The sequence below is a fragment of the Myotis myotis genome, unplaced genomic scaffold (assembly GCF_014108235.1).
Source record: "Myotis myotis isolate mMyoMyo1 unplaced genomic scaffold, mMyoMyo1.p scaffold_m19_p_8, whole genome shotgun sequence".
NCBI lineage: Eukaryota > Metazoa > Chordata > Mammalia > Chiroptera > Vespertilionidae > Myotis > Myotis myotis.
The window spans coordinates 80737726-80809814 of NW_023416390.1; positions in this window are offsets into that span (position 1 = coordinate 80737726).

The following is a 72089-nucleotide window of genomic DNA, read 5'->3' on the forward strand; positions in this document are numbered from 1 at the left end:
TCCATACTCTCATAACTCATAAAATAAAACCAAGATTTGGATGTTAAGTTATTCCCCAGTGTAGGATAACTTTATTTGTTTGGCTGCTGACTCAACAATCATCCCTGATCCCTGCTATCCTAGATTCCTCCTGTTCCTGTTTTGCCAATAATTAAATAATTAACTTTCAGCTAAGGGAAAGCATAGAACCAAGACCTACTTTTACTACAAAATGAATTTTTTTTCAGGCTGTAATTAATTGCTCCCAGTTATCTGTCTTGACCATGAGACACTCTTCGGAACTCCAGACTAGCTATCTGCTTGCTAGGGTTTCCCATTTGATATTTTATAATCAAATGTTCAAAATGAAATTGTCCTTCCTTACCCAACACTAGCCATTATTTCTATATTCCCATGTTGAATTAATGTTACCATTATCTACACACTTGGTCAAAGAAATATAAGAAAGTCTTTTCTGACTTGTTCCTTCTTCTTATACTTCTTATGTCCATGATTCTGACTAACTAGTTTACTGACTATAACTTTGTATTCTTCATAAATCTCTACCTTACTTTGAACTCCATTGTTCTTTGTCCACATGACCATAGAAGTCTCTTATCTTGTCATTTTTGTTATACTACTGCCATCTTCCAAAGCATTATCACTTATGCTGCCAAACTTGTTTTTCTGAGGAAGTAATTTGTCCCTTGCTCTTATGCTAAGTGAAATAAGCTAGTCAATGAAGGAAAAATACCACATGATCTCACTCATTCATGGATAATAGAGACCATTATAAACTTTTGAACAATAATAGATACAGAGGCAGAGCTGCCTCAAACAGATTGTCAAACTGCAATGGGAAGGCCAGGGAGGGTTGGGGGGCAGGAGGGAGGGGGGTAAAAGATCAATCGAAGGACTTGTATGCGTGCATATAAGCATAACCAATGGACATAAGACACTGGGGGGGGGGTTTAGGGGAGGCCAGGGGATTGTCAAGGGTGAAAAAAAAAAAAGGACACATATGTAATACTCTTTGTAATACTTTAAGCAATAAAAAAAAAGTTGTCCCTTGCTCATGTTCTTAATATTGTCTCCGTCATCAATTCTTGCAGCCACTCCTATTAGTGCACTCTTGAGTGCTATTTACAGTTCCAATAATAGGATATGAACATGTGACTCTTCTCACCTAGAACAAATGCACCCAGCCCTTCTTCTCTATCTCATCAACTCCCAGTTATCTTCAGAAGACAAGGAAATCCAGGAAAAAGACATGCACTATGAGCATAATCTCAGACCCTAAACTTCTGAGCTAAAGTGACATTGGAAAAGGAATTAACTTTGCTTAGTATCCATTCTCTTATGTTTTACACATAACAAATAGTAATAGCTACTTTAAAAGTTTATGAGGATTGAAATTCATATGTAAAGTTATCTATTGTTTTGAATTCTTTAAGCAGCAATACCTAAACTCCAACAAATCAAAATAAGAAAGAATAATTTATTAATAAAACTCTGTGGTACCTTGCAAACTCAAAGGAAAGAATGTCCAAACAAAAATAGATTCATATACATATATATGTGTGTATATATATATATATATATATATATATATATATATATATAGCTAAAAATGAGTACATACAATGCCAGGATTTAGCCTTCTTCTTCATTTCTTACCTGTTTCTCTCTAAATTGCTTTTAATTCTTAGTCTCCATGACTCCAAGAGATAGAATTTACCCTTTACACCCCATCAGATACACTAGGGTAATATCTCTGATTGAGCCAACTATGGTCTTGTGTCTAACATTAGGCTTATCCCTATAGTTGATAGTATTAGGGACTTTCATTAGTTCATCTTGACTCATGCCCACCTGTGTGGTAGAAGGCACAAGCAGGCAAAAAATGTAGCTACTGAATCAAGTACTTGTTTGTCCAATATACAACCCCCCCCCAAAAAAAAAAATTCCAAGATTCCCTATCTAATGTAATTCAAGCATCGTGCATACACACACTCTCTTCAAAGTAGTAGACATCTCAAAGTCATGTCCAACTACGCAACAAGCCCTAAGTGTTTGGTCAATCTATGATGTGCATTATTTAATAATATATGGGTTTGACACTTATTATGTTGCAAAATATGAGTAAAATCTATATATTTGACCACTCCTGAGAGACTTATACATACATGGTGATGAAACAGAAAAACATCAATTAAAATTCTCATATGGGAAAGTGAACAGGAGAATCTACACACATCTGTCTTTGGTTGAAGGAAATATTATACACTCGTGGACAGGGACAGTAAGGAGTAGCCATTGGCTAGTTCAAGCCCTTCTATTGCACAATTTCCTGATTATTGTTTCTGGCTTCCCCATATTCTCTTTACGGAATTTCTCCTGAACATTAGTATTTCTGGTTACACCTGGAATAAACTTTAAGAAGGACTGAGAACTGTATCTCTTTAGCAGTCCTTTTCGTGTTGTGGTTAAAGAGACTAGCAATTGCCTTAGAAGTTAAATGTTAATAGGTATATCTTTGAAACACATTGGATTTTACTAATAGTTCAATTACTTAAAAACCAAGCTGGCCACTTGATTTGGGTCATTTTATTGGGTAGATACCTTTTGTTTAAAAACCAAAATCAGAATTCTTGCTCATTCATAATTTTAAATTCTGAGTCTCAACTTTGCAAATTCTATCTTTCATAATAGTCTGCAGGTTTTGCCCACTCCCATAAGACTCATTTTAAATGATTTACCCCAGTTCCTGTCTCTTAGCAGAATTAACAGCTGCCCTAGACTCAGTAGGAATCCCTGAAAACTGGGCATTTCAGTTGATGGAAATAGAACCTATCAGACAGACATATGCCAGAGAGTGATGATGAGGGGTCAAGCCTCCCCATTTCTCTGGCTGCCACCATGTCCCAAACTTCTGCCATTTCCTTTGCATGGCCTCTGCAGCACACATACTAAGCCCGTCCTATAACCATGCCAAGGAACATGCAGAAACCCATCTTTACAGTGTGTCCTCTCTTCTCTTGTCTATTTATTACAATCTGTCACAACTTCATATTTTGATTGAAACATTTTATTCTAATGCTGTCTAAAATGAAGTTTTCTCCACTTGCACATGTCCAAATTATAAATTTAGCATTTTATTATACAATAGCTTATGCTGCTCTGTGTTCCTATGTGTCATATCACCTCAAAGAAATTCAAAGGGAGGAACATGTCATGCAATTCTATTTTATTTTCTACAGCACCTAGTTCAAGGTTGAATATTAATTCACTCACTTTGTTATTCATCTATTAGGCATCAGTTTATTGTGTACATATTATATGTCTGTTACTATGATAAAGCCTTGTGATAAAAATATTGAAAAGGCAGTTGTTGAATTGAAGACACTTCAATGTAGTGGGTAAGACAAAGAATGGAGTGGACAAATATGGTAAACATAGATAATGTTAGACTGTGATGGCTGTACATATGGGGCACTAGGAGAATTTTAACAACTCTATATAAATAAGCAAAATAAGTTTGTAGGAGTGTTCATGAAAGGCATGGTGTTTTATCTAGAATATGAAGGGCTAATAGGAATTATTCAAGCAGAGAAAAGGGTGGGGTCCAGTGTGCGGAAACTCACAGAGGCACATCCATGTAAAGACCAAGATGCAATTTTGCAGAATCAGAATAATGATTCTACTTCAGTTTTCCTACCTAGAAACACCTGAAGATTAGAACATGTTCCATTTTGCTGCTTTGTGCAATGTCTTGGGCAACAGTGATTCACCCAAGAGATGTGGAGAAGGCCTTACCATCTTGCAGGAAATACAACAAAAGCATCATGTCTGTGGTTGATGGGGAATCCCTCCCAGGGGATTCTGATGCTTGGTCTTGGGGAATAATGCTTTCTCTTTCCCTTGAGAATCACTAAGATAAATAACTAGATTAGTGTGAAAACTGGGAGAAAGAGTTAGACCTATGATGAGCTCTTCTTGTGTTCTGGGCATACAGAAGTAAACAAAGTTTAGTCTCCATGTTTGAGAAGCCCGCAGTCCAGGTGAACTGACAGGTGCATCTAGAAAGACAAGACCCATGATAGAGGTGGGTACCAGGTGCATTGGGTCAGAGAAGAAGAACTAGGTAAGGCTTCTTGGAGGAGGTGACGTTTGGGCTGAGTTTAATAAGCAATGCTATATTAATAGTTCCTATTATCAGTAAAGGTAAAGAAATAGAATTTTATAGAAGGACATATATTCTAGTGTATTTTTACCTATATCAGAAACCTGGGCGGTGATACTGGGTTTTCAAGAACATATTCTGGTGCATTAAACTCAGAGTATCTTTGCTGAAAGACCAGAAGCCATCAACTCAACTATTGCCTTATCCTGATTGGTTTGCTAATCTATGTCTGTGTAAGAGATACAGTATTGTAAAAGTCCTAGGGAGGCTAAGGAAGCTACTAGGTCCCTGATGGGAAGGGAAAGGAGGCTCCACTGACCAGAAATAAAGTGTCATGTCAAGGACTTTGGAAGTTTCTGTGAAGCTTTTTTCTTTATAATTTTAATTTGGGTGATCTTTAGCCTCAGTTAAAATAAAAACAGTAACAAAGGAATATTTTATTAAAGTATTATTGGCCTTGTTTGATTTGGATGATCTTATTATCTCTAGTGGAAATCAGGGCTGTGGGAGAATAGATGCTAGATCAGGGGTTGCCCACATGGCACTCCAGTAACTTGCTGGCACGTGAAATCCTCTCTTATAATCTTCCATTTACAATTTTTTTTTCTTAATATCGACTTTTTTATTTTTCAGAAAAATTCAGTATAGGTGCATTTTAGATAAATAAATAATTTTACATAACAAGTTACCTTAAAGACCATAGACATGGATTGACGAGAGAGGAGAAGAGCAATTTCTATGCCTCTGCCTTAACTCTCCCTGCCTTCCTATGTCCGACCAGTGTTTTGGTTTCATCCACATAGTCTTGGGAATCTTTGTTCTCAGTGATGAATTTTATTAAGTCTCATAATAGGAGTAGCCTGACGGATGAAAGTAGTAGCTCGTGCATATCTCTGAAGGTCACGAAATATAAACCTGATGTAAAATCTCTGTCATTAGTGATGCAGCAGCAAAAGTCCCACTGAGAATATCAAACGGAGTCATAAAGTTTTCTGTCGGACTATCAGTGTACATGTATACATTAAAAAATAAATGTATTTTTCATCATCATATACTGTGTTTTTGTCACTCGAATGAATTTTATTATTTCTTCAAGGTTCTTCACATACGTACACCTTAAGAGATATCAAGTAGGCGTAACATGTTCTCAAAAAATTAGGGTTGGCACGCAGGAGAATTTTGAGTCAGAGATTTTGCTGATTTTGGCACGCACTCACAAAAAGGTTGCTCACCCCTGTGCTAGATGAATCAATTATGTGGTGGTCATGAGGAGACAGCAAGCTTGGTGGGGCAGGGGGGCGGGGTTAGGGTAAAGGAAGTCCTGGTGGACCAGGTAGATTACAGTAACGCTGAGCATCTGGGAAACATGACAGAAGAGAAGTGAACTAGATAAAATGTGCCTTCATGTACCTTAACTTTCTACAGAATTGACTCTAAGACATGGATGTGTGAAATGTGTGTGCATGAATGTGCACCCATATTTATGGGGGGATAGAAAATAATGAGCAATTAGAAAGCATAAAAATTATTCAGTTATGTTTTCTTTTCTAGTGTTTGAGGTTCTGGAATCACATTGGAATCCCTTCGCAACAAGCAGGAAGAGTTAAATTAGTTTCAAAATTATGGTGTTGGTTTCAATATTTTAGTCATTCAGTTATCTTATAGTATGTTAAAATTTAGGAATGTTTTTGCATTTTTTATACTTCAGTATTGGGGTAGGCTTATTTTCTATTGGCATCTTAAAATGTAAAGCACATATTTACATAACACATCTGTAATAGGATGGCATTTCTTTACCTCAAGAAGCCTTTAAATACTTTGTATTTAAAGATCTATCTGCCTTCCCCTCAAGGAACCTGCCTCTTCCCAAAATGTCATTGATTGTTCAACTCATTTCTCAAGCTGTTCTTTCAGTTCCTGAAGTGTCTCTATTATTTTCAGGAAGTATTTTATAATTTATATATGCAAAACAAATTTTAATGCTTAAAGATGACATTTAAAGAAAGATATATACTACCTCATTTAGAAATTCTGAGTGTGTTTGTGTTTCTATGTGTGTGTCAGTGTATGATGGAGCTAAGAAAAGTATATTCTAAAATGGTTGTTAATAATATAGTTTCTTTTGGTTTTCCTCACTGGGCTAAGCCCAAATAAAAGAATATCAGGAATGTTTTAGACAATAGAACATGCATTTTGGAGTAAGATAGAGACTGAAATCTGAGCATTGTCACTTAAAATCTGTGCAACCTTGGGGAAAGTCAAGAAAATTATGTTGAGTTTCTCTGAACTCAATGTATTAATTTTTAAAATGAGAATAATAAAAATACTTTTCTCATAGGATTGTTTTGAGGATAAGGTAATTATTAATATAAAACACAGCACAAAAGTAAAGCACAAAAAATCTCCCCCCTGTCTTACCGTTTATGGTGTCTTATAGTTAATCTTACAGTTGATAAGCATAGTATTATTATGTAAATATATACTTAGTCATTGAAACAATGTTTAGGTAAAAATGTTAAAAATCAACACTATGGAATTAAGTGCCAACTTTCCTGTTGAGTATAGTTTACAGTAAAGAATAAACACACAATAGATTTGTAAATTAGGGTGGAATTAATATTTGTTTTTGCCATTTTTAATTTATTCATTTATTTATTCCACAAACATGTCTTTGTTGAATGAAAAACAATGTGCCAGGCTCTGTGTAGGTCAAGTAAAACATGATCTTTGTATTTAAAGATCTAAATGATGTCTCATGGGAGATAGCAGAACCACATATACACAGCGTCAGGCTAAGTATCTAAGCTAACAGTTTATATAGAAAAGGGATTTAATCAGCAGGAGAGGAAAATGTAAGGCAAGGCATGATCGAAGATGTGACTACTGACATTACTGACATAAGTCTCAAATGATTAGTTGAGTGATTCAGACAAAAGGTGAGGGAAAGTGTATTCTAGGAAGAGGAAACATTAAAAAAATGATTTGCGGGAGAGAGAAAAAGAATAGTATTTCTGGTTCAGGAAGCTACATGATGTTTAATTTGGATGAAGTATTTGGGAAAAGAGTAAAAAAAAAAACCCACCAAATTAGAAAGGTAAGAAGATTCAGCTCATGAGGGACACTGCATATCATTCTGATAGCCTTGGACTTCATCATGAGTTAAATATAAATATTCTGGAGTAGTTTAAAGAACCAGAGTGGTATAACCATAATTTTATTTCTGAAGTGTTACTCAGAATAAATAAAAATGAACAAAGTTGTGTGGAACATACTGTAATAATTCCTGACAGTCATACTGGGATGTAGTAGAATGGGGAGATTTGGAAGATTATTAAGGAGGTGAGATCTATGGGACTTGGTTATTAATTGGATATGAAATAGAGAAGTTAGGATTGAATTAGCAACATGTCTCAGTTCTGTGGACTAGTTTGTACACCATTTGCATGACCCATGATCCCCAAACAGTTGTATGTTGAGTGATCACCCTTTCTTTTGGAAATTCTTTTATTTTTTTCATAGACAGATTATCATAGTAAATTAATATGTAATTATTAAGAGAAAATATATCACTGAGTTAACATTTTAGAAATGTTGAATTGTCTAGAATAGGTTTTCTCATTGTCTTTTTCCATAACAACATGTTTACTTGGAATATAGCATGACACCAAGAAATAATAAAATAAAAACGATATTTAAAGCAATTCCTATTTATCTTACCTTATGTTTATCAGGATTTTTCTGGTCTAACTTTTTTATGGTTCTGGGGAGAATGACATTTCAAAATCTGTAATCGCACAAGAGAATTGGAGCCATGAAAAATTTACAGTGCTCTGTTCAAAGACAATTTTTATTATCAGCTGAACATATACCATAATGTAGGCTAAGGCATTGTTTACAGCATTAAAAGAACCCTTTTTAATATGACTGCATTGTCTTGAAAAACATGTAGCACACTCTTACTTAAAATTACCACATTACTACAATCAACTATATATTTGTTGAAAGTCTTATAGTATGGTATTTAGGCTATTGAACCAGCACAAAATATACATGAACTTTATCAGTTTTCATTTTCTCTTTACAAACCAAGAACGATATTAAATGACATTTTATGACATTTGATAGGTATTTAAAATTTGTTATTGCGGCTGTTCATCGAACCATAAAATACATAGGTTGTCTATGCTTCAATTATGAGAAATGCAAGCAAGAAGCATGGAAATCAGCATCCTACAATATGTGCCCATTTCCCATCAATGTCTTGCTCCTAACCCTCTACCAAGTTAAGGATCCCCTTTGCGCCTAAATTTGTCCACACAAAGATTTAGGAGTAAAGAAAAAATAAACTAATACCTGCCTCTGAAATAGTCTGAAATCCAGGTGTGGAAAATCTTACACAAGTTTAAAGGACCAGTTTATTAACATCTGCCTTCATTTGTTTGAACATACTGCAATGTTCTGTCGAAAAGTAGCTAAGAGACTTATATAATAGTTCTTTTCACACCTTCCTCCCATAAGGACGGGTCTTTATTCGCAGCTGAAGCTTTATATCCAGAGCCTATGGCTGTTTTGTGCTTTTAACGATGGAAATTTTAAAAGGGAAACAGTGAGTAAAATGTGAAAATGTCCTTTGGGACATTATTTTATGACTGCATGTCCCTTATTATTTAGCAAAATAGATGCAATATGAAAAATTCAGTCAAACAGTTTGTTTGTGACTGCTTGGCAAAGAATCAAATACCAGGTAGTAACAATATAATGCTTAGCTAATCTCAGTAGTGTGCCTGCGTGTGTGTGCCATAAGCCAAATGGGAGAGGTGACTGGAAAAAGTCTTCAGAGGAGAGGCAAAAGCCATTTGGCTTGAAAATGCGGTATAGCATTATGGAGGTTGGCAAGCTTTGATTTGGATTACGGCATTTTTAGTGATTATTAACTTATGAGCATTAATTTCTTCAAGAAAAACACACAGGATCATGCTAACAGCTCACAGAGTTTTAAGAATCAAGTGAAACCATAAAAATCAAGCGCAGAAGAAAATACCTGACACATTGTTTGGCACTGAGAAAGCGGTACTCACGCTGCATGTTAATTACGGGAGCTACTGACAAAGCAAACGTAGTATAGTGCTCTGAAGATAGCTTGCCCATCCTCCCCAGCCACCTTTTGAGATAACGGTCCTCGGATGGTACCGATTCCAGGTGAATATGTTAAGCTGCCTTAGGATGGATAGAATGTCTGGGTTGCAATTGATGTGTAGAAAAGCCACCAGAGAGAGACTTTCCAAACCACCTTGATGGCGTTAAACTAGTGGTTCTAGTGGGGACATAGGAGGGGCTCTCTGGTTCACATTAGTGACTGAGTGAACTGAGTGCTGTTGAGTCAGACATTGATCAGAAAGAAAACCTATTACATCAGAAAAAGAGAAGATACCAAGGTTAGTTAGTAGAAATAAAACGAAGTAAGTTATGGTAAGCTAGATAGGTACGAGAGGTCATATTACAAACAACTGAATAGGGAGGAGACTGCAAAGAGACTTGCAGAAGTGAAACTCCATTGCAGTAAGTTCAACCTAAACATGCTTCTTTGCTCTCCGTTAACAAAGTCATACCCCAGCCATTATAGCAGAGGCCATGATAGACCTCTCTGAAATATACTAGTTTCAGGTTTACTTTCTACATTACCAACATTATATAAATACTTAAAATTTCACTGACTTGTTTTAATAATCATGTAGTTCATTTCCTGTATTGCATGTTTTGTTGTCTGTCATATTTCAAATATTTACAAAATAAATGTTCTCTTATTGAGGGGCTTACACTATGCGGGGTATCTGATTTCAAATTGAAATTAAAGAGGGGCATTGTGCCTTGCCGGCATAGCTCAGTGGTGGAGCATTGACCTATGAACCGGGAGGTCACAGTTCAATTCCCAGTCAGGGCACATGACCAGGTTGTGGGCTTGATCCCCAGTGTGGGGTGTGCAGGAGGCATCGATCAATGATTCTCTCTTATCATTGATATTTCTATCTCTCTCTCCTTTTCCTTCCTCTCTGAAACCAATAAAAATAAATATATATATATATATATATATATATATTTTAAAAAAAGAGGGGCATTATTTTGTCCAGACAGAGTGTCTCAGTGGTTGAGCGTCAACCTATGAACCAGAAGATTATGGTTTGATTCCCTGTCAGGGCACATGCCTCAGTTGCTGGCTTGATCTCCAGTGTGGGGCCCAGTGTGGGATGTGCAGAAGGTAGCAGATCAATGATTCTCTCTCATCATTAATGTTTCTATCTCTCTCTCCCTCGCCCTTCCTCTCTGAAATCAATAAAACTATTTAAAAAGAAAACAACGAGGGGCATTTTTTAGCATAAAGACAGGTGTAATGCACTTCTAAAATATCCCGTCATTGTCCCTGAGAGTGAGTCAAGCTTTGTGACTTTGCTCTTAAAGCATCATTAGCATAATCACCATGAGCCTAATGACCAGACATAGAACACTCACAGTTACCATTCCACTTCACCGGTAATGATGGTGCCTAGGAATCCACCAAACCTTCCTCTAGCAAGGCTGGATTTTTTTTTTTTTAAATGAAAGTAAGCAAATGGACAGCAACGGTAAACCTTTACCAAAGTTAGACTTTACTCTGTGTGAAGTTCTGAATGTGGTAGGTTCTAAACTCAACCAAACCTCTCACCTTGGCCTGAATATGGGCCCTCACTTTACACGTAAGCCTTGTTTATGTCCTTGAAGAATGTATCATTATTCCGTTTGGGTTTGGTCTAACATGATGATTTTGGGTATTGTATCTAGGCTTCATTAATGGTTTCACAAAGCCATAGTCTGCTTGAATATCTAGCTTAGAAGATGTCAAACTGCCATCTCTATCTTAATACACACTTTTGTAGTTCTTCTATATTTTTTATCCTCCATTCTTTAGAAAAAAGCCAGTCTTTCATCTTCTAGCCTTTGTTAGGTTTTAAAGATAATATACACACTGTTCATTTTATAGCTAAGAATTCTGGGTAATAGCAGCTTTTCATTTAAGATAGCCCTAATGATAGTATATTTATAGTTTAAACAAAGCCTCTTAATTACTTCTTTTTTAATTTATTTATATTTATCTTTTTACAAAAAAATATTAAAGAAAATACCAAAATAGAGAAAGAATATAATTAGCCATTCTTTATTTTATGAGTCAAAAGAACAGATAAGCTTACATTTTAAAAAGCATTTAAATATGCGTCACTCATATTATAATTTAGATAAATTTTATTTATTTTTTATTTTTGTTTTTTTGTTCTTAATATATTTTTATTGTTGATAGTATTACAGATATCTCCCATTTTCCCTCCTTTACTGCCCCCCCTCCCAGCCCAACCCACCCACCGCAGGTCTTACTACTCTATTGCCCATGTCCATGTGCTATGCATAGAAGTATATAAGTTTGTTGGTTTATCTCTTCTTGTCCCCCCAACACCACATCGAGGTATGTCAGTCTGTTCTATAATAATAACTATCCTTTAATCACTGCTATTGAAACTGAAAATTCAACATTTTGCCTTTTATGAAGGTAGCAATATTTTACCCAAATCCACCATGTGTTTCTAAAACATGAACACATTATTCACGTCTGTTTTGAAATTACTGCAGGAAAAACACCATTCCCTTCCCATCATTGGATAATGGAGTTGGGTAAGGGATGGTGGGACTGTGTGGTAGGAGCTATGAACTCGCTGAGGATGTGTGGTGGCCAAATTCCCAGAAGGCCTTTAATGATCACCATGTTCTGATGATAACATTCCCATACATTCCCTTTTTACAAGATACTAAAGTTGATCTTGAGGCCTAAAGAATAAGGACAGGAGAAATGATATGTCACTCCCAATATTAGGCTTAAGAGAGACTTAAGCTTTCCCCTTTCTCTCTCTCTCTCTCTCTTCCTCTCATTGCTCTCTGGAGGGAAGTAACTGCTCCAGTATAAAAATAGGTCCATATGGAAAGGCACTGAGGCCCTGTGCCAACAGCTATGTGACAAGTCTTGGAAGTGGATCACCCATTCCTAGTCAAGCTTTCATATCACTGTAGCCCCAGCCAATGTCTTGGCTGCAACTTCATGAGACACCTTGAGGCATAACCACCCAACTAAAACTCTTCTGGATGCCTGAGCTCAGAAATTGTGTTAAACAAATATTTTTTTACTTTCAAAAGCTAACTTTTAGAGTAGTTTAATATTCAGCAATAGATAGTTAATATAGGGGGCTAAAGGGATCAGGTGCTTCTGGCTATACTCATAATACATAAAATCAGAAAATAAATTACAGTCTTTTTAGAAGTATTAATTAAATCAAAGTCAGAAGAACAAGACTCAGTCAGTCAAGGAATCTTAGAAAGGGAAGTGAAAGTTTAGAGAATTGAGAACAAGGGCTTTAAAAGACACCTGTGGTCTAAAGGAATTCTAAAGACCTACCTACCTCTTTGCATGTTCCTAGCATGCATTTGGAAAGATGAGCTTGGTGCGTTCAAATTAAGGAAGGCAAAAGGGTTATAACAATACTGTTTTCATGAATTAGGGATGGTTTCCAGAAATAATTATCCCTCATATGCAAAATTTCTCGGTTAATATTTTCTTATGTTTATGATCTAAATGTCATACTACTTTAAAATAAAAAATAAGTTCCATTGGTAAGAAATAGTCAATTTCCATCTTTAAATTCTTTCATAATGTGTCCAATAATCCTAGGTCTTACTTGCCACACATTATGCTTCTTTGTAGGCAAGGAGCTTTTTTAAAAAAATAACTGAATAAGTTGGGCCTTATCTCCTCTTTACACCTATATAGTTCTATTATTCTTGAGACTGTTTTAAGTAGGAGAACATAAAACTACAAATCATTAAATGATGATAAATCTAAAACACATTATCAATATCCTATATAATAACATGCTAATATGCAAATTGTCCCCTCGACCAGGAGTTCAACTGGAAGTTCGACTGGGAGTTTGACCAGCCCACCAACAGCCTGCAGCCCCTCTCTCAAGCCGTCCCCACCCCCAACCACCCACCACATTGGGGGCAGGGCCAGCCAGACCCCACCCATGCACAAGTTCGTGCGCGGGGCCTCTAGTAATATATAATATGATAGAAATATTGTGTATATGGAGAGAGAAACAAATTATGATAAATTAACTCTTAGGCATAAAAATAAAATCTAGACATAGAAAACTTCCACTTATCCATATATTAACAACATTGCTCCATAGTGATCTTTGAAAAACACAGATATGACTATGTTATAGCTCTCCTTAAAATCTTTCAATAGCTCCCCAACACATAAAGTTAGCATTCCTAGCTTGTACATATGGAGCATTACACATTCCATGATATTTGGGGGAATTTTAGATTACACTAAAAACACTACTATCCTATATAATAAAGAAGTAATATACAAATTAACCCTCACATCTTCACAAGATGGCTGCCTATAACCAGGCTGGCAGGGGGGTTAGTGAGGGACAACTAAATGACTGAACAGCAGGCTGAGTGGGGTGACCAGGCCAGCAGGGGGGGTTACTGAGGGATGACCAGGCAAGCAAAGGGGGCAGTTGGGGGCAACCAGGCCAGCAGGGGGGGGGGGCAGTTAGGAGTGACCAGGCTGGCAGAGGGGGGGAAGTTGGGGGCGACCAGGCTGGCGAGGGGGCAGTTAGGGGCGACGAGGCTGGTGGGGGTGTGTGGTTGGGGGAGACCAGGCCAGCAGGGGGGGCAGTTGAGGGCAATTAGGCTGGCAGAGGGGGCAGTGAGGGGAGACTAGGCCAGCAGTGGGGGGCAGTTAGGGGCGATCAGGCAGGCAGGCAGGTGAGCGATTAGGAGCAATGGTCCAGGATTGTGAGAGGGATGTCCGACTGCAGGTTTAGGCCTGATTCCAGGGGATCGGGCCTAAACCTGCAGTCGGGCATCCCCCAAGGGGTCCCAGATTGGAGAGGATGCAGGCTGGGCTGAGGGGAGCCCCCTACAATGCACTAATTTCGTGCACCAGGCGTCTAGTGGTAATCAAAGATTTGTCCTTATCCCCCTGTCCCCATTAAGAATTTGATACCTTTCTCTGGAGCTCTTGGCTCATATCTAAGTATGAATAAGGAAATCCTAGCAGTCATTGACAGGTAGAGCAAAGAGGCAAAGGTTGTTAATTAATATTGTAAACCCTAGAATTGTATTTTACGAGAAAGTTAGTATTAGCAAGAGGAAGGTTTGTTTCTCAAGGCAAATGAATGAAACAACTGAACAAATGCAGGTCCTGAAGGCCTTCTGATATTTCCTAGCTCTAGGAAGGCAAATGCAATTAGGTAACTGAGAGCTGAGTCCTTGCAGAGGGGCCACTAGGGAGAGGGATAAAGAAGAAGCACTGTGTTGGATTCTGTGTAAACAAATAAGAGAATATATATCTAGTTTTTGCAAAGTGTTATTTAGGATACTGTTGAATGCAACCAATTGAATCTAATTCGGATTTGTTTAACCACTTAAGGGACTTAGTAGCTACCCAAAGGAAGGCCCAAGGGCAGGAAGGCATCAAGGCTTGTTGATTCCATGACTCAAAGCTATCAGCAAGAGCCATGTTTTTTTCCACCTCTTCATTCTGCCTCCCATGGTACCAGCTTAATTCTAAAGCCTAATTCCCCATCACAATCACAGAATATGGCTGGCAGGATCTGGGGCTACCATATACACCATGTAGATGAAAAGAAAGTTGTGTGATTTGCTTCTGGAAGCCTTCCCAGAAAAGCAAGGATACTTATTTCCCAGAAGCCTTCAGCCAAACCATTTCAGTAAATCACTGGGTCAAATAAGTGCTCTCCCCTGAACCAATGATTTCCTTAAACTGGAACCACATGTGTTACCTGTAGATTGAGTCAGTTTCTCTCAAAGCATTTTATGTTATACAGAGAAGGTGTAGCTGTTCAAATGAAAACAGGGCAAGTCTCCAAGAAAACAGAAACAAAAAATGAAAAGCTGTTGATATTGGAGAACCAGTCACCTCACCTATTACTATTTCTGAGGGAGCAAGAGTAATATTTTCCCCTGGCTATAGACTATACTTCTCATCTTTCCCAATATTAAGGATACTTTTAAAATACGCATATATGGCCCTAGCTAGTTTGGCTCAATGGATAGAGCATTGGTCTGTGGACAGAAGGGTCCCAGGTTCTATTCCAGTCAAGGGCACATGCCTGGGTTGCAGGCTCGATCCCCAGTAGGGGGCATGCAGGAGGCAGCCAATCAATGGTTCTCTTTCATTATTAATATTTCTATCTCCCTTTCCCTCTCCCTTCCTCTCTGAAATCAATAAAAACATATTTTAAAAAATATGTCTGTGTGTGTATCTTTTCCTGAAGAGAGAGTGCATAATGTTAGAAATTGAAAGAAATCTGTAGTCCCATAATGTCAAAAATCATTGAAATTTAGGTAAAGTTTCTATGTAAACCAGTTCCTACTTCTCTTCTAGTGTTTTCCCACTTACATCCACATCACCAGCACACCCCATTCCCTTTTGTCATGCCAGGCATTTCCTGCCTCCAGTTCTTTGGCCATGTCATTCCTCTTCTACCTCTTCTGCCCAGTAAGCCGTAACTCGGTCTTCAAAACTGACTGCATGTCCAACCTCTCCAGTGGATCTTTTCTTTGTTGGTCTGTTTGGGAACAGAGTCGATCCACTTCTTTGTACCCCAAATGCCCCAAAGCAATAAATACATATCCCACTACTCTACACTCCTCGTTTGAGTGTCCCACTCCTGAATTAAATCATCAGCAATTTAGGCACATGATTTGTGTCTTTACTGCTCATTTTTGTTAATTATTCTGGCTTGTTAAGCTCTTGTTGAGCAAACACACAACCATTGATAGGCTTCATTTTCAGTGAGCAATGGAGAATATGTAGGAGCTTTGTCAAGCTGCATTATTCCTATTGCTGTTGACTTCAGAGAGGCTTTCCCCATTCCTCAGTCAGGATCTCAGTACCTGCAGGACGATTTGGTAAAGATAGATCTTTGGATAAATGATGTGACTCTATTTAAGGTCTTGGGAATTTATACATTATACCCCTAAATTTTGATAACAAACATGAATCTTAAAAGTTGACATTTATTGAGCACTTTGTGTATGCTGGGCACTGTGGCAAGTGTTTTGCAAACATTATTTCATTTGACTTTCACAAAAATCTCAGGGGGTAGGTTCTAATATTATTATTCCCATATTATCAGGGAGAATGTTAAGGTTTACAGAGTCTACATAATTCACCTTCTGTCATGCTATCTGTAAGTAGAGGAGACAGGATCTGAATCCAAGACTCTCTAGCTACAATTAAGCCCTTGAATATCATTTAAAGATCATGCATTAAAGCTGCCTATGTCCTAGATATTTTATTATAAAACTAGAGGCTTGTTGCACGAAATTCTTGCACAGGTAAGGTCCCTAGGCCTGGCCAGCAGCCAGGGCCGATGTGTGGGGTGACCGGCAAGGAGATCGGGGGCCCCCACTGGCACCTTGGCCAGCTCAGGACCTGGGGGCTGGGAGCAGCTCCTGCATTGAGTGTCTGTCCCCTGGTGGTCAGTGCATGTCACAGTGACTGGTCATTCGCCATTCAATCGATTTGCATATTAGGCTTTTATTATATAGGATACTGTTTAATTTCATAACAATCCTGCAATCTAGGAATCATTACATTCATTTTAAATGTGGGGCCGAAACCGGTTTGGGTCAGTGGATAGAGCGTCGGCCTGCGGACTGAAAGGTCCCAGGTTTGATTCCGGTCAAGGGCATGTACCTGGGTTGCGGGCACATACCCCGTAGGATGTGTGCAGGAGGCAGCTGATCGATGGTTCTCTCTCATCGATGTTTCTAACTCTCTGTCTCTCTCCCTTCCTCTCTGTAAAAAATCAATAAAATATATTAAAAAAATAAAAATAAATATAAGCAAATAAATAAATATGGGGAAACTCCGGTTAAAGAAGATAACTGAATTGTCAAAAGGGCATAATCTACAAATGTTAGACCCACACTTTACAATCAATATGTTCCACTCCTGAGTACATGCAGTCAGCTTTCAATCAGAACCCAGGAAGACAGTGCTGGCTAATTCTAATGGAGTGTGTGTGTGTGTGTGTGTGTGTGTGTGTGTGTACCAACTACACTTTATGGTGTAGTTGAGAATCAGAGATGAGGTTGTTATGAAAATAAGTCTCTGCCTTACAGGGTGTATAGCACTGCCAAGAAGGTTGGACATGGTATTATAAAATCTCAGAATTGCGATGGCTATTTGTAGTAACCTAAGAAAATAATGTGAGAAGCAAAATACCAATGAAATACTTAAATAGTATTTCAGCACATGCCTAGTAAGATATCTCTAGATGGAAGGTGATTAATTTTCTATTAGATAAATAATTATAAAGATAGACACTTGGGGGAGGGGAATTTGAGTTCAAGTTTCACTTTCTTTGGAGAAGCTACTCCTCTGAAAATCTATAAGTGACCTCACTGCAATGTAATGTGATTGTCAGTGTCTTTGGGGCTCAAACCCACTAGACTATAAGTTACCTGAGGAAAGGGCTGAACCATGTATTATTATGTTTTTGTTCCCAGAACTTGGCCTAATTTGTGGTGTAGTACTTGGTAATTTTTAGTAAAAAATTATTTCATGAATCCACCATCACTTCAATTATGAGAGCATGATCAGGAAAACGTTCGCAGAAGAAGCAATTTTTGAAGTAAGGCAAGGTTTTTGATAGGTTAAGATGTGGAAAGGTGTTCCAGGAGAATGGAATGATTTGAGTCACTTTATGGTGTAGTTGAGAATCACAGTGAATGCTTTCTACACCCAGCATCTTCCTAGTCCACTGTCTTTGAATGGCCTTATAGGTAGAGCACAGGCACCAGAGGATGACAAAGGTGAAGACCCTTAGATTCAAGGGTCTCATCACAGCTCCAAGATTGCTATGGGGCACTCTGAAAAATATCCTACAGAGATAATCAAGATGTGTGCTCTTATCTGAGCTGATCATTATCCTATTTCACTGAACAAGCCATATGACTTCTCTGAGCTTCAATTTAAATAATAGAAAAATAGGTATACCATGTAGTTTAAGATATTTGGCCTTAATCTTGAATGATCACATTCTACTCTGTTTCCTCATGAGCTTTGCTCTTGCTCCCTGGGCCACTTCAAGACAAGTGTCCATTTCCTTACTAGCTCCAACCATGGTCTTATATCTCCCTGCCATATTCAACCCTAATGAAGCGGCCTGTTCACATGTGAGTCACACGATCCTTATTTCCTGGGACTGCTGCTCCTGATGCTCATTCCTTCCTAAGAGCAGGATAAAGTTCTAAAATGGATGGCCGCTCCAGACCAGCCAGCTGTGTGGATGGAAAGAAGTAAATCCAAAGGAAACCCCTAGAAGAGACTTCACAAAGAAAATGAAGTTGCTCGTATCTGTGGTCTTCTCACCACAGTCTCCACTTATAGTCTTCGTAGCTTGAACAATTTGAAGATCATTTTGCCTTTGGCCTGTATCCAAGTCCCTCTGCACTGAGGGGAGTGGGGGGAAAAGGGGGTGGGGATGTGCATTGGCAGACAGGTGTGCTTCCCCTGGAGACTGAAGGCTGTCACCAATAAGGCCACTGCACTGCTGGCGAGTTGAAATGACTAAAATACATGTGAGATCAATGTGAAAAATGCTGTATAGAAAGCTAAGTGTCAGAACTAGGTTGTTTTATTGACATAAGGTTTTTCATTAAAGGCTTATTTCTAAGTAAAAAAAAAAAGAGCAAAACAAATCTAAGTGTTTTTTGGGAAGAGCAAATAAACCATTTTTTAAAAAGAAAGAAAACAAACAAGAAAAAAAAAAACACCCAGAAAATCCTAAATAGGCTCACAGAGCTGCTAAACATGCATTAGATCACAACCGAGATTTTGCAATACATTTTAATAAAAAAGAGTACATTTCTTTTCATTTTCACAGACAGAAGTTTGTTTCTAGGCTTGCATAAGTGGCTTGATATACTTGTTCAAATCTGATTTCCATTTACCATTATATTAAAATGAAAGGAAGTGAAAAGGTCAAGTTTATTCAGAAAATCATTAGCTATCCTTGGGAAAAACATAATTCATCATGTATGATTCTAATCAATTTTCATTCATTGTTAAAGTTCACATCAAGTTTAGCTTGATGTCCATGGGAAATGGGAATAGGGACTTATTTTACAGGCACAATAAATATGCCTGCATCTGAGGTCCTCTAGACAATATTGTTTAATAAAGCATATTTGTCTGGTTCCATAAAATAGAAATGTTTAAATTAGAAGAGCTGCTTGCTTAGATGGTAGGTTAATAAGAGCAATTTCAATTCACAATCTTCATTACTTATAATGCCAAGAGGGAAATTGATGGAGCACACTGTCTGGGCTGTGAATCAGTGTCGCTACATAATGTCTGGGGAGCATCCACAGGAGGGAGAACCTGGCAGTGGGAGATCCCACAGAAGAGATTTGGGGTTTTCCCCTGCTTCTGTCCCAGAATGGGGCTATATCACAAGCTTTTTCAAGTGTTTAGCTAGATCCCCACATAGTGCTGGGTACCCTGAGGGCAGCAAGGCTTTGTCCTCTTATGGTATGATAAGGATTAGGAATAGGGTGACACTCAGAATAATGCATTTGAGAAAGTAATTCATTCCCATAAATGCAAAACAAATAAAGATGGGATCCACTGGAGCTATAATAATGCTGGTGTTGGAGGTTTAGAGATGGAGAGGATGAGTGTGCTGGAACAGTATAAGAAGGTTAAGAGAGGAATTAGTTCTTAGCATGAGTTGTAGTGTGAGGGGAGGATTTGACCAGGCTGACAGAGCTGGAATGACAATTCCAGGACCTGGGAAATGAGGCCGTAAGGAGAGAGACTGGGAGCAGAATGCTGGGTGATGGAGCTGTACAGATGCTAGCATAACCTACTCTGGGCAGTGTGCATGTATGTGTTGGGAATTTGGACGTGCATATATAAACCAAACAAATAATAGTTCTCTCAAAATAAGATGTTCACTGATTTCAACTATTTGCAGGGTCATTATGACTAAAATTTTGGAATATCACCATTGGTGTCCTTCAATTAGTGGTAATAGTCTTTTTCAAATTAAAATCTCTCCTTTTTCTTTTAGGTTAGTGTGTGTGGGTGTAGCCCAGTGGTCGGCAAACTGTGGCTCAGGAGCCACATGTGGCTCTTTGGCCACTTGAGTGTGGTTCTTCCACAAAATACCACGTGCGGGCACGCATGTGCAGTGCGATTGAAACTTCGTGGCCCATGCGCAGAAGTCGGTATTTTGTGGAAAAGCCACACTCAAGGGGCCAAAGAGATGCGTGCAGCTCATGAGCTGCAGTTTGCTGATCACTGTAGATGATGGATCTCAAACATGTAATATGCCTGCAAGATGAAGAGATGTAGTTGACAAAAAAGAAGAGGGGTGTCACATACTGAATTGTGGCCCTCAAAATCCATATGTTGAAGTCCTAATCATGCAATAGGATCTTATTTGGGGATAGAATCTTTAGGGAGGTAATTCAAGCTGAATGATGGCCAGAGCATGTGCAGAGAAGGGGTGATGGTCACACAGCAACTAGTCAAAGACAGAAAATCAAAAGGCAGGGGGAGCTAGGTCTCCTCCTGGATGCAGATGGAGGACAGTGAGTTTGTCAGCAGAATGGAAAATTTTAATCCTGCCCTGACATAATTTTCCCTCCCAAGACTTCTTAACTGCCTTGTAATACTGTATGCACTATAAGTGTATGTTAAATTCATCATTTTTAGTGAGTGGTTATTCTAAACCCCATTTTATTTATAACTTTCTGAGGAAAAGTAGCAGAATATATACATAAAAACTTTTTATAAACAATTTATAGCTCATATTCATCTTCTTGTTTCACTTTCTTTAATCACCATGAAGTCTATCATTTGGCAAAAGGAAATTGAAAACACAAACATATGTTTATACTAAAAAAAAAATAAAATATAAAACAACTTTGGCAAATACTTAAAAAACAGCAGGGCCCTAGCTGGTTTGGCTCAGTGGATAGAACGTCAACCTGTGGACTGAAGGGTCCCAGGTTCGATTCCAGCCAAGGGCACATGCCTGGGATGCTGGCTTTATCCCCAGTGGGGGGTGTGCAGGAGACAGCCAATCAATGATTCTTTCTCATCATTGATGTTTCTATCTCTCTTTCCCTCTCCCTTCCTCTCTGAAATCAATAAAGATATATTTAAATAAAAAAAAAAGACTCTTTGTTATAAAAAACGGCAGGGAGTATAAAGGTCTACAACTCAACAATGACTTAATAACCATTGCATGTATAAGAAAAAGAAAAAAAAAAAGAAAGAAAAGAAACAGAGAGGACAAAGAGAATACACCAGCTAGGATATTTTCAGGGGCAAGTGATAAAATATCTAATATAAGACTAAAATAATAAAGGTTTAATGCTCTGGTTATTGAGAAAATTGAAAATGACACATTGTTCAGGTGTGGTTTGATCAGGGCACCAACTCTATTTTTATGTTACTCTCTTAGGTCCCATGTGTCAGCTTCATCCTTAGGCTGCCTTCTCTCATCATACCAACTGTCTATACCAGTTTGAAGGCTTCACATGAGTATTGTATGCAGAGAGGAAGGAGAGAGAATCTTTGTTAACTGGATTTATGGAAATGTCCACATTGACTTTATAGATAATATTTGATTTTATTTACCTATTTTTATTAACTTTATTGGGGTGACTTTGGTTGATAAAATTATATAGGTTTCATGTGTACAGCTCTATAATACATCATCTGTATATTGTACCTGAGGCCCAGTGCACAAAAATTTGTGCACTCAGGGGGGTCCCTCTACCTGGCCTGTGCCCTCTCACAGTCTGGGATCCCTCAGGGGATGTCCACCAGCTGGCTTAGGCCAGCTTCCCAGGGGATCAGGTCTAAGCTGGCAGTCAGACATCCCTCTGGCAACCTGGGAGCTCTTGGGAGATGTCCACTTGCCAGCGGGGAGCAGGCCTAAGCTGCAGTTGGACATCCTTAGCGCTGCTGAGAAGGCGGGAGAGTCTCCCACCACCACCACTGTGCTGGGAGCTGGCAGCCTGGCAGCCTGGCTTGTGGCTGAGCAGAGGTCCCCCTGTGGGAGCGCACTGACCACCAGGGAGCATCTCCTGCATTGAGCGTCTGCCCCCTGGTGGTCAGTGTGTGTCATAGTGACCAGTCATTCCCAGTCTTTCTGCTGTTAGGGTCAATTTTCATATTACCCTTTTATTATATAGGATAGAGGCCTGGTGCACAGTTGGGGGCCGACTGGTTTGCCCTGAAGGGTGTCCAGATCAGGATGGGGGTTCCTCTGGGGTGCCTGGCCAGCCTGGGTGAGGGGCTGAGGGCCATTTTCAGGCTGGCCACAGCCCCTTCAGGGTGGGGGACCCTACTGGGGTGCCTGGCCAGTCTGGGTGAGGGGCTGATGGCTGTTTTCAGGCTGGCCATGCCCACGGGCTGGAAGCAGGTATCTGGGATTTATTTAACTTCTATAATTGAAACTTTGTAGCCTTAAGTGGAGCTCAGGTCAGGTTGACTCTGAAAACTAAGGTTCCCAGCCTCTCCTTGAGCAGAGGCCATGGCGGCTGGAAGCAGGAACCTGGGATTTATTTATCTTCTATAATTGAAACTTTGTAGCCTTGAGCGGAGCTCAGGGCCGGCCAGGGCAGGTGGGAAGCTTGGCTTCCTCTATCACAGGGGGCAACACAAGCCTCTTGCTTGCTCCAGCTCTGTAGCCGCAGCCATCTTTGTGACAGAGTGAGGGAGTGACAGAGTGATGGTTAATTTGCATATTACTCTTTTTATTAGATAGGATTGTTTGCCCACCACCTAAAGTCAAATCTCTTTTCATCATTATACACTTAACCCCCTCTCTACCCTTCACCCCTTTCCCTCTGGTAACCACCATGCTGTTGTCTACACAGATCATATTTTAAACGTGGTGCAGTCTAGCCTCTTAAAGTTCCTATCATCTTAACTGTCAGTGAAACCTAGGTCACTGAAAGAGATGCTGGGTATATCCTTTTGCCCTAGAGTTGTGTAACAAAGAATCCAGGCATGGTTCACAACTTGGTTTAGAAATATACATGCCTGTTAGTGGAATATGTATATGGGGTAGTGTATTATTGAAGGGGCTAAAACTGTGAAGAGAAACAACAGGTGTTAAGGTTTTTTGGCTGGTGACACAGGCTGTGAAAGAATTCACAACTAAAAGAAGAGATAGAGGCAGATAGAAAGTTTATTTTTACTTTCCTGAAGGGAAAGGGCCAATGCATTGCTAATCAATGCAAAGGCGAGGAACAAAAGCTGTCCCCTCTTTTAAGGCCTTGGACAAGGAAGGGAGGAAGATTTCCAGCTGCTGCTGTTGCTAGGTGAAATTGAGCAGACACCAGGGTTTTTGTTTTTTGCTGTTGTTGTTGTTCTTGTTGTTGTTGTTGTTGTTAGTTCTTCAGGAAACAGTCCAGGCAGATGTCTTAGGGAGGTGCCCTTACCAGTATTTTTCCCAGGCCTGTAAAACATTCTTAGAGTGAAAGTTACAAAGAGTTTTAAAGAGGCCTGTGTGAAGGGGAGGGGAGAAGAGAACTCTCTTCTAATTATCCCTGATTTTTAAAATCAGCAGGGAGGAGAGGTGTGTATGTAGGAATGCATCCTTGAGAGTAGCTTATCTTGTCCTTCAGTTTGATAAGAGGGGCTGTTTGAAACAGAGGAGCTAACAATCTTGGGGTTTAATTATCAGGTGTTTTCATATATTGTCAAAGGCTACAGAAGGCCTGGGGTGGGGGGCAGGGGCCAGCTGGGAGAGGTCAATGGGGCGGGGGAGGGTAGGAGAGACATATGTAATACTTTTAAAAATAAGGGCCTTCTTTCTGTCCTTACCATAGGACCTTGTAATAGTTCCTAAGACTGCCATAACTAATTACCACAAACTTAATGGCTTAAAATAACAGCAGTTTATTCTCTGGCAGTTCTAAAGGCCAGAATTTCAAAATCAAGGTATTGGCAGGTTTGGTTTCTCTGAAAACTCTGAGAAAAATGTGCTCCATGCCTTTTCTACCTTCTGGTGCTGTTGGTAACTATTGGCATTGTTTGGCTTGTAGACACATCACTCCAGTCTCTGCTTCCATCTTCACATGGCCTTTCCCTCTAGGTCTTTGGGTCTTCCCCTTTTTTGTCTCCTCTTAAGACACTCATCATTGGATTTAAGGCCCACTCTCAATTCAGCGTGACATAATCTTAGCCTGATTGAGGTCCCTCGCCTAATTACATCTTCAAAAGCCCTCTTTCCCAATCCGGTCAAATTCGCAGACGTAATGAAGATTTGGGCCCACTATTCAGCGCACTGTGACTTCTTGGAGAAAATCACCATGAGTGAAACTTCAGGTGGCGGGTGAACAGAATTCTGGGCACACCTTACGTCTCTGCCTGAAATTCTGGCAAGGAGAGGACTCTGGTTGAAAGTGTTGTAATGTTCCCCATGAATCACACAAGGATACCTTAAGAAGCCAAATTAAGGAGTCACATTTATTGCAAACCCGGGACTATGAGGGGACCATGCACTCCAAATCTCACAGTAATTACCTAACCCCAAAACCAGATTTATATAGGCAAAAAATCTCAAAGGTATTGATTACATCTCAGGGTTTGGAATGAGGAACCTGGTTTGCAAAAAAGCAGTTTACAGAAGCAGAATTGAGCAAGTTAGTTAAATTATAGTTTTGGGTCTCTGGATCACTGAATCAACGGAAACACATTGCCTGGAGCCATGGGTCATAGGACCACTGAGTTGACAGAAACACATTATCTGGAGCCATTGGGTCCTGGGACCACTGAGTCAATGGGAACGCATTATCTGTGGCCACTGAGGCAATTTAGGATAATTGTGCAGTCCTGGTCTCCAGGTACAGAAGAATGTGCTTCCTAAAACCAGTATGAGCACAACCAATGGGGTATTCACATTACAATCAATAGGGTATTAAATCGAATGGGATGATTTATATAATTCAGAAAATCAAAATAACTTTTCTATTATTTTAGCAAGCAAATAATGACAGAAGCCAAGTCAGCAGGGTTAAAATATTAAACAGCAATTCCCACCAAGCATGGTTGCCACCATGCTTCAAAAGCAGGAGGCTTCCAAGTGGGCAGAGGTGAGAATATCTTGGAAGTTTTAGTTATCATTTTGTTCATCTAAGAAAATGAAAGAGAAATGAAGAGTTTCCAATATTAAACCTACAGGTTGACAGGATGGCTTTCACTGGGCCTGCCGGTCACGCAGGCAGGACCTGTCATGCTGCAGGAGGCATCCTGGGTAGGAAAGGGGCTTCCAGACTTTAAGGGCTGATAATCAATGCCTCACTTATCCACCTGATTTCTATGAATTATAACACATTGCTGTCTTCATGGGCCTCATTAAGTGGAATCATGAGTATTTTCTACTTTTAATGAAGATAACTTTCACCAAATGAAAAAATGCCTTGAGATATTGCTACTACTTAAAGATAATGCTAATAAGCCCAGAGATAAGGCCAAGTCATAGTAATCTAATCAGACCTAAAAAGCGAGTCACTACAAAATTCTAAATTATTATACAGGAACTATTTGTATCATGAATTTACATCCAGTTACTAGTTGTGATCTCCATCTTAGGTCTATTATGTGTCTTGAGATAATAGTTACTTAAATGTACATATTTTAGAAAGAAATGTGAGCTCAAACATGTTTTAGTATTTAGAGAACACAATTGATAAAGCTTTTGGGGCACTCGTTTAATAGAAATAGCTATACTGTGTGGGATCCAATAGCTCTGCTTAAGGGCCCTTCATGCTAGAAAATGGGTCCTGACAGCGTGACTGGCCCTTTGGATAGCTAGGTAACACAACCACAGGTCAGCAGTCCAGGGGAGTCCCAAAATTAAGTATCCAACTTAATGTGTTGTTCTGTTGCCGATGTCAAGCAAAGCAAAGGGCAGAGTGGTGGCCCCACAGACTCTACTCTTGTGACAATTCACTATCTCTATCTCCCGAATTCCTCCGCTGTCCCCAGCACTGGCACTTATTAAAGAACACTGTGGACATAGAAAACTGAACGCCCTTCTGTTCATGGGGACACGTGCCCCAGAGGACCAATATCTGTCATTTGATTGCAGTTATGGCTCAGCTGTACAGAGCCGTGAAAGAAAAAAGGAAGAAAGAAAAGGTAAGAAAGTGGAAAAGGGAGAATTTGAAGCTAATGTTGTGTGGTGTGAGAATCCCTAGCAGCATTTTTCTTCAAGTCCTTTCCCCAGCAGATATTTACTCAGTGACCTTTGCATGCAGGTCCAGGCACAATGCACATAGAAACAAGCCACATGTGGCTTCCCAAGCCTCCCTGAGTTCAGTACATGTCAATGTAGTTCTTCCTGTCCTCTTACCTCTTCATTTTGTGCTGGCCCAGGCATGTTTGCCCTTAGATTCATTGCTTCCCCTTTCTCTACTCTGCCCCTGTCACAAGGGGCTGTGCTGGCTGAATCCCAGACTCTTTTGTCAGCTGCTTTACCCCTGTGTTCAACTCTGAGGAGGCATTTGGTGGGAGACTGGAAGGCCCAAGCAAAGGAGAAGCCAGGGCACTTTCTCCTTCTTCTTAAGCCTTAGCACTAGCTGCTTAACACGGTCCCTTTCCTCTTTAGCTTATCAACTTCCTAATTACCGGTGTAAACAATGTTCTGCCTCAAATTCCCTCTGTTGAAATACAAAGACTAGTTTCTATTTCCCTGGTTGGACACTAACACAACTTTTAAATTAGCAGTAAATAGGTGATCATTAGTGCAATATAGTACTTTACCGTATAGTTGCATGGGTTTCTACATCTGCCTATGATTTTATTTTCAGCCAAGGTATTTTCTATATACTTCCCCCCTTTGTTGTAGGACATTGCCAAGAACTAACTTCATTTATTTGATATCCTAAAAGGATATTATGAGAAAATAAATGAATTTGATTGATAAAGCAAAATCCAAATTTATAATTGGTGAATTGCAGGTCAATTTATATGATGGAGATAGGGCCTAATAATATTTTCCCCTTATTTCCTCTTTTCAGAGAGATCCTTGAAAGCCCATTATCTTTAATAGAAAAATTTTATTTATTATCTTTTAAAGGTTTGGAAGGATAGGAGATTTAAGGGGACATTGAGAAGATGAGATTAGGAAAGGATTTTACACAAGAAAAGAAAGATATATAAAGTAAACCATAGTATGGGCTTTGCATATGCAAACGAGGCATCTGACCTCTTTGCAGGAGGCCACATTATCTTGAGCTTTTCCAGTAACAGGAGGGTTTTATCAATAAATGCATCCTCTCTCCCTGCCAAATCTACCGTTTGGTTTGTAGTAAGAATGCAAAGAGAGCACTACAGTGTGAGGCGTGCTAAAGACAGGAGTTGGCAAATGACTACGGTCTGTGGGCCAAGCCTAGCCCACAGTCTGCTTCTGTAAGTTAAGTTTGATTAGCACATAGCCACAGTCATTCATTCGCTTTTTGCCTATAGTTGTTTTCCTGCTACAAAGGCAGAAGTAAGTAGTTCCAACAGAGACAGTGGGAGTGGGGCCTGCAAAGCCCACTACAGTCCCCTTATGAAAACGTTTGCCAACCTCTGCTATACAATGAGCTGCTTGTTTCATAAGGTCAGTTGGCCTTCTCTCTTTTCATATAAAAGATTTCTGGAGCACCTACCATGTGCCAGGCACTGTGCTCGATGCTATTATGCAGAATAAAAGCACAGAGTAAAAAGGAATTCATCAGGGAGTAGGAGAAAGATGACACCTGTACACGCAGGTAGACAAGGGAGTGAAATGGCCACTGGTTGAGATGCAGACAAGGACTGCTCAGAAGAGAAAGACGTTGCTTCCTGTTAAGATGGAGGCCAAATATCACGGATGAGAACTTTACTTTCTTTTCAGATTAGGAAGATGCAAGGCCTTGGGCACCTAGCGAAAACAAAGAACTAGACACTGTTATTTGTGCTCTGAGTTCAGCTCCTTAGGCCTCACATACTTCCAAGGAAAGCAGGGTACTAGAAAGATTAAAATGAGAGAAAAACAGTTTTAAATTATCATTGTTTCATTCATCTGTTTACTCTTCAATATTTGAGTTCTCTCTCTTCCAGGCACTGTACTAGTATTGTGGACTGAAAATAGACAGTGAACATGGCAGAAAAGGCCTCTGCCCCAGGGAGTTTAGATTTCAGTAAGTAGGCACTATGGACACCCTCACTGCAGCAGACTGGCCAGGATTTCTGTACAAATCCAGTGAAAGCTTTAGGACCTTCACACCCAGGCACAAGCAGAATGCATCACAGCATTAATGATTCAGGAGAGCTGAGAGATGGAGAACGTGGGGTCGGGATTCAAACCTGGGGGGGTGCATCAGATTGCCCTTATCAGCTGTGTAACTTTGGGAAACTTACTGCATACGTCTGTGCCTCAGATTCCTCATCTTTAAAGAGCGGATGATAATAAAATCTATTGTAAGGGTTAAATGAAGACATGTTTGCAAAGTACTTAGAACTGTGGATGCTGGCACACAGTAAGTGCTATGTGGAGTTTATTAATATAAGAATCAGCCTGACCCTTTGCTTTATTTTTTTAATGTCCTTTTTTAATAATTAAATTTATTGGGGTAACTCTGCTTAATAGGATCACATAGGTTTCAAGTATACATTTCTATGATACATGATCTGTATATTGCATTGTGCACCTACCACCCAAAGTCAAATCATCCGTCACCATATATTTGGTTCCCTTTAGTCTTTACTACCCCTCCCCCACCTCCTTCTTTCTGGTAACCACCATACTGTTTTCTGTCAATGAGTTTCAGTTTTATACCCCACATATGAGTGAAATAATATAGTTCTTAGCTTTTCTGACTGACTTATTTCATTTAGCATAATTTCTTCAAGGCCCATTCATGTTATTGCAAATGACAGTATTTCATCCTTTTTTATAGCTGAGTAGTATTCCATTGCATATATGTGCCACATCTTCTTTATCCAATCCTCTATTGAAGGATAGTTTGGTTGTCTCCATATTTTGACCACCATGAATAATGCTGCGATGAACATAGGGGTACATATATCTTTGAGATTAAATGTTTTCAAGTTGCCGAACCGGTTTGGCTCAGTGGATAGAGCGTCGGCCTGCGGACTCAGGGGTCCCGGGTCCGATTCCGGTCAAGGGCATGTACCCTGGTTGCGGGCACATTCCCAGTGGGGGGTGTGCAGGAGGCAGCTGATCAATCTCTCTCATCAATGTTTCTAACTCTCTGTCCCTCTCCCTTCTTCTCTGTGGAAAATCAATGAAATATATTTAAAAAAAAATGTTTTCAAGTTGTTAGAGTAGATACCTAGAAGAGGGATTGCTGGGTCATATGTTAACTCAATTATTAATATTTTGAGGAACCTTCATAGTACTTTTCATACTGGCTGTACCAGTTTACATTCCCACTGGCGGTGAATGAGGGTTCCTTTTCCTCCATAACCTCTCCAACCCTTGTTATTACCTGTCTTGTTGATAATGGCCATTCTAACAAGTGTGAGGTGGTATCTCATTACTCTAAAACTTCCAACATTTTGGTTCTTTTTAAAAAACCTTTTGGTTGATCTCTGATGGGTTGAGTGAACAAGTCTGAGAAGATAGAAATATTTTGTTCTTTATTTATGTTTTAAATAAAAGTACTTGAGAATTAGAAAAGCAAGTTATCATGAAGTTATAATTTCATTAGCATGCTATAGTTCCTCTACTTTATTTGGAATAATTCACATCATATATTCAGACTGCTGCTTTTAAAGTCCCAAACTGTTTTCTTTGAAATATACAATTTTCCATTCAATAATAAAGAATGCAAACCCATATTATAATCCATATATAATTGGATTATATATGGACCAAACAATGGGAAGAACTGGAATGACTGGTCAACCAGTCACTATGATGTGCACTGACCACCAGGGACCAGACGCTCAATGGAGGAGCTGCCCCTTGGTGTTCAGTGAGCTCCCACAGCCAACCTCCCACAGCCCTTCCCCCCAGCCGACCAACCTCCTGCAGCCCTGATGGGGACTAGGTGAGATAGCCCCAATCAGTCCTGATCACTGGCCAGGCCAAGGAACCCCACCCATGCACGAATTCGTGCACCGGGCCTCTAGTCATCATTATAATCAAATGTTTACTAAATGGCTACTACATACCAGTCATAGAAGTTGGTCTAATATATTTATTAACTCATTTTATTAATCATAGAAATTCCATAAAGTTAATGTTTGTATCCTCATTTTTCAAATGAGACTGCTCAGGTGGGCAGATAGCTGAGGTGACATTCCCAAGTCACATATGAGGCATGAGTCACAGTGAGGATTCCCTCCTAGGAAAACTTGACTACACTGTACATGGTCTTTCCTCCCTGTTATGTGTTGTGGTCTCAAGGACACATGAACTGAAAAGTTAAGCTCTATAATACCTAAAATATCTTTTTTTTAATAACAAGGTGTTAGTAAGCGAAATTACATATCTTTCTATCACTTACCAGTCACAAAAGCATTACATACTTACTATAGTATTTTTGAAAAATTGTGAAAAGTATGAAGATTTATATCAACCACAATCCCACACACCAGCAATATTCATTATTAATTTTTTATATATTCTTTTAAAATTCTCTCTCCGTCTTTTTACACATACAAGTATACATACTTCTAAATGGTTTGTTAATACAGTTTTTTTTTATTGAACATGTCATTAAGAGTTTTATGTGTCATTTTTATTTTTTAAAAACATTTTAATATCTGCATAGTACATTTTTAAGTTTATAGCAAAATAACTTTTAATTACATACTTTAAATGCTTTCAATACTTTAGTTAAAAATAATGTTGTATGAAATTTTGATGTAGTCTTTAAACCCCTGATTATTTTCTTATAAGTATAATGGTGGGTTAAAGGGTAAAATTATTTTAAGACTCCTGATATGTATAGAAAAATTGCCTTTCAGAAACCACAGTTAAGTCAATGCTAATTCATCTAATGCTTATCTATATAGAAACATCTGTATAGTTTTCCCACCTTAATCAAGAACTATATTAATTTTAGGATATAACTGGTGCAGGACTAACCAATTAAAAAATACCAAGACAGCATACTACCACCTTCCAGAGATGATGCATAACCCAACAGAGAATCCTTCAATCTATTATTCATTCTCTCTATAAATATTTGTTCAGGATTCACCATTTCCAAAAAGAAAATAATAAGGCTAGATGCTAAAGGTTTTGTGTGTGTTTCTGAGTGTGTGTGTGTGTGTGTGTGTGTGTGTGTGTGTGTGTCTGTGTGTGTTTGGGTAGAGGTGGTGATGTGTAATATTCCCAAGAGTTTTCTAAAACATTATAAAATTTGTGTATATGATGAGAATTCTGAGTGCAATGGTATTTTCAGCAGTATGGCAGTAGCCAACTATTTTATTTTAATAATCCACTTTCTAAAAATATAAATATTAATTTTAAAGCAACATTTCACAATTCTGTGCTTGACTAAATTAATGTTTATATGCAGAAAAATATAATTAAGTTCTAGATCTTGTAACCCTGTTACCCTAGGCAGAGCTGATGCTATCAGAGATGGACCTATGACTTCATGACCCCTTTCCCCACCTAGCAGTCATGGAGAGAAGCATAGAAGACCAGAAAGTAACTCATTTGGGGCTTATGGTTGAGCAACAGAGAAAAGCCCAAATAAGGCCCGTAAGAAGAAAGTGTTGAGTCTTTTCCACCAAGAGGCCTTGTTTGACTCCTTAAAAACTCTTGAACCTATGTTCTAGTTTTGGTAAAGCTCAGGCATATTTGGGGATTGGTTCTTTTTGAGGATATTTTTAAGGTTTTCTCTGTGTTTCTTTGAAATCCAGATTATGGTAAATCTTTATTATTTGGAGATGGTATTCTTTGATGTAATCTGATTAGCACAATGACATTTGAATAATTTCTGAAAAGCTTTTCCACACCCCAAGTGTCATCCTACATAATAAAAGGGCAATATGCAAATCAACCCTAACAGCAGAATGACCAGTCGCTATGATGCACATTGACCACCAGGGGGCAGACACTCAATGCAGGAGCTGCCTCCTGGTGGTCAGTGAGCTCCCACAGTGGGAGCTCCGCTCAGCCACAAGCTGGGCTGACAGCTGCTAGAGCAGTGGCAGTGGCAGGAGCCTATCCCTCCACCTCGGCAGTGCTAAGGATGTCCGATTGCAACTTAGACCTGCTCCCCAAAGGTAGAGGTGGTGATGTGGAATATTCATGTGGAATATCTGGCAGGGCTCCTGGGCTGCCAGAGGGGTGTCTGACTGCCAGCTTAGGCCCAATCCCCCAGGGAGTCGGCCAAAGCTGGCAGGTGGACATCCCCTGAGGGATCCTGGACTGTGAGAAGGTGCAGGACAGACTGAGGGACACCCCCCCACACACACACACCCAGAGTGCACAAGTTTTCATGCACTGTGTGGGCCTCTAGTCATTAATAATTAGAAAAGCAGGACAAAGAGGCAAACATGCAAAAACACAGCAACTAAGAAGAAAGAAAATAAAAATATTTTTTTCCTTGATGGTAACAGTTTACCTAGAAAGATAGAAGTCATTTGTAAGAGTCCTTTTCAATTTAAATTATGAGCATAGTCTTATTATTGTACATCTTCTAACCCCTACTTATCTGAGCTCCTGAGAACCGTGTAGAGGTTTGATAGCAGGGGAAGAAAAAGAAATATGGGACTATAAATCTTTTTGTTATTGTGAGCAGAGAATGGGCTCTGGAATGGATGCAAGAGACACTAATCCTGCCGGAAATTAGATAATAATTAAGTACTAAAATAAGAGTAAGCAATTGAGAAGAAGATGTCATCTAGTGGAAAATTCTCACTAATTCAATGTATTGACATAAATAATCTTCCACAATTTTTTTGAATGATGTATAATCTTTTAATGGCCCACTTGTCAGTAAGAGGAAAATTAATGCTTTATTCATGGAAAAGGGTCAAATAAGAAAAAATCATTCTCCTTGGAGGAAAGTGCAAAAAATTCAATATTGATATGTTTAAGACATTTTTTCCATATTTCTTTGAAATAACTTTGACTGTCTCATGAAAGACAAATATTTTATTCTGCCAGCAAAAATTCTTAAGATTTTAACTATTAATAATCTGAAAAATTGTTAGAACCTAGATATAACTGTCTTTACATTGAACCTCTTAGTATTAAAAAAATGCATGTTAACAATTAAAATAAAAAGTGTTTGTTAGAGCAAAGCTATTGTTAACATTAGAATGCAACTAATCAGAATTTTTAATCAACTTAGTAAATTATTTTATTCTGGTACGAAAAGCAGAATACACACATTCACACATAAAAACAAAAATGCACAAACAAATAAGGCTAGTATATTAAATTAATGGATGATTATTTATATATCATTAAATATCCATATACATACTAAGTTTTCAATACCCACAATGAGTTTAAGAGGATATTCTGTTGTATAGTATGATTATAGAGATCATAAATATGAATGATAAAATTAGAAATAATTCAAAATGCTACTGGATTGCCAAATAAGTGATGTAGATGTCTGATTTTCATACTGGACTAGAGATATACATCAAAAACAGTATGGTAATAGTAGCAAAATTCTTAATAAAAAATTTTGTCTTAAACAAATAAAAATCCTTTGGCTCTAATTAAAATTATACTCATCACTCAATTGATATCCAAAATTTTTAAGAAAAGAAATTAGAGTTACAAATAGCTTGCTTAGAATTACATATCAAAGTGTGTTTGACATAGAACACTGTTTTAGTTATGTGTGACTTGTTAAAAGAAGTTTGTTGTTTTTTAGGGGTAAATATAGTCAAATATAAGACATGGAATTAAAAAGTGTCCTGGTGACACCTTGGGTCATCTCTTCCTTAGCCTTCCGTATCTAGCTCCAAATCGACAATCTTGAGAACCTAGGTAGTTTCTTCTCACTCAGTTTTGCCCTACACTGAACTATACACAGGGAATAGGACTTAGTATAACACGTTATATAGTACAAAGAGGAATATGGACCACATCTCAGTTATGTAGAGAATTCAGGAAGTAATAAAGATTAGAGCAGAAATAAATGACATAGAGACTAAAAAGGCAACACAAAAGATCAATAAAACCAAGAGATGGTTCTTTAAAAAGATAAACAATATTGATGGACCTCTACCCAGACTCATTAAGAAAGAAAATGAGAGGACCCACATAAACAAAATCAGAATTGGAAGAGGTGAAGCAACCACTGACCCCACGGAAATACAAAGGATCATAAAAAATTGTATGAATGACTATGTTCCAACAAATTGGACAACCTGGATGAAATGGACATATTTTTAGAACAATAAAATCTTCCAAAACTCAATGAGGAAGAGTCAGAAAACCTGAAAGGCTGACAATTACTGATGAAATTAAAGCAGTAGAAAAAAAGCTTCCAGCAAACAAAAGCCCCTGATGGCTTCACAGGGGAGTTTTACCATTTAAAAAAGAACTGACACCTATCCTCCTTAAACTATTCCAAAAATTTCAAGAGAAAGGTACACTTCCATGCTCTTTCTAGATGCAAGAATTACCCTAATTCCAAGACCAGATAAAAACGCTACAAAGAAAGGTCAATATCCCTAATGAACATAGATGCACATATGGCTAGAGACTGCTGTATTAGACAGATATTGACTATTGATTTCATCATCACAGAAGATTCTACTGGACAGAAGTTTCTACTACAGTTTAATTAAAAGGATAATCTATTCAAGGATTATTGGGAGCTATTTAAAATGAATATTGAAGAAAATGATCTTGCCTCAGGTTGTAATCAGAGGATGTAGACATTTGCATGTTACATTTGTAAGGTTCAGTGGTCATAGAATTTTATAGCTGTAAGGACCCTAGAAGGTTAATATAACTCCTCTTATTTTACTATTTTGTAAATTGAGGTGTAGAGAGGTTAAGTGTTTTGTGTAATGTCACCTAGGATTTTGTGACAGAGTATAATCATCAGTATTGGTAGTGACACACATTTACACATTTTGAAGTAAGGATATAAAAATAATTCTTGCACTGAAACCAGGTAGAGGAATTCCCACTGGAGCAGATCCAACTTGCCCAATGTGCCTCAAGAAACCAAACTCAAAGTTCCAGTCTGAGGACTGTTCCTTTATTATCTTTATCCAGTCTCTCTAACTTTTTCAGGGGTTGGTTGATTCAACCAGGAACATCTGCTGAATGTGCCTTAGAATACATTTTTCAGCTTTAGCAAGACATGTAACTTTTGTGAGGTGTCCCTTTAGCTAGATTTGTGATTGTTTGAAGGTTGAGGATCTACAGAGTGAAAGGTATGGAGACAAGAGGTTCCTAAGTTGCAGCCTAGCTGCCACTCCTATGCTTTTCCTCATTCAGCTTGGTACTGAGATGCCGGGCGATTTTGCACTTGAATCTCATGTTGACAATTACTAGTACTGTGACTCAGTCCAACTAGGCTACTGTAGCAAAATACTGCAGGCTGGATGGCTCATGAAGAACAGCAATGTACTGCTTACAGTTTCCAAGGCTGGCTGGAGAGCTGTCTTTAGGATCACAGATGTTTCTTGTCCTAGCCTCACATGGTGGAAGGAGCTAGAGAGCTCTGAGGGGGGCGGGGGGGCTCTTTTATAAGAGCACTAATCTCATTCATCAGGGATCCATCCTCATGAACTAATTATCTTTCTAAGGTCCTAAGTATTCATGCCATCACTTTGGGTGTAGGATTTCAACCTATGAATTTGGGGTAGATACAAACATTCAGACCACAGCAGTGACCTTGCACAAGATTAGCCATAACCATTACTGCCTTCCTCTCACCCCCATTTCTGCAGGAAGCTACATGGCTCTTGCTCCTGCTCAGTCAGAATGTCCATGTCCACAGCTTCTCCAACTTCTTTAGCCAGGGCACAAGTGCATGCATTGGTGCATAGGTGGGTGCCTGACCCAAAGGCAGCTGACCCAATGACACAGGTCTTACATGGCCTAGTTCACAAGAATGAGCCAGGAAGGTATATGGTATTTTGAAATTTGCAACTAGGATGTTAAAAGACAAGACCAGTTAGCAGTGAGGGGAGTGGCTATCATTGAGAGCTTCTAAGATGTAGAGAGGGCTGGTGAATGATTTTCAGCTATTAGCAAGCAGAAATGACTAAGGGTTCAGAAACTAAAAGCAGAGGAAGCCAGGCAGTGGCAGGGGATGGAGGACAGGCATGTGAAGAGAGAGATGAGAAAACAGTCTACTTCAGAGAAGCTGAGAATTGCTCACAGGAGACAAGGCAGCCCTTGAGGGAGCAGCTGCAGATTCTGAATGAGGCCCAAGTCGTGTGTCAATGTGTGGTTTCCTGATGACTTTTCTTATTTGAATTTCCATGAGCTTCTGCAGCTCTTTAATGCAATGTATCCTTCTTAGTTTATTTAAAAAAAAAAAAAAAACTAGAGGTAATTTATTAATTCTATAATAATTTGCAACAAAAATGTTCCTATCTAAACCAGGGCTAACAGTGCTAATCTCAATGGCTTGCTGCAAGGATTAAAAGAGAAAAGAAAGATGGCATTTCCTAGGAACCCAGAAGTTCTTTCTAAGGTAGTTAATTATATTCAGAAGAAATGAGGTTACATCAAACAAGCCATTTCCTTAAAATTAATAAAAAAGGGAGTTTAGGGTTAAGATAACATTAGAGTTTTCTGAAATTTCCAATTAGTTTTCTCCAATTTCCAACATCCATTACAAATAGTGCCTAGAGTCCATGTGCTAGTAGAAAGAGGCCATCGAGAAGCCAGTTCTATGGTAGAGATTTCTGATGCCACCCATCTGATTCTCCTCTACTTTCTGGACACAAGAAATGCTGCATTTCCAAGACCTTTGCTCTCGAGTGTGTTCCTAGCTCTGGCCAATGGACTGAACTGAATTTACATATGTTATTTCTGAGCAGTGACCACGCCTAGCCTTGGCAACCCATCAGCTCTCTTCATCTAGCACCGTGATTCTAAAAGGAACATGATGAGATGATGAAGCCACAAGATGGAAACTGCAAAGGTCTTATAAAATCATGACTTAGGAAACATTGCATCTTAAAATAGAACTGCTCTGGTGAGCTGACCAAATTGCAGCAGAGTTTGTGTAAACAAGAAACAGGTTTAAAAGCTAAGCCACTGTGATGTTGGGTTAATATGTTGTACAATGTGGCCTATTCTGTTCTGACTGAGCTAATTCTCAATGCCTTGGTGAATAAGTCACTGTTTTTCCCTGTGCTTTGATGTCACATGTGTAATAGAGAGAGTTAGACCAGATGGCCTCCAATGACTCTTTTAGGGTGTGCATTCATTCTCTGAGTCTTCTATAACACCTGCCCTAGTTATCGTAGGGATTTACTGAGAAGATGCTTTAAGAAGTAGCAAAAGCCCTACCAATACATACTTATAAACAAAGACATCGTTGTCACAGCTGACAGCTTCTGAAAGAAATCTTGCTATTTCTGAAGTAAGCATGTGGAATGACATTAATTTTAAATTTTGGGTACATGTAAGTTGTTTTTCGTTTTTCCTTTTCAGTGTGAAGATTTGAATCTATGGTTTCCTTTTGTTTTGCTAGTATTTGAAAGTACAATTCTGAGAGTACAGAAAACCACAACTGATGGAGCAAATCTGTTAGCCTTGTATGGCTTTTCTTTCCTTGTTTTTCTCTATCACCCAATTGTGAATCTTACCTCTTGTGTCCTTTGAAGTACTCTGAATCTACAGGTCAACCCTACTCAAAGTGTCTGTATAAAAGACTCACTCTCTTGACTTGCATAATATGCTTGTATTATAATGCACAAGTATGGTCATGATAGGCAAGAACTAACTCCTTCATAATCAGTAGCACATACCAACTCCAGAGACAGAGTAAAGATCAAAATATCACCTTGGAAATCCAGTAACTCCCAGCTTTAAAAACAGCAGTGGGATGGTGAGACTATCCAATGATTTCCATTCAGAATAACTTAAGGCTTCATTTATGAATCTGTCCCTTCCTATCTGGGTGACTTTTGGCAAGCTACTTAATCTCTGAACCTCAGTTCTTTTCTATAAAAAAAAAATAGGTTAATAAAAACTACAGTATAATTGAGAAAGTAAAATAAACTTATATAAAGTGTTCAGAATAATGCATGGTTCCATAAGTAGCTATAAATGCCAGTTCTCTCATTTCTTTGACATAGGAAAGGTAAGGAAAGACTATAGATGGTACTGATCAAAGAAAAGGCCTAGATAGATTTAATTATAAAAGTGAGAATTACATAAAGAGCCTGAACATGGAAAGGTGAAGCCAACAAGATAACTCATAATTTTCTCTGGACTGGCATGACACCATTTTTATCAAGAGTGATATTTAAAAGTCTTTACATTAGTACAATGTGTTTTACAGATTTGTCCCAACTGAGTTTTAAGGAAAAGATCTAAGACTCTGAAGTATGGAAAGAATGTCACCCCATTTTAAGGATAAACCCTGAGGAGTTTGAAGAATTTGTCAGTCATTTAACCAGTATCCAAATGAATAGGAAGACTCAGGTATTAAAATAGCCAAGTCAGTAGACTATTCATATCTTTAAAGCCTCCTCTCCACTAGAAGCCATGCCATGCTGACCAGAAGGTACACAGTTTATAACAGGACGTTTTCTACCCTAAAGAGGATAAAAATCTGATGAGGAAGAACATAAAACAAACAACCAAATTCAGTCTAGCATGATGAGTACTAAAATGGGGTAAGCAGAGGTTCTGAGTGAAACTCAGTGGGTGCCTACACCAAGAAGGAAGTGTTTGTGAGACAGGGGTGGGAATAAGCAAGTCTAATTCATGGAGATGCTCCCCAGCTCCTTCAGGCTAGTTTTAATGTTAGGCATCTTCCCAAAAGACTTGGGCAGGATTTCTCACCATCTAACCTCCTAGCCTCCATCATGAAAGATATGAGTATTGAGCAACACCTTCAAGACAAACAATCTGTGCTTTTAAGCTCAGAATTCCTTTGGATATTAAGTTTTTATTTTCAAGAAAACTTTATTAAAATGCAAATTACTGGTAAATTTTTAACCTTATCAACTGGTATCTCACTGGGAAAGAGTAAGCCTTGCTGGAGTCTGGAAGTAAGGAACTAAACAGGTGCAAGAAATGGAATGGTGGTTGGAGAGGTGCATAGCACCAAAGAAAAATGCATTGACCTCTTTGTGAACCAAGGCTGGACAAGGCTTCTGTCAGCCAGTTTAGTGAATCTGTGGTTCAGTCACCTGGCACCAAAGTGTAAACAGAGAAATGCAAAAGTTCCACCAGCTTAGACAAGTTAATTGAGAAAATTAAAGCACACCTCTCTGTTTTTTCCATTTCATAGAATCCTACTTGAAGGTTTGTGGAGCAGTGAATGGTTCCTTATTGATCCCACTTGAGAATGGTTCCTTATTGATCCAGTCCTACTACTCTTTACTCTTTGCTGTGTGCTGTCAGGCTTTTCTTTGACTGAGTTTTCATTTATTTAGTTCTCCATCCTCTCCAACAAGGAATTTACAAAGCCCCAGGAAGAAAACTGAAAACTCACAACAAGCATTAATGACTTAATATGTCTTGTCCAAATAAATAAATTGTTAATAACTAAACTCACAACAATGTTTGATAGCATTTGAATACTGGAAGACTTTAGCCTATAGACAAATTTTCATTCTGCATATTCATGTAGAAGGATAGGCTCAACAAAAGGAATGGATGTTGTAAGAGGATCGTGGCCATGGGAGATGAAGAACACAAGATGTGCTCCCTTCATGGATTGAAGGATGGCTCTGTTGTCTGCCAGATCATCTAAGCCGGAATGCCAAGCTATCTCTAAGTCCTTCAACCACCTCATTGTCCACATGGAGACTTACACTAGGTTTTTCCAATTTTTATTCTATCAATACTTTTTGAATCCACTTCTCACCTCTTTCTATTTCCACAGCTTTTCCTTTGCATCAAGCTTTCTCTGGCTCCTTTTAGGAAAACAGTCTCTAATGTGATCTTACTGCCTTCAACCTTGACCTGCTTCAATCCGTTTTCCACACAGTTTTCAGGACTTAAAGGCGACATATAATAATGCAACTGCTCCTTCAATAGCTTCTTGTTTCCTCTCCAAGGCATCTAAATCCTTTGATGATAGTGACAATCAGAGTGGTGAGCCAAAGTATTTTTCCTTTGCAAATCAGAAGATTTAAGCAAATTTGTGGAAAATGTATTACAAACAGATTCAGAATCCTCTCTCAGGGAGGGGATGGGGCACAATAATGGGCTTCCCTCTAAAGCCTTGTAGTCCAGGGGTATGTATTTGCTACAAGCCTGTTTCTATATCTATCCATGTCGTCACCTGATTGATTCCCTCATTGTTCTTGTGCAATAACAGGCCTGAACGTTCCCTGTTTCTATGTGTTCTTCCTCTGCTCCTGTGCTGAACTTTCTCTGTTTCTATGTTCATACACCTTGTTGCTGCAGGCCCTCCCCTGTTTTCCCGTGAGTCCAGAAACATTTTATTTCTGCTTGGCTGGCTTCTGTGGTTAGGCTGCTCAAACTGCCATATCTGCCCCGGCCTATGTTCCACATGCCTTTGTTTCCCACTGCACTCCTGCCCTATCTGCCTGCATTTCAAGTTAACCCTCTCAATAGGATGATGATGGCCGAAACCGGTTTGGCTCAGTGGATAGAGCGTTGGCCTGCGGACTGAAAGGTCCCAGGTTCAATTCCGGTCAAGGGCATGTACCTGGGTTGCAGGCATATCCCCAGTGGGAGATGTGCAGGAGGCAGCTGATCAATGTTTCCCTCTCATCGATGTTTCTAACTCTCTATCTCTCTCCCTTCCTCTCTGTAAAAAATCAATAAAATATATTTTTAAAAAAATAGGATGATGATGAAGATGAGGATGGTAACATTTACTTGGCATTACTAAGGGCCAGATGCATACACTCCACTAGATGCTCTTTATGTCTATTACTTAGCTTCATCTCTTACAATATCTATTCCCTGGAATAGGTGGTATTATCCCTCTTTACAGAAGAAGACACTACATTCAGGGTCTGTTGCCTCACTAGTAAATGTCGGAGGAGAAACTTGATCAAGGTCAATTATTCCCCAGAGTATGTGCAAATGACTGCTATACTACACCTCCTTGCCACTCCTAAACCAAACTGACAAATGAGAAGAACGACTTCTTTTTATTTTTTAAGAGGCCCAGTATGTTATTGAACCAAAGTGATTTCAGCAAACATACTACAATTTCTTTAGAAAAAAACTAAACTAGCCAGCCATGTCAAGCAGAAATAGGGGGAAGTTTGTGCTCTTAAATACAGACTTCCTCAACTTTTTATACAATCCCCACTCACTTGTTTTAGGATAATGATTTTAACTTTTCTTTTGTAAAGAAAATGCAAGTTTTAAAAAGCCACTGGTGAATAAATGTGTTTTTTGGTGTTTTTTTTAAATTTTTTTTTTATTTTTTTTTGCATTTCAGAAGTGCATTTTCATTTTTATTTCAAAACAACTTAACTTTTTAAGCAAATTATTTTGGATTATAAATTTTATTTTGTTTTTATACAGAATATAAAGATTCCCCTCACTGATCTTCCATGTGATGGATATTACAAACTCACAGGAAGATACTTCTGCATACAAATATGTATCTTACAGGTAGGGTGCTGACAATCAGTGGTGTAGTGTTCTACACATAAGTTAGGTCAAAGATATCCCACATTAAAGAGGGGATAAGAGAAATGCTCTAGTTAATCAGATTCAAGATGCAAACGTGACACAAAACTGTGCCAATGAAACCAGGTCAGTAATATTAGTTAGGACGCCGCAGATTATACGGGAATAACAGGTGTGGGAGGCTGCCATGTGCAGCACATGAAAACAGCACAGAACTATTATATGGAAAGGCTGGAATGAGGGATTTTCACTAAAGCAAATTAACTTCTTGTCAACTGCCAAAGCAAAACAAAACAGAGCAGATGAGTGTGAGTATACTGAAGGCATGTTAACCAGTTTCTGTGCAGCATGCTCAACATTAGAATTTCTTCACCGGTGCAGACAAATCATCAGTGATGCCTACCGACTGCTCAGCAACTTCTTTGAGATCAATGTCCTTCAGACAGTGGGGGTGGGCGGGGCACTTCACCACCTAGGAAATCAGGGTCAAGACAATTCTGCCTATTTTCAAGCTGAAGAATTCTACTGTTAGAAGAAGATTGAGTGACTTTGAATGGCTGTGAAGGGATTAGAAAGAGAGTGCAAAGGTGTAGTTCCCCCACTCCCTGGGGAAACACTTTTATGTCAACTTCCTTTTAGAGGAGATGATGGAAGATGGAATATTTGATGACAATTTTGTTGGAGAAAGAAAGCGAGGGCTGGACCAGGTTGTACACAAGGTTGCTGGCCATCCTGGGGTGCAGCGTGAGCATTGTGTTTACATGTCTCTATGGGGTGAATAAGCATTTTAAGTCTGACCCGGTGGCACTGCCTTTCAATCAGTAGTTCCATTTCATTATGATCTCCGCTTTTGTTTGTACTGAAATGTTTGTTTCTGTAACTACTGGGAAATTTTATTTTGCTTTATTTCTTGCTCTGAATTATTTTTCGTTTCAATTATAGAAAAATATAAATAACAGTACTGAAACATATTTATGTCAGAAACAACAATGGAAATCATCAGACATGCCAATAGCAGTGTTTTAGCTTCATCCCAACACACTTTCAATTTATTCAGGTCAACTATGTTTTGAATTATGAAGGAAAAAGGAAAATTCAAGAGTATGCACATAGTCATGGAAATATTTCATGAAAAGATGTTCTCAAAGATCAAAATAGGATTAGGATTCTCAAATATTATAAGCTCTGGAAATGGAAACTCTCCTTTTAACATACACAAAAATGGTTTGAATAATGCACAGTTTACCTGCATGCATGTTTTCAGAAAGACATTATTTTTTAAAAAAATTTAACCCTCACCCGAGAATATATTTATTGATTTGAGAGAGAGAAACAGAGAAAGAGAGAGAGAGAGAGACATTGATGTGAGAGAGAAACATCCATCAGTTGCCTTCTGTACAGGCACTGCCTAGGAATCAAACAGGCAACCCTTCGGGGCAGAGGATGATGGTCCAGTCACCTGTGCCACACCAGCCTGGGCAAGACATTATTTCTCATGGTGAAGGACACAGTCCTCCCAGGTCTCTGCATGGAAAAGGAAGGAATTCAAATGTTTGAACCCCCATTTTCCCAGCAGCATCCTTTCTATATACTTAACATTTCAGTCAGTGAACTGTTTTCATTCCTAATAGCAGCAGTGTCCGGTTGCCCTGGTGCCTGATGTGCTATGGAGGCAGTAGGCAGGGCCCTCTCTGGGGGAGAAGGTTAAGTAGGAATTAGGGGAACAGGTGGATGGCCGGGAGGGCTGGCGGCAGCGAGCCTGTGAGGAAGGCGGCAGTAGCAGGCAGCAGCTCCGTCTGCCTCCGGTGACGGGCCTTCGGAGACTCTTCCTCCAGGCTGGGCGTGCAGCTGGGAACATCAGTCTCCCTCCTGACCAGGGCTTATTAATATTCTGAGCATCACTTTCAATTAAATTTCTTGAATGCTCATTTAGTTTCTAGTTAATAAGGCAGGATTGGATGCCATGGATAATCCAGCAGGTGGATTTGAAAGGATAAAATAGAAAAGAAGCCCTGGGGGGTAAGTGGCAGGCCTGTACCTGTGCTGAATGGTGCCCAAGCCGCTGGCCACTGTTGCCTTTGCAAATAGATGTAGAGCATTTTTTAAGTTTTTTTTTCCTAACAGATGGGTTCAATCAAATATTCTTAGAAAAGCCAACATATTATTGCCTGATGGCTGCACAAATTCAATCAGCTTTCCCAGTCCAATTATTCAGGGTTTGTGTAGTAAAGTACTCTAGCAACTACGGAACACAGCTGCCTCTGAGGTAACACTGCAGGTAGCATTAGTCAGCCTCTCATCATCTTTTTTGAGGTGATAATGCTAATAAAAACAATCACAGTGAGAACTACTATCTATTGTCTATTATCTGTTTGTCACTGTGGCTACCGCATCACTTATAAACTCTCATTTAATTATCACACCAATTCTATGAGGAATAACTTATATCCGATTTTAGACGCTGAAAATGAGACACAGCTTCATTTGCCATGATCAAAAAGCTAGTTTGTGTTACTAGAGAGGTGGCAATTGTATAAATAGGTATCAGTCTTTCATCTCCTCTCTCCTTCCTCTATTCTCCATCTTGGTGAGAATCTGAGAGCACATGTGGAATAGCCTTAGCACTGAACAGACTCAATAGACTTACCGGCTACCTGTCTACTAACAGGGGAGGATTTGAGATGGGAGGCAGGTAGGGAGAAGGGTTACTGCACCCTTGCTGTGCTTCAAGAGTCATGAGAAGATGCAGAATGTCATCATTTTCCTCTCAAAACCACATGTTCATGCCCCACCTACACTTCTAACCCAGGGAGGCAAAGGATTGTTAAAAGCTCCAAGGATTTGAAGTGCAAACCTAGTCTGAGCCCCAAGGATGCCCTTTTCTGTACGTGAACCAGGAAAGCTCCTGTATCCTGGGCCTCCATTGTCTACAAAAGCATGACTTCCCCTCACCTGCTTAGACATGCTGACCATTGGTCACAGGTGTGGGTAATTGAGCCAGGTTTGGTCAGTCTTAGCGTCTCATTCTGTTGGACAGAGAAATGGTTCAGACCTGGGCTTGGTGCTCCTATAGTCCTGTGGACTGTGTTTAGAAAGAGTCTAGCTCTGTCACCAAATACTTCTGACCTTGAGCCAGCATTTGACCTTTCTCTCTGAGGTAAAATGATAGGATTGGATTGGATTACATCCTCTCTACTTCCAATAAGTTTTAATAGTCTACCCTCCATGTGAAGGAAAATGCACTCCCAGCTTTTCATTTAATATAGTTGGATTCTATGAAATATCAGATATGGGAGGGAGTTAGTTGTTGTGAGGCAAAAAAAAAAAAATGATGTTTGATGGCTATGATGGTTAAAACAAAGAGATTTTTAAAAATGAGTTGTTCAAAAAGACTTTGTGAACTGGGGATGGGGAGGGTGGTAGTCTCTTTTGAAATAGTCTTTGGAAACCAACCCACTCACAGGAAACTTTGGAATTTTTGGTTTTGTTCTTTGGCACATGACTCCAAACCCATAAAAGGAGGGAGTTTTCATGAGGACAGAGTTTTTAAACTGCGGAGGAGCTGCTATTATAGCATCAGGGCTTTGTATAGAAATGCGCACACAGGAAACAATAAGTGGCATTTAAATAAGAGGCCTGAAGAAGAAAAAGAATTCATGAAGAAAAGAACATTAAAATAAATACTTGCTGAGTACATGATATATTCAACAAAGAGCAAAACTTTTAAATATCCATTTTCTATTGAAAATCAGAAGGTGGCAGCACTGCTTACTGAATAGGCTCAGATGACAGCTCCAAGGAAACATGCAGAGAGAATAAGCCATTTTGCAAGTTGTAAGCAGCAGCTTGAAGTCTATTACTCAAAATGGAATGATTATTGGTGAAATGCGCCCTGAAAACTCCAAGCACTGGGGGTCATTGGCACACTGACAGAGTTATGGAGAGCTTTCTCCTCCAGGATTGCAATGAATCCAGAAGCTTACTAGAATTCACAGTGAGGCTCTGGACAGTTCTGGCCTTTGGCCAAATTCTTTTCATCAGAAAAGAAAGCAAAGCACGAATGTGTGGTCCCCAGATTGATGTCACCAGGACACCTGGGGATTTTTGTAAGAAATGATAGTTTTCTGGCTCCACCTCAGACCTACTGATCAGAAGTTCCAAGGGCAGGGTTCAATCTGGGTTTCCTAAGCTTTTCAGTTAATTCTTGTGCACCCTCAACTTTGAGAACTAAAGATGTAGGTATTGAATCTATTGCTGTTAGCCATGTTTCAAAACATGGGCAAATCCCCAAGTAATACCTTGCTGTAGGATTTAGCAATTATCCAATTATGTGGTCTTAGTTATAGCCTTAAGCTAGAAATAAGCTTGAATAGTACAGGTGGGCAAAGAAGGGTAACCTGAAAGAAAGTAATCCCTTAAAAATGGACCAGAGCAATTAGTGATAAATATAGAAGAAAACTGGGTTTTCCCCATCATTTGAACTTCTGCTGGCTTATCAATAGCACAAAATCTTCAGAAAACTAACTTTAAAGTAATTTTCTCTATCAGAAAGGTTTACAAATTATTTCTCAGAACAATCAGAAAGTAAACTTTAAAATGATTTTAATTGTTCTTATATAGAATAAATGCATAATCCTATATACTAAAAGGCTAATATGCAAATCGACCGAATGGTGGGACGACCAATCGCTATGATGCTCACTGACCACCAGGGGGGAAATGCTCAATGCAGGAGCTCCCCGTAGTGGTCAGTGTGCTCCCAAAAGGGGAGCTCTGCTCAGCCAGAAACTGGGCTCATGGATGGTGAGCGCAGCAGTGGTGGTGGGAGCCTGCCAGCCTCAGCGGCAGTTGGACATCCCCCAAGGGCTCCCGGGTCACAAGAGGGTGTAGGCCAGGCTGAGGGACCCCTCTGAGTGCATCAATTTCATGCACAGGGCCTCTAGTAAATATATAATGAAAGGTAACTTTCCCAACAGGAGGGGGAAAAGCTAAAAATGAAAAGTCAATTACACTTAAAAAGCACAAAGATTCTTGGAAGAAGTAATTTTGCCACTTTAATAGGCATTGAATAAAGTCTAGTCCAGAAAAAAATTATTTCTCTTTTATCAATTAATTGTGTGGCTTTATAGTGGATGTTAAATAATGGGAACATTATTCCATTCAATGAAAGATCACAGGTACAGAGAACAAGACCACAGACAAAACAACCAAAGCTTTGGCTGGCCACTCTCAGAGGACTTCAGAAATGTTTGACCACATTCCAAGGTTCCTTCATAATTTGGCAGATCCATAAAGTTCATTTTGGCATGACAACCAGACTTGACCAGTCCTTCAGAAATGGTCATTTTTAAACCAAACCTACCAAAGACTCGTATCGCTATGACCTTTCATGACTTTTATTTATTTACTAGAGGCCCGGTGCATAAAAATTTGTGCCCTCAGGGGGTCCCTCAGCCTGGCCTATGCCCTCTTGCAGTGTGGGACCCCTCGGAGGATGTCCACCCCAGTGGGGACCCTCACCCCATGGAGGTTTGGCCAGCCTGGGTGAGGGGCTGATGGCGGTTTTCAGGCTGGCCACACTTCCTTTAGGGTGAGGGGTCCCCACTGGGGTGCCTGGCCAGTCTGGGTGAGGGACTGAGGGCCATTTTCAGGTTGGCCAAGCACCCTGGCAATGTAAGCTCCCAGCCTCTCCTTTTTTCTTTTTTTTTTCTTTCTTTTTTTTTTATTCTGGGATTTATTTACCTTCTATAATTGAAACTTTGTTGCCTTTAGTGGAGGCCTGCGGAAAGCTTGGCTTCCTCCATTGCCAGGGGCAACCCACTCCTGCTTGCTCCAGCTCCCTGGCCAAGGCCTGCTGAAAGCAGGTATCTCGGGTTTATTTACCTTCTATAATTGAAACTTAGTTGCTTTTGAGTTGAGTTGAGAGCCGGTGGCAGGCTGGCTTCCTCCATCACTGGAGCAAGCAAGCCTCCTGATCGCTCCAGCTCCGTGGCTGCCAGCCGCTATCTTGGTTGGGTTAATTTGCATATAGCCACTCTGATTGGCTGGTAGGCACGGCTTAAGGCATAGCAAAAGTATGGTCAATTTGCATGTTTGTCTATTATTAGGTAAGATTTATTTCCAATTTACTGTGAGCAACAGGAGAAAAGCTCCAGCCAGAGCATCTGTTAGCTGGTCCATATGCAGCCTTTTCTTGTTGGTGCATCTAAATGGAGAGTCAAGTTAAAACTAGAAATATGCTTGAGGAACATGATATCAGGTCAGAAGGAATTAGTGGGGGTTTTAGTGTCCATCTCCACTGTGGGGACAGACTTGTCAAATACACCTGCCGTGTGGGTTCCTGAGTCACAGCATAATCACCTCTGCTTCTCTGACCGATTTGTCTATGTTTTAGGCTAAACTTCCCTCTATCCTCAGCGGACACTTTCTTTTTTGAGGTATGTTAATATTATTTATTAGGATGTAGTTAAGTGCAATGAAATTTCCAAGAATGCTTGGGTCCAGGGAAATAGTTTGTCTTTTTTTGTCACCGATTCACAGCTCGGTAGTGCTCCTCTTCCTTGTGAGAGCTATCGATCCTGGTTGAGTGATCCCTGAGCCAACTCTTGCAGCAACCTCCCAAAGTTCACATTCCAACTAAGAATACAGCTGATGTCGTAGGCAACTGCAAGGCAGTGGTGTGGGCTGTGCCATGAGGGGGAAGTAGTGGGCTATGGTGCATAAGAGGGACAGCTAACCTTAAGGCTGAAGTCAGGGAAGGCTTCCTCAGGGAAACAATGTCCGTGCTAAGTCTAACAGTAAGGGAATGGGAGAAGGAGGGAGAAGGCTTCTAGGCAAAGTTGGTGGCAGAAGTTAAACTCCAAAAGGAAGACAGAACACACCACATTTGATGCAACAAATGGATTAATATGGCTTCAGCACAGAGTAGAGGAAGTGGAGGAGAGTGACATGGGAAAGATTGTGTTAGAGACATAACCTGGGGCTAGACCAAGAAGGGATCTGTTTATGTTGCCAAGGAGTGTGTGATTTATGTTAATGGTGATGGTGAGCTAGTTGATGGTTCTGAGCAGAAGAGTGACTCAACATAATTTGGATATTAGATATTCATTCTAGCTACAAGGTATACTATGGATTGAAAGGGGGCCAAACTTGAAGGAAAAGTGCCATAATTTTTTTTTTTTTGGGGGGGAGGGAATTCTTTTCAGTATAGTCCTGTATGATATAGCTAATAACAGTGGCTCATAGTTTACTCTTACTATAAAGCATTTTATAAGCATCCAATTTAACCTTTATAATAATGCTTTAAGTTAGGTTGTATTGTATCATTCTAATTGCACAGATAAGAAAAGTTACTGTTTAAGTAACTTGTCCAAGGTCACGCAACTGGAAAATGTTAAATAGACAGGGTATGAACTCAGTCTGTGCTCCTACCTGCTGTGCCCCTGCCTCAGGCCGGAGGAAAGGATGACCTGAGCCAGTCAGTGGTGGCAGAAGAGCAGAGAAGGCCACATATCTGAGAGCTACTGAGGCACTAGAAATGCGGGTCTTGGTGACTGTGAAGCTAGGTGGCGGGTTAGGTTCAGGGAGATGGGATGAAGAAGTTTTAAGGGTGGCTCAAGGTCTCTACAGATTTTGCTCTTAACTTAAGTGGGACCTTCTATAACCTTAATCAATTTTTTCACTTATTTTCTGGCTTGCTCTCTCTCTCTCTCTCTCTCTCTCTCTCTTTCTTTTTCACAGAAACAATCTCAAACCTTCTCCTTTCTTCTGCAGACACTGTTATCCATCTGTCCCAATTTTTTTTTTTCGTTGTTTTGTTTCTAATCCTCACCCGAGAATATTTTTTCCATTGATTCTTAGAGAGACTGAAGGGAGAGGGAGAGACAGAGAGAAACACCGATGTGAGAGAGACACATTGATTGGTTGCCTCCCGCATGCCCCGGCTGGGAGCCTGCAACGTAGGTATGTGCCCTAGACCAGAATCAAACCTGGGACTCTTCAGTCTGCAGGCTGATGCTCTATCACTGAGCCAACCTGGCTAGGACTGTCCCCAATTTCAGTAGTTGATTACATCTTCAGTAGTTTATATATCTTTGGCAAAAATTGGCAGTAATGTTCCTCTGTTTGTCACGTCCCAATTAATTGACTATTTTTAAAATAAACCATTCAAAATATAATATGAAAAGACAAAAACCAATGGAAAGCATGACCTCTTTATTTCTTGCTCATAATACTAACAAATAATAGCATCCTTTTCTAGCACTGGTTTCTGAGTCTTTTGCTAGAGAGGTTTTGTGTTTCTGCTTCAAATGTCTAAGCTGATAAGACTTCCAGACCCATCAAAGGGGAGAAAAATCCTGTCTCCTCCAGAATCCTTTGTGGCAGTTTCCCAGAAGCGCTCTGCAGGGATTTGAGTTGCCAAATGTCAAGTCTGAATTTCTGAAAAAGAACCACAGAAGTCTAACTCATAAATTACAGTTTGTTAATTTATTCTAAGATAGATAAAAATTATAACTAGAGGGATTATTATGGTTGTTCAGGATTTTAAAGGGAAATTTTCTCAAGGTTCACTCCCACATGTAGTACCACCTCCCCAAACCACTCTAGACCTACTCTTGTACATATTTCTTCTCCGCTAGTGTGGGAAGAACTATGTCTGCTCCTCTCCAAGTCTCCTTCGTTCTCTCCAGGATTTTATATTTTCCTAGGGCATTCTGCATTTTCAACTATTCCCTCCCCAAGGATATCACACCTTTCTCCACTGGTTCCCTCCTCCCAAACTACAAGCATGCTCATTCCTCTTCCCCAATACATAAAATTCTAATAAATCTATGTACATGTCTGGCCAAATTCTGAATTTCTCAACTACAAAAACTGTCATATTTATCCTATCTCCTGACTGCATAGCCTGGTTCCTAGCTTAGTGTGGGTTTTCAAAAAATATCTGACAAATGAATGAATGAATGAATACATGAACAACCATCCTCTAGGCAAAAGTTAAATAGTTAGCTGAACACATTTTAATGATGCCAAATAATTGGATTCTATTTAGAAAAATAAAATAAAAGTGGATGTTTGGTTTAATGAAAGATAAAGTTTATAAAATCAAAATAGTTTATAGTTAATTATTTGGATAATAAAATTTCTGAAAATAACCCAGCTATCATGACCAGGAGGTCACGGTTTGATTCCCAGTCAGGGCACATTCCTGGTTTGTGGGCTCAGTCCCCAGTGTGGGGCATGCAGGAGGCAGTCAATCAATGATTCTCTCTCATCATTGATGTTTCTGTCTCTCTCTCTCTTCCCCTCTCCCTTCCTCTCTGAAATCAATAAAATATATATTTAAAGAAATAATAAAAGTACAATCTCTGAAAATAGCCAATGCTTATAATTTGGATCAAGTTTACTTCCCCCTGAATTTTACTTGGACTGAAGTGGGAACAGAACTTGCAAAAGTTATGCAACTTTTCCTCTTGCTTTTATCTATGTACTATGTATTGCAAAGTGAGGAAATAATGCCTAAACATTTTAGTATACTTTTTCTGTTTCTGATAACCTGAATTTTTGTCACGGTATAAAAATAGTCAGGCCTTAAGAGAATCCACAAATTTTCAGGATTTTATTGAATGATGACCTTAGGTTGGATAACAATCTAGTGAGTCAATCTTTCACTCAATAAGGTTTGCTAAGCTCTTCCTAAATGAACGGTAACTGTATTAAGTATTACAAAGAACATGGAGACCTGTATGAAACACCCTTCTTTAATTGTTGCCATCTACCTTGATTAACAAAAAGCAATAGATGTAAAATAAATAGGAAATGGCAGAAAAGAAATGGTTGTGGTCTTTAGGAATTGTTGCAAACTGGAAAAAAAATAAATCAAAATAATATGTTATCTTCTGTTCATAGTGGTGACCAGGACAGGTGCTTATGATGTAAGTCTCAAATGCTAGTTGTTTACTGCTTACTTCATGCAGCAGGAAAAATGCTGTCAGACTTTGTCCTCTCTTGAGCTACATGGAGGGTTTTGACAGTGGCATGAACTTGTGTCTGATTGAAGAATGCATACAGGTGTCTCCTTCATCAGTCTGATCCCAGAAGACAGCGTTTGGTTTACTACACATTTTTAAGGAAAGATGCAGTGGTCTGTGAAAAGGCTAACATTTCTGCAGTAGAGAGAAATCTGCCTGACAGATAAACATCCCTCCAGCCTTTCCTCAGCCCTGTCTGTAAAGAAAGCTAGATGGAAATCTGTAACACTTTCAGGAGAAACAGGGGAGAGATAGGATCAATAGGAGGCATCCGCATTCCCATCTTAGGAAATCCGGAGATCTGTGTGTTCTTATTTCAGAAGGCTAGCATCCAAGAAAGTCACGTGGTGACTGGCAATCACTGAAGCCCTAAAGGAGAGCACAGAGCAAGCAACAGATATGAGGCTGAGAATCAAGTGACATGGAATCTACTCTTCGCCCTTGCAAGGTCTCAGCTGTGACCTTGGGCAAGACATTTAAGCCTGTTTCCTCAGCTATAGGATGCAGCTGTTTTAGCCACTTGGCAAAGCGTTTGTGATAGTAGAATGAGATAAAATATGTAAAAACACCCTGCACATTACTTGGCACATAATAGGAATTAAAACCACAATCATAGCTTAAGACCTTTCTCATGCTTCAGCAGGCTGCCTGCCTGATGGTCTCAGGAGGGCATGGAATCTCCCCTTCTCACTGCTCTGTCACCCCCTCAAAACATGTAACTTCTCAGTTGATTGCTTAATTGTCTTAAGTGAGGGACAAACTGTTTATTCTGCCCCTAGTGGGAAAAATTAAGACTAGGAACTCGAGCTGTCCCACCAGGGCCCAGCTGTACAGACTTGCAGGTGAGTTCATTTTTTTGAACCTCACTTTCCTTATCTGAAAAATGAGGGCAGGGGGAAGAAATGTGGGGTAGAAGATGTGAGCTGGAGTAGGATGGAAAAGGGAAAGGACAGGTAACCAATGCGCTGACCCCTGGCCCTTTCAGTACCTGCTTTGCCCCTGAAGCCCACATTCAAGACCTCTGAGCACAGACTCATAGCGTTTGTGGTAATTGTCCGAGAATCTCTGCACCACTCCTTTGCATCTCCTCTCTGAGTCTATTCCTCCTTCCATGTGTGTGAGGTACTCAGTATGTCTTTTGGAAGCCCAGAAGCCCATCCCTGCAGCTCTAACTTATCCTAAAGAAAGACAGGGATTCCCCCATAGTACTCATCCTTAGAAATGCAGGCTCCCCTCCAACTCACCTCCAGTTTAGTTTCTCTGTTTCCTAGTTTGAGGTTTTAGGATTTCAATTTGCCAGCAGGATTAAAACTTCAAAGTGATATAATCCTTTATTGACATGATAAAATGGCTGCTGTTCTACAAAAGTTTTTCTGCCTGTTAGGAAAAGGTACATTAATCAAAATAAAGGAATTTTCATCTGAGAAATTCTTTGAGAGTTTTAGGTGCAGGAGTCTTCCTTCCCTAACATCCCTTCCACTACACTTTCCATCTACTCATAAGTCCTTTTGGAACAAGGCAATCTGCCATTCACTCAGATGATATATTTGATTAATTGTATGAATGTCAATTGACAGTCAAAGTAAATCTCTGTTCTTAAAATGACAACATAGTAGACCTGTCAATTTTACTTGTCAAGCATTCATTTACATTCCTCTAGTGACAACACTTTGAGATTGTCCTTTGAGGGGCCTCTTCTCAGTGTATGCAGTCCTACTGAGTCTGTCACACTGAGGACCCTATATTCCTAAGGTAAAGTTAGCTCAACCAGATTATCTTTATTCAAAATAACACAGTGTTTTGAGCCAAAATGACACTGAGTTATTCATTCATCATAAAGACTTGCATGTACATCTGTTTTTGCTGCCTAGATATTCAGAGATATGCTCCTCCCCTTTCTATGATCTGATTGTCCAACAATTCCTCTGACTCTGTGGCTATTCCCTTCTTTCTAATACATTTAGCTGTTATTCTAAGCCAGAATGAGTTATTATTGGCGGCAACCAAACAATCTAAGTAATAAATCTAAGAAAATTATAGCATATGTTTGAAGGCATGATGTTGGAGGCAGTGACAAACTATGGCAATGGGCCTGCTGTCAATTAATTAAAACTTTTGTCAACATATTTATCAGATTGTCTTCCAGAAGCTTGGTCCCAGGTCATGAGGTCCATGTTCTTCATGGGCTGGTTTTTGCAGCATATATTGTACCTGTACTATAGCAAACATGTCAAACTCAAAGGCTAACACGGGCCAAATAAACAAGGTTTAAGTGTATGTGGGCCACAAGAAAACAAAAGCTTCAATTTTCATAGAAACTTAGGTTTATTCGATAGAGACATGCTGAATACAAAAGGCTGAAATAAATGAGTAATTGTTAACCTAAAATAATAGAACATTTTAAGAAAAATTAATATTTTTTTCTTGAGCATTAACTTATCAGACACTGAACAACTGCACAAATTAATAAGTGTAACGCAAATAAACCTATTTTTCTTGTTCTCTTAAAGTGAAATATTTCCTGTTGTGCACACCAAACAAGTCAGTACGAGACTAATGACGTGGCCATTGGCTGCTAAAATATTCGCTGCTAGTATTAGTGGAGAGAAATGGTGCGCCTGCGTGTAAGGGAAATGAATACAACAGATTATAGTAACCAGTCATTAGTGAACGTTGTAGTTCCTTATTTATAATTATGTATAACAGGATATTGTAAAAATTAAGTTATGAAATTTTTATTTAAATGTTTCTTACATACTGTTATATTGGTTGGGCTGCAAAAATATTTGTTGTGGGCCGCGAGTTTCACATGCTTGTACTATAGCCTTCTTGACAGTATGGAATCTGGTCATCTTGCATAGTTCTTATTTGAGGAAATTATACACTGTTCTAATATTTTAAAAATTTACTCAGAATTTTAAATTTAAAACTTACATTATTAAGGGATACTTGGATACCAGACATTTTATATATTGTGGCACTTTTATCATTATAATAATGCTGTAAGGCCATTTTATCTTTTTTATGGTATAAAGAACCCAAACTTCAAATATGCATGAATTCTTTAGTTTATAAATAAAGGATTTTCTTCATTGCAAAGCTGGGACTATTCTGTGTACTTACAGAAGCTACTTCCCAGGCATCTGTAACATTTTTTACCTGATTATAGACAATGGTGGGAAATGTGGTTTTCAGAAGAATAAGGATAATCTGAGCCCTTCCCATCACTATGCTTGCAGTGCAAGGTGATTTCTGGGCAGTAGCAAAGGCCCGAAGAGAAATATAAGTAGAGAGCAGGGTTATTGCTGTAAGCTGTACGGTAAAGTTAAGGGGAAAGTGGTAGGGAGGGCTAGGGACTCACTTAAGTTACTAGAGGACAGTCCATCCTCTCTCTATTCCTCACCTTGACTTGAGGGGAAGAGTCTAACCCAGGGGTGGGCAAACTTTTTGACTCGAGGGCCACAATGGGTTCTTAAACTGGACCGGAGGGAGGGCCGGAACAAAAGCATGGATGGAGTGTTTGTGTGAACTAATGTAAATTCAAAGTAAACATCATTACATAAAAAGGTACGGTCTTTTTTTTTTAGTTTTATTCATTTCAAATGGGCCGGATCCGGCCCGCAGGCCATAGTTTGCCCACGGCTGAACCCCTGGTTCTATGTTGAATTGTGTCCCTCGAAAAGCTATGTTGAAGTCCTAATTCCTGATACCTGTGAATAAGGCCTTATTGGGAAATAGGCTTTGCAAATGTAATCAAGTTCACATGTGACCCTAACAGTGTGCCCTAATCAGATATGACAGCTTTAAGTTGGCAAAACTTTGGTCCCTTTAGTCCCACCTTTTAAATCATAGTTTTTACTTTCCAGCAGCAAAGTTGGTAGATTGTTCCATATTTCATTGACTCAATTTTTTAATCCTGAAAATAGTGACTTCAGTTAAATTGTTGAGTCTCATTTCAGGAGGTGGTAATGCAGATGGGCTCCAAAGTGAGGCCTCTGTTGTACAAACAAGCAATCAGGTATTCAATAGCAGGTTTGCCTATGATAACATAAGCAAAAGAAAGGTTAGCAATCAGAGCAAATTATAAACTAGCTTCTGAGTCTGGAAGGCTCAAAGTTTCTTTTGTTGGAATGAAAGCCAGCAGCGACAATCTGATAGATCCCCCTTATCTGCAGTTTGAATATCTCTGGTGATGTCATCAGGTGCTCACATAAATTCTGCTTGGTTTACACAGCATCAGTCACGAAGATTGTTTAAGCCATTGTAGCAATTTCTCAAGTTTATATCAAGTCCTTTGGCTATGATTTGCAATTGCAAAGCTCAGAGAGACAAGCAATATTTTAGTTCTCAGTAATTTCAAGTCAAAGGATGGGAGAAATATAAAACATTCATTTGGAGGATAGTATCTGAATATTTAAGAACACTAGAAAATTTCAGGATCCATTCTAGTTTATAGGTGAAAATTAAACTTTGAGGACAATTAACTGAACTACTGTCTAATGTCCTCTACTGTGCATTACAGGATCTATGGAAACACAATTTCTTTCCCTAAAATCACCCACATTTTTATCAAAGAGCCAAATTAAGACCACTTTATTTACTACATTAAGTCTCATTTCAATTTGGCCTAATTATTTGCACAAACACAAGAATAGCCGTTGATCATATAGGCTCTCTTAAATATGCTTTGCTGGCATCTCGTACAGAAACTCCAGATTTAACTTCAATTAACCTCTCAGCATGAAGAAGCCGAGCCACATAGTTGTCATCAAGCTTTGGATGAATTCCTCAGGTTTTCAAGGTCCCTCAAAATGTCTTGAGCTTCTTTTTTTTTTTTTGCCATCTTTCAGGAAATCAACCCTCATTCCTTACCTGGAAAGATTTCCATAAACCATGTAAATAAGCAAAGTATCAGACCATTTCTCCAAAGGGCTTTTATTGGCTTCCAGGGTCAACCTTGAGTCCGTAAAGCTTTCTGGGGACATCCAGAGTCTGGGCATGTCTCTCTTGAACATGACATTTCAGTCAAATTCTTAGTTAATGAAACCGGTTTTAATTGTGTCCTATTATATAAAGAAAACAGATTCTTATTAGATTCATGCAAACAACCGTATTGCCATGAAAATATTAATACTCACTCATTAAAAGTTTCTAAATTCTGGAGAAATCAGGTAGGGAGAAAAATAGAAATGCTACAATATTGCTAATAAGGTATAATTTATTAGTTTTGAGAAAAAGAATGTTTTCTTATATCAGGAAAACAAAAGATTAAATATTAGTAATATTTGAACAAAGCCATAAAAATTATAATCATATTTATTTAGTCTCATAATCAATTTTTGTTTATTTTGATTATTCACCAGTATTTCCATTAATCTAATTATTAGTTAGAGTTCTATTAATCTTCATCTAGTTTAAGGTATTATCTAAAAGTTTATTTTTAGAAATCTGTAATATAGAATAAGTCAGAGTTTTCCCATGGATTTTTCTGAAGATGTATAACATTTGCAAATGTATCAGAGTAAAACAATTACTATCTCTAAATGACAAAAACTTAAAATGATGTGGTTATAGAACTGATTATAATGCAATTGATAAAGGACTTTGCTTTTCTGTAAGAGCATTTTAAGATAAAATTAGAAATCAAAGTATATCAGAACTTTGTAGACTCTTGGAGATTTTGATATAATCTTTAATACATCCACTTTAATAAAAATATATATTTACAAATAGAACAGTTATTTTTAATTTGAAAAAGCTTCCCGTGCACTTCAAATATATCAAATAAACCTTATTAGTTTAATTTTCTTTTTTGTAAAGAGGGAGAACAAATCCTTGATGTATTTTGGAGGCCCATTGGAATAACCCAAAGCCATTTCTAAGTTAAGAAAAAAGTTTCTTAAAAATTAACCCTTGGAAACGTTGTCAAACATACTTGACCTAGAGACCATGAATCATTATGAAACAACTAGAAGCCCGGTGCACAAAAATTCATGCACTCCAGGGAGTCCCTCAGCCCGGCCTGAGCCCTCTTGCAGTCCAGGAGCCCTTGGGGGATGTCCGACTGCCACCACCACTGCTGTGCTCGCCAGCTGTCAGCCTGGCTTCTGGCTGAGTGGTGCTGCCCCTGTGGGAGCGCACTGACCACTAGGGGTCAGCTTTTGCATTGAGCAACTGCTCTCTGGTGATCAGTGCATGTCATAGCAACTGGTTGTTCTGCCATTTGGTCGATTTGCATATTAGCCTTTTATTATAAAAGATATTAAATTATTTATTTACCCAAAACGACAATATAAGTTATGAAACATTGTAAAAAATAAGGCAAGCCCCCGAATTCAAGGTCCTGGTAGAACACAAAGCATCCTTGAGAGCCAAGCAGCAAGGCAAATATCTTTACTCCTGCAGGAGGGTGTGCACGCACATGGTATGGGAGCATGTACACACTGAGTGGGTTGTCTGCCTGGCTTTTTAATCCTGTCGCACATGACCTGTCCCTCACTCTTGATTGGAGCTCAGGCCACAGTCTTTTGAGATTGACTAATTTGAAGGGAGGGGTTGACCTTTGCTATTTCAAGATGGTGGCCCCCAGGGAGCTGCAAGTCATGTGAGCCAAAAAGTGGCTGCCAAGTCATGCGGACAAAAATGGCAGTTGCCTAAACTGTTCTTTGATAGAAAAGATTACTTGTTTATTCTCACAAACATAAATACAGGCTAGCAAAACTTTATTTCCTAGGATTGAGAAGATGTTTGTTGCTGTTGTTTTTGTTTTTTTAAATAATCAGATATCTGATTAACACAATATGACACAACTATTTTTTAAAATGGATTATTTGCTTTCTAGGTAGAAACATTTTATAATTTATAATAATAAAAGTATAACATGCTAACTAGACCGGACAGCCGAACGACCTTCCGGACGAAGCCAGGGCTGCGAGGGCCGAGCCCCTTACACGATTTCATGCATCGGGCCTCTAGTAGCTTATAAAACAATAAATACAGGAAAATCCTTATTCTGTCCTTTTAACAGAGTGAAAAAGAATCAAACCCCAACTCTGTATTAGCTTATTTTTGATATTTAAATGTATTTACTTAATTAAATTCATTGTTCAGCTTAACCATATAATTTCCTTTCAAAATTTTTTTCACAAATCTTCTGTATAAGACATTTATTGGTGGCTCCAAATCTGTTTTATGTTCCCTTCTCTGTAGTAAAAAACCAAAATTAGGTGAACTTAAGACTTGTCTAGCAATCAATGTCTACGTTGTACTTCATGTTATTTCAAAATATGTAGGTATTCAATAATTTTTAACTTTGTAAAATTTCAAGTTACCAACAGACTTAAGAAAACTATGTTTAAGCATATATCACTAAAAAGCCTTGTCAAAAACCCTTCATTTTAGTTATATCTACTTATTAATTTTTACCAACTCCATGAGATTTTAGTCAATTATTATCCAAGCCATTTCATAACACATTTTGTAACAGGGATAACATAATTTTTTTAACCCAGGCAAAACGAACATACATATTTTTGATAACTCTCAAAGACATCAACCAAGTTTAAACCCACATTAATATTTTCCCAGACCACATGATTCTGAATAAACAAACAAACAAACAAACAAACAAATATTTTGGATAGCTTTTATTTCTTAATTTATATAAGCATTTAATTTCTTTAAGCCAATAAGTATTACATCCTAATAATACCATCTGGAAGGCAGAAAACACACAAAACACATATCACAAAAAGACCATACACATAAAAGGTCATAAACATAACCTGAATCACTAATTTTTGTAGAGAAGACACAAGATTTTTTTTTTTATTTGCCCTTGACAACTTTTAAGGAGTCTAGAGAAGGGAGTTGGGAAGGTATCAGGCATGGGTGACTTTATCCATTTGAATTTTAAAAGTGTCACTTTATTTTTTTTCAATTACCTCAGCCTCATTTACATTTGTAATTACTCAGCAGGAAGACCTATTGAGACTCTCAATGAAGGGTTCAAAGACAAGTGAATGAGTGGTGGAAACAAAGAAAATCTGGGCTCCAATTCAAGGAATTACATCCTGAAAAGTTGTTTAAACAACAGTCTAAGTGTTAAAGAAACTTGAGAATATCTGGCCCTCCAAAAGAAGAGAGAGAAATATGAAAAATAAAAAAGTGTGATTGTAGAAAACAAAAGCAAAACAGGGAGGGTTCACCGTAGCTGGTTTGGTTCAGTCGATATGGGATTTTTGGACTGGAACACGAAGTGTTCCCCTGGGCAGGATAGTTCCCCGGATTCTTTGTTCGCCGGAGTCGAAGAATGAATCCACTGACCTGATGGAAGATAGTATAGCAAAGGTGGAAATTTGTTGAAGAACAAGTGCAGACTCCCATGTGGAGAGACAAAGAGTCCCACAGACTGACTTCCTGTTTCCAGGGCTCATAAAGGCTGTGGTTCCTGTGCCCTGACATCCCCTCTGATGGGTCAATATTCCCTTTTGAATTGGTCACTATAGCAACTCCTGAGCTCGAAGGTCAAACATCACATGGGACATGTGTGGCCCTCCTCCCTCATTGTTCTCCCATTCCCTCTGGGCTTTCTTTCTCCTTTATTTTGTGAATATAGACCTTTTTTGCTACTCCCAGTTCCCTTGTCTTATGGAAATGTACCTGTTGTGGCTCCCTTGTCTTATGGAAATGTAACTGCTGCCTCCCCCAACTTTCCTGTCTTATGGAAATGTAACTTCTCCCAGTCTGTAACCCTGTGTTTTTTCCTCATGGACTCCCAGTTCTAAAAATCTCCTAAACCTGCCTATTTCACCCCTAAAAATTCTTATTTCAATCTGCCCATGGACTGAAGGGTCCCAATTTTTATTCCAGTCAAGGACACATACCTTGGTTACAGGCTCCATCCCAGGTCCTGGTTGGGGCATGCAGAAGGCAACCAATCAGTGTCTCTCTCACATCTATGTTTCTCTCTGTGTGTCTCTCCCCCTCCATTCCACTCTTCCTAAAAATGAATGGAAAAGTCTCCTTGGGTAGGGTGAGGATTAACCAACAAAAGAACAAAAAACACATACACACACACACACACACACACACTAGATAGGGAGGGTTCATTTGGTTTTTAGAGGTAATTAGTTCACAGTGGAACCCTGTCACCTGGGAGCCATGAGTCCTGAGGGCAGTTTTGCCAAGGGTTGTGGCTATCTGCTTTGATGTTGGCTTTACTCTGCTCAACCACACCCACAGAAGTGAGAGGGAACGGGACTGAAGTAGAGGATGAGAAGACCTGTCTGGCTTTGCCACAAAGTATGTGACCCAACTGCTTCTCCAGAGGGCTGGCCCTGCCCCAGCATGGTTTGGGATCTTTTGCTGGTAGGGAGACCTCCAGGTCTTTGACTGTCCCAGGAAAGACTTCAAGGACAAATCTGAGTAAAAATAAAGCAAGTTTTATTTAGGTAGAGAAAAAGAAAGAGGCCATAGTGTGGGCATCACTGCAAAATAATAGAAAAATACATGTCTGAGAGGACAGGGACCGACTTGAGAATAAGTTGCTCATATGGTCAGTTAGGTCTTGGGATGTTATGTGTTTCCAAAGAGAGGGTTGTCTCCAAACTTTTGGGGCGCCAAGTTCTGACTCTGCCTTCTGGTTAGGAGGGGGCCTTGTTGTGACTGCCATGACTACCACAGGGGTGCCCTGCCACTAACTGTTTCCTCTTTGATCATGCTCAGGGAAGGGAGCTCCGGTTAGAGGATGTCAGCTCCTACTTCCTCATTCCACTTGGCAGTGTTTCTCCCTGATTTCTTTCTATCCTGCCTTAGTATAAGAGGCAACAACAACAACAACAAAAGATTCTCCATCAGAGGCTTCAGAGAGAGCATGGCCCTGCCAACACCTTGATTTTGACTGTCTATCCTTCAGAACTGTGGAAGAACACATTTCTCTTGTTTCAAGCCAACCATTCCACTCTCCTTTGTTGCACTCCTCATCAGAAGACCCTTCTCACCCATTATTATTAATTCTAGACCCCTCTCTCAGCCCACTAAACTATTAAGGGAGAGTAGGAGACATAAGTAGCCCAAGGTCAAAGGGGGAAGAAAGGAAGGTGGTTCTAACTATCACCAAACTGAAATATTATTTTGGCTACAAAAGGAATATTGGGATCTCACCTTACCTAGTTAGTCCGGTAACATACAAATCAAGGCAAATGTGCTGGCTCTCCAGGTGGATTATTTAAAAAGTTTGCTCTTGAGGTCTTTGTGACAAGATATGAGAGAACAAATGTGAGTGTTAATATTGCCCTAAAAACTCAGCAAATTTGTGTTTAGAAACAAGCCAGAAACCAAGCAATGCTTAAAGGGGATTTCTAGGATACTTACTAGTGATTCCCCACCCCTCTGCAGGAAGGAAGCCATGCCATGTTGTGAGTTTAAGATAAATAGTAGAAAACAACAGAAAAGTGGAATTTGCTTTAATATTATTTTTTTTTTCCTATCCAAACCTGAAGATTGCATAAAAATGGAAACACTTAACGTTAGGCACATTGTTGTGCTCCATTATGCCCTGCTGGGGGCTCTTGCCCCTCCTGGTGATTTTCCTGTTATTCTCATTGCAGGTTTCATGACTAATGGCCTTTGGTTTCCCGTAAATTGCTGCACCCAGTTTCCAATGACCACCTACAGCTGGCCCCCACCTGCACCTGGTCCAATCAGTTACTCTGACTAACCTTTATAGGAGAAATAAATATCCCACTACCTCTACTCTGCCCCGCAGGTGGATGCTGTTTTGGCCTCAGCCTTTCTGCTAACAGATGTAATAATAAATTTATAATTCTTTACCCTTTGGGCCTCATGCGTTCCTCCTTCGGCGATGCTAAGACTTAATTAAATTTGTACAGTTGAAAATAAGAGTAAAGACAGGTAAATGGGATTGTTAAATCCTGAGAAAATATTACTATCCACACTAATAAAAGACAAAGATGTTAATTGACTGTACCTTCACTATTCCCATCAGCCAATCAGAAGAGTATGCAAATTAACCCAACAAAGATGGACGTTAAATTTGCTACTGCAGGCAGGGTGGCACAGTGCGATCCGCCCGCCCCGTCGCCTTCCAGGCCTGCCGTCCCTGTGCGCGGCCCAGAGGTCAGTGGGGCGGGAGGCGGCAGATCGCGATCCGCCCGCCCCGTCGCCTTCCAGGCCTGCCGTCCCTGTGCGCGGCCCAGAGGTCAGTGGGGCGGGAGGTGGCAGATCGCGATCCGCTCGCCCACCTCATCGCCCATTGGGCCTGCCGTGTGCGGTGGGCAGCGGGGCAGGGCAGCGCTGTAGAGGGCCTATCATCTACGACCCAGCATGAGATCTGGGCTTGCCATCTGCCACCCAGGGAGCAAACCTAAGCCAGCAGGTGGTTATCTCCCGAGGGGTCCCAGACTGTGAGAGGGCATAGTTTGGGCTGAGGGACATCCCCCCCCCCGCCAATGCACAAATTTTTGTGCACAGGGCCTCTAGTTTCAGTAATAATCAAGCAGAATCCTGTGAAACAGATTTTAATTTTCAAAAACAAGCATTTGCCTACGGGGTTTGTTTATAAACAGAGTGCTCAATATTCAACTACATCATAATTTTGATCAAGGAAATGCCGTTTAGGCATAGATACAATTATTACAAACCCTGTAAGTATAAAGAGCAAGATAGAATCTCAATTATGAAAAAACGTAAATTCTGTGAAAGTGTATCAAAGGTGGTCCAATGTAAAAACTAAGAGCCAGGCTCCCAAGCCTCACTGCTGGGTTTGGGTGTCAGCTCTACAACCAAGTAGCTGTGTAATCTCTCAGTGCCTCCATCCCCATCTGTAAGAGAAATATTACATAATCAGCTCAGTTTGCTCATCTGTAAAAGATTTGGCTGTAAGGATTTAAATACTGTTAAAATATATAAAACACAAAGTTTCATAGGGACTCATAGAAGGTGCTCTATAAATATGAACTTTTGTTGATGGTGTCTCCTAGAGTAGGGTTACTGTTCTAGAACTTGGTGGTGGTGATGGAGTTTTGGTCTCACCGTCAGGTAGTTTGAGACCAAATGTAATAATTATTCTAGGCAAGATACAAAGTTCTAGATGCAGATGTAGGAAAGGGCACTCTGGCTGAGGGGAACCGAGGCTACTTCCTAGAGATGGTGGCATTTGAATTGGTCTTAAAGCAAGCTGAGATTTAACCAAGCACAGTTCAGGGGCACAGAACAGTGCAAAGAGTCCAGGCTGGCTGAGCATGGAGTACACAGGGAACAATAATTGGATATGCTCATAGATGGGAAGGTCTAGTGGCAGTCATGACCTTGCTGAGGAGCCTAGACCTTATTTGTATGGGCAACAGGGAGCCATAGAAGATATTTGAACCAAGAGTGACAAGATTATAGTTTCACTTAAAAAAAAGTATATCTAAGTGGAGTATATTGAAGGCATGGGAGGTTACATAAGGAGAGAACAATTTGGAGGCTATTTTCAACAATAAAATAACAGACAAAATCAGTAAAGACTGAAAAGTAGTTGAATTTGATCTTGGATAGAATAACAATTTGCAAGTATTAGAAGTGGAATGGCCGGGATTATATTGGCCCATAATGATCAGGAAGGAGATAATTCTGACCAGGGGAATAGGAGAAAATGTTAAACAAAAAGAATTGTCGATACTCGAAACAAATTCAAAGTCGAAGCAGTTATCTGGAGAATGCAGGCTAAGGAAATGATTTTCATGTGGGGAAAAGATGAGTAAACTATGGCCAACTGGCCAATTCTGTTCGCTGCTTGTTTTGTACAGTTAGAGTGGAACACAGTCACTCACATTAGTTTACATCTTGACTATGGCTGTTTTTGTGCTATAAGGGCAAAGCTGAGCAGCTGTGGACATATGAGCACAAAACCTAAAATGTTCTCTCTTGGGACCTTGCGGAAAACGTCAGCTGGGCCTAGCTCAGGAGTGTTCTGATATTGAGGGAAATTTCAGAAATTAAGTTGGCTTATGGAAGCACCTTGCTATTCCTTTTGAAAGTCTTCTGAAATTTCAAAGCCTTTAATTAGACCCTTTAGAGCTAGTGTTAAAAAAACAACAACATGAGGGAAGGATACATCTGCATTTTCTACTTTATTGACAAAAGGCTGTCACATAAACTATACAATAGCAGGTTTGGTTTAGTTCCGCTGGAGAGAGGAAAATAAAAGGAAAGCATTGCCAGATTATTTTAATTCAGTCTCAGAATTTTTAATCGACCCTGAACTCCAGTCGGTGTAGGTGAGTACAAGCAAAGGACAAGGAAATACATGGCATGATGACTGCCCATTGAAAGGGTTAAAGAGAATAAAATGGGGCAGAGAAAGACTTACTGTGCTTAGCAGATATCTGGAAGAAAGCTTGCAGCCTTGAGCACAGCATAGCTCAGATAACCAGAAGATACCTGGCATGAGAGGAAACAAGGATGGACCAGACCATTATGTCAACAGAGTGGCTTGCAGCCAGCAAAAATGAATCAAAACCCATCTCTCCCTGCTCTCTTCACTGATGCCTTTCTCAGTCTCAGCCCACATGCACCCAGGTGTCGGAAATAAAATCTTTTTTGATACACTATGGCCCCATGTCATAGATGTGCAACCCCAGCCCACTCTGAACCTTTCACCCGTTAGGAATTTTTAAATCTCTACAAGCAAATGTCCATATACAAAAAAACAATACAAAGCAACATTGACTCTACTGAAGGAGAATTAATGTGAGAATTCATTTTTGCTTCCCCCACCGCCCCCCCAACCCCCGCCCCACCGGTTTTTACCTTTTCCTTAAAGTTTGCAATAAACACAAGTGTCCATACAACCTAAATAATGTTTTGAAAATCAGGAAATTTTAGATAATGGCTGGGGTTTAAGAATATGGGGCCTCTCTTGAAATATCTGAAGGTCTAGCAACACATAGCAATTTAGTAGTCCCTGAAGCTGGGTGCTCTTCTGTATTCATACAATTTTTTATCATTCCTTCTTGTCTCATACTGAGCCAGGTCATTTATTTACATTACCCATACTTTCTCAAAGCCATTGATTTGCAATTCTTGATTGGAAAGCACTGTACACTTCTCATTGGTGACTAGTAAGAGAGAAGGGGGCCTCTGACAATGGCCTTGCTGTCATATTTGGCTATCTCCCATTGCACTTACATTTTATCTTTCCTTTGCTTAATTTCTGTCCCTTCTTTCCCACCAAGAGGAAATTAACTAAAGAGAATTGGATAATTGTCTCTCTTCCCAATACCCCTTTCCTTCTCTTTCATTCTCTTTTATCTTATTTCTCTTGCTCTGATTCTTTAGCCAAATGTCTTGTGGAATGCCAATAAAAATAACCCGGGTGACACCAAGCTCAATAGATGTCCTAGGGATTCAAAGAGCACAGTTCTCTTTGGCTTCATCTATCCATTCTCTTTCTGCTGAGTCAAGTGCCTTTAATTCATACACGTATGTACTTTGACTCCATTATCTGTCTTTCTTTTTTCCTTTCTTTTCTCAACTACAAGGACAGAAAAAAACAAAACAAAAACAACTATACACACACACACACACACACACACTAGAGGCCAGGTGCACGGAATTTGTGCACTCTGGGGGAGTCCCTCAGCCTGACCTGTGCCCTCTCACAGTCTGGGAGCCTTCAGGGAATGTCCGACTGATGGCTTAGGCCCACTCCCCATAGACATAAGCTGGCAGTGAGCCTGGCTTCTAGCTGAGAGGTGCTCCCCCTGTGGGAGCGCACTGACCACCAAGGGTCAGCTCCTGCATTGAGCATCTGCCTCCTGGTGGTCAGTGCATGTCATAGCAACCGGTTGTTCCTCTGTTTGGTCAATTTGCATATTAGCCTTTCATTATATAGGATATATATATATATATAAACAATTTTAAAAGAGAATTTAAAAATCAGTCAAAAAACTAAGAGAACTATGCCCAGTCCAGCCAGTGTGGCTTAGTTGGTTGAGCATGATCCCATGAACCAAGAGTTCTCTGGTTCAATTCCTGGTCAGGGCACATGCCCAAGTTTTAGGCTTGATCCCCAGTAGGGAGAGTGCAAAAGGCAGCCAATCAAAGTTTCTCTCTCATGGATGTTTATATCTCTCCCTCTCCTTCCTCAAGCTCTAAAAAAACCCAATAAAAACATATTAAAAAACAAACAAAAAACTAAGAGCACTAAAGCCACAAATGGATAAGGGTTCTAACCGCAGCTACAAAATTTAGTTATGAACAACCTCTCCTTGGAAGGAGAAGGCAATGGAGCCCCAGCAGGTGTAAGAGAAGAGGCCAAAGGCTTCCAGAGGAGGGTGACTGAGAATCATGCTAGAGAAAGTGCCCTGAGCTTCTATCCTCCTTTGCATTTTATGAGCTCACCCAAAGGAGCCAGGAACTCTGAATAAGGAATCAAAGCAACTGCTCTGGGAGTTTTGCAATGACAAAATGAAAGGGAAAATGGGAACAGATATGATAAAAAACAAGGTGCCATTATCTCTCTCCAGCTGCTTCACGCCCCCTCACCACTTAAGCATAAAATGAGCAAAAATAAGAAAAGAAAAGCTTAACTCACAACAGTAAAACACTGTTCTTGAAACTCAAATTGAAACAGAAAAGAGACTTCCTAGGTTAATCTTAACATTTACATATTTATATACATGTATATAATCACATATGTATTCTTAGTGAGAATATATTCTAAATATCATAGTTCTGAATAATTTGCTATGCCATCTTAAAGGTAAGTGTGACGGTGGTGAAAAAAAAAAAAGTCCCCCACCCCCACTCCCAGAATTTAGATGTGAGTCACACACACACAGCCAAATGTCAGCATTATTGCTTTAGGATGCATCTTACCTGACAACTTTCCTTTAAGAATAATAAACTATGCCCTTCCCTAGTAAAAATAAGTCTTTGGTCTGTCTTTGCTTTTATCAGTTGTTTATTCTTTGTGGGAGAGATAAGTAAGAGAACCTTTATTTAAGGGCTGTTGAAAGGAATTTTACACACAAATATTGTCCTTTTTAAATCTGAATTACCAAAGTCACCTATAATGTCCATTTTCTATCACTTAGCTGTATTCAATTGTGTTGATATAGAAGCATTTGTCAGAGCTTTAGCAAGCATTAGAACACAGGTGTATGTGTAGCAATGTTTAATTATAAAATATACAGAAGTACATAGCACTTTTGGGCATATTTTCAAAAATAGTTTTAAGGAAAAAACCCATGAAACCACTGCTAGGTCAAGAAATAGAACATTTTTGGGGAGTTTGCATGTCATCCTTATATAGTTTTTTTCTCTTCTCTGGATCATTCCAGTTGTAGATTACATGCTTTTCAGATCTCTGTGTTTAGTAATGGTCTTGTCTACTACAGTCTCTCTCGGTTATTCACTGTTACCAAAAATACTTACTTTGACTTTGCATTTCCGTTATACCTTTGCTGGGAAACTTTTTTCCCACTCAAACACCAGATTATCTCAGTTAATACATTTCCTTAAGAATGTACTCTAAATCTGTGTCACTCAAATTATGGTTGTAAATTGTTAGTTACTGGCCTGCTGTGAAACTGAGTGTAGAGATGGAGAGCAAGCTCTTAAAATATTTATGGGAATTTGTCAAAGAAATTATATGACTCTTGAATCTAGTAATACAAATTGGGCTTTGCATTTTATATGCGATTTCATTTTTCCAGAAATATATTTTTATATTATTTTACAAAAGTATAGACCCATAAAAATTTCAAAGTAAAACAAAATGAAATGAGCGAAAATCTTGCCCTTCACCACGGTAACTTGGGAGGCATTGCTGTAAAGGAACAGAAACTGCTTACCGAATACTTTAATACTTTTCACTTAGTGGAGCCTGTGAGATATAGACACCCTGGCCATCCAAAATTCTTCAGTTAGGACAATGGGAGTTGTTTAAACAGAGCAGGAGAACTTGACATTCAAACCACATCTTTTTTGAAGACTCAGCTTACGGGAAGAATGGACTGTTTTATTTGTTTGACTTGGTGCCTTGTGTGCTCATGACCACCAACACATGGTGGTGAAGACGTATGAGATTTACATTGAAATATCAAAACAAGGAGACTTGTCCCAGCACTCTTTTTAATAGTAAAAATATTAAAAACACATAAATGCAAAAGAACAAGGGTCAGTATACTAAATTATGGTGTATGCAATGAGGGCACACCCTCAATCACCCAAAATGCTTTTGGTAAAAGAATAACCATTTATCATGGATACTCTACATAATGTGCACCAAGGAAATAATGTAAGATACAAAGAAGTATATATTTAATATGACAATATTTGGTAAAGAAATGTGTATTCACATGTACAGAAACACGTACATAAAACTGTTCTCAGTAAGTATCCTTGGGTGGTAAGGTTATTTATTATTTTCCCTTTATCCTTTTCTGTGTTTTGTGTCAAATACTGTATGATTTTTGTCAATTTCCTTTCATGTGTATGAAAGAAATTGAAAAGATGGGGCTGCTGGGGAAGCTTGTAATGATGAAAGTAATGGGATCCCTGGGAAAGATGAGAAGTCAAGTCGTCTAAGACAAGGACATGATGAAGGCAAAGTCTGTGGGAGGCTGAGTGGATAAGAGGCAACCAATCTGTGCAATGACACCAGAATTTTGGAAGCTGCTTAAAACAAGGTAAAACAAAACAAAACAAAACAAAATAGAAAAAGATGCCTGGGCCCAATCTCAGACCACATGAACCGGTATTTTGGAGGGAAGGTCAGGCATCAGTGTTTTTAATACCTCCCCAAGTGACTCCAATGTCCCACCAGGTTTCAGAGCCACTGGGGTGGATGATCATTCACCTCTTCTACCAGATGAGTCCATGGTGGCTGGTTTTTGGGACCTGCAGTTGTGTTACTCTGAAGCACAAGGCTAAGACCAGAAATAAGGAATTTTCCCTCTCAGGAAAGCACTTCCTCACCTCAGCACTGGTGGGGTAAAGATGAGGATTATTTGTGAGTGATTTCAAGTTCTGGAAACACCAGTTGAACTGACCTAAGTATTCTGAATATTAAAAGCTAATTCTTTAACTAGACAAAGCTATGATCTGGAAGGTGAATGGGGAGATTGCTTTAGGGTATATAGAGTGGTGTCTAAGTCAATCCTCTTGAAAATGTTAATTAGCACCAAACAAAGAACAAAGGAAGATGTTTGCTTGCTTCCTTGGAGAACAAGATCAGAACAAGCCATGTTGCATGTGAGCAGAATATGAAAATGACAAAGAAATTTAAATAACAAATTTTAATAGGTTTCATCCCACTGGGAGAGAGACTTTTGATTATCTCTGACCTACACCAATTATCTTGATTCTCCCCACCAGCCACCCATAATTTTAATAACTAATCAAACTCAGCCTGCAGGTTCTGTGAAATGCCAAATCTATGTGCTCTTTACAAAGCTAGTAGTCCTTGCTACCTGACCTTTTTACAATTTCTCCAACTACTTATTCACACTCTAGCCACATGTTTAAATGATCAGAGTTGATTTGGTTCTTATTGATCCCAGGTTACTACCTGTTTGGCCTGAGAAATGACCTTCTATGGACATCTAGGGAGGACTGACCTGCTGTGAGAAGAATTAAAAAATAAATAAATAAATAAAGACTGGTTGGAAATTTAATGCAGATCTAAAATGGTGGCTCCTGAAGATTCATGTAGTGGGGTGAGACACAGCAAGTCCCCGGAGGTAGTGTCGGCTCACACAAGTACCTGACAGAACAGGGTGAACCAAGAAGCAAGCACAAGGTAATGAGGACAACCAGATTGAAACAGGTGCCTCAGGCTCCAAGGAGGTTTCCACACAGCTCCCCTCTTTCCAGGTTTGAGTCCATTTCCTCACTGTCGCCTCAGTCCCCAGATTGTAATTTACCTGTTTGTAGTTTAGGCTGAAAACCTCATTAAGATCCTGTTCCTTCTTGTTCCATGCTTCACGGTTGCATCCTTCGCTCTACACCAGCTCTATAACTTCATGTGCTCACCAATCACCTGGGGATTCTGTGAAAATTCGGGTGTGAATAGATCAGTGGGTCCTGCATGGGTCTGAGATCTGACTCTCTAACAAGTTTCCAGGTGGTTCCAGGCCACACTGTGAGAAACAAGGGCTCAGCAGAGGGTCTCAAACATTAGTGCATGCGAACTACATGGGAGGCTTGTTAAAGCTCAGACTGATGGATCCTACCCCAGACTTTGTGACTCAGCAGTCCGGGGTAGGGCTCCACATTTGCATTTCTAGTAAGTTCCCCAAGGATGCTGGTCCTTGGGTCCACACTTTGAGAGCCCCTGCCTTAGACTGTGCTGCTTCCCCCTGAATTTGGCCGTGGCTACTCAGGAGGACAGATTGCTGCCCCTTCTGCTGGACATGCACCCACCGCTCCCCCTCTTCTGCAGTTTATTCAGAAATGACCATGGAAAGATAGTGATCTTTTTTACTCTTCAGCTACCTGTAAAATAGAAAGTAAAAGAAAACCTCCCAATTCTTTAGACACTGAAATGCTATTGCAATAGAGAAGAAAAATAAAAGGAAACACAGCAAAATAAAAGCATGCAATCACTGTGATCAGAGCCTGGAAGAAAAATAAACTGCTAAGTGAGATGTCTCTAATCACCGCCTTCTCTCAGTCTGCACCCTCAGTGCCTGCTCAGCACCCCACACCCACTCACCTGATCTCAGAGTCAAACTGCTGCACACTCAAGAGCATCACTTTGTGACCTACCGTGACCTTCTCAAGGCCCTGCCCATAGCACTGCTTCTCACACTTCCGCAGGCATCAGAGTTCTCTGCAAATCTGTTAAAGCACAGATTGTGGTCTGGGGTGGGGCCTGCGAATTTGTATTTCTAAAAATTCCAGGTGTTACTAAAGCTGGTCCTGGACAACTTGGAGAACCACTGTGTTAAGGATCAAATTAAAGGACACCCCTGTTTTACTTGC